The following is a 72,089-nucleotide window of genomic DNA, read 5'->3' as shown; positions in this document are numbered from 1 at the left end:
CAGACGATCGGAAAGATACATAAGAAACTAAAATGGAAGACTATTACTGACTCTGAGCAATAATTAAAATCATGAGTTCAACATTTTGAAGAACTGCTAAACATATCAGCTTTAAGCAACCCTTGAGTCGCCTCCGAGGCTATAGAAATCTAGATATACACTGTGATGATCCAGCAACGGAAGAAATAGTACATTAAATCAAGGAGGTGAAGAGCAGCCCGCATTGAATCCAATTGGAGACCCTCAAGGCAAACATAAAAACGACAGTGGAGATTCTGCTTTCTCTGTTTGAGAAGATATGAAACATTAAAGAATACCTGCAGACTAAGCGAAAAAACATTTGATAAAGTTACCCAAGAAGGGAGACCTCAATAAATTTGTATATAAAAAAGTATTCAGTCCGCCACTTTTCCTTCAATAATTTCAAAAGATCTCTTTCCGTATGACCAAACACTAGTTCAAAGGGACTGAATCCAAGATACTCCTGAACTGTTTATCGTGCAGAAATTAAAACACGGTGTAGCCCTTCATCTCAGTCTTTATCATACTGGTAACAATTGGTCTTTATCATAGTTTTAAGGATTTGAGGAAAACGTTCAAGAGCCTCCTGATACTCAAGATGATAAACTGTAGACCTGTTGAAAGAACGCCTACACAAAATTCGAATTTTAAACTGAATGACTAACCTTAGCACTCCTATAAAACTTAAAACATTTTTGTTACGTAATCTTTTGTGATTTTGTACATTATATAGCACAATATATTTGGTTATTTGACAGCACCTGTAATTGTACATTAAGTTGACAAAACTGTCGATTATTAACTTAATGGACTTTTTTCAACTTTTAAATGTACTATTACAGGTAACTTAATTTACAGATTTTAAATGTTGAAAGCATGTAAAATACATGTACATAAAATGCATATTTTCCTGGAAGTCAACAGTAATGATGAAGCAAATTTTCAATTTAATACACATTTGCACATAAATATCAAACATTTGTAAGTTTCAAACATATATCATCCTTTGATATGAGAAATATCCAATGCGAAATGACAAATATCCTGATGCATGATAATTTCACAACATGCACATCAAGAAGTTTTCTTTAACAATAATCAAAACGTTTCATCCTTTTCACATAGTTTGTACATTAAATTTGGCCATGATAGATGCAATCCATGAAATGTATGAAAATCTATTGAACAACATATCCTCTTTTTGGATTAAAATTCAAATGAGAATAACGCATCGTTTGATGTTCATCTCACTAAATATACTGCAAACGGAATCATTTTTAAGACAGGGGCCATAACCTATTCATGAATCTTAACATTTTTCCATGATCCTCAGATCCAGGTTTAGATCAAATGTTGAATGTGGTCTGCTACTTTCTTTTTCCATATCTAGTATGCCACTCAAAATTTCATCTGTGTTCACTTTTTCCTCTGGATCTCTGTATTTTGATTGAGTTAGAAATATACTTTCTCCATCGGGTGAGGACATCTTCATTCATGACAGTTAACATGGGAAGTAATCAGAAATTAAACGAGTTATCGTTGCCCTTTTGTTGTTTTGTTTTGAAATGCCACTCAGTCTCCAGACTATCAAGCAGGGGCGGATCCAGGAATTGCGGTTACGGGGGCGCCACTTTATGAGGCAGTGGGTCCAGGACGAAGCCTTCGTGGGGCTCCTGGATTTTACAGATTTTATGAGGCTTGAAATATATCTCCTATTTAGTCATTTGTACTATTTTCCATCATTTTAATAAGGTGAAATTAATCAAATGACCCACAGTTTAAAGTAATTCAAGAAATCAAAAGATTTTGTCATTCATTTCTCCGGGAGTGGAAGAAAATATTGCTTCTTTTATCGTTTAGTACATTTTCGATTTAACTTAAATTTGAAGATTTTAGGGGGTTGGGCGCGCCGGCTCGCCCCCTATAAATCCGCTACTGTCAAGTGTGTTACATAGTAATAGAAAAGACACAAACATCACCTAGGACAGTTTGTTAATTAAGGTATAGGGTCTAAGATATTGGTAAAAATCTTAATGTTCCAAAATGGTGGCGAAATTAAAGATCATATCTAGAAAATCACAAAAAGTTCTTCAGAATGTTTACAATCACATTGAATACGATAGTAATTACTAACTAATTCCCTGTTCTCATTTGCCTAAATTGGTACCCAGTTGACGTCGCATCCCTTATGTTTATGCGCAGCCACCAATCAGCGGGGTACCAGTTTAATATATTGTCCTCCAGACAAACATTTTATAAAGGGCTAAAACGTCAAAATGACTTCAATTTCAAAGCGCTGCGGCTATAGATAACTCATAATTAATACTACAGATTTTTATTTTATTTTTTTATTTTTTTTTTTTTTTTTTTTTTTTTTTGAGTTCTTCTTGCAAAATATTGTAACGTCATTTTTTAGATGAAAGATAGACGCTATGCCCTTCGGGCCTCAAACTGTTTTTTCTTTCAGAGAATGGACAGTTTCCGGACTTTATCCTTTACTGAAAAGCTTGGTACATGTAAGGGTCTTAATTATGGTCTTTACAATATATTTTGTACTTTCTGAATTTTTCTTTACACGTCCAGCACTAATTCATAAGCTTTTAAGATCGTGGCCTTGACCTTGGCATAACCTGAACTATCAGATATGACCAACGCTGAGAATACCTCAGGCTTTTTGCCAATCAATGCACTTTGTAACACAGTGGACCAAATATATCGAGACCATTTAAAATTTTCTGCGATTTCCTCAACGTGTCGAAAATATTTCGGAACTAGCTGAATAATTTAGCAGCTACATTCAGTCCTGGTAGGTCTGTTCTGTAGTTATTTTAGCAAGTTCACTCATTTGTTTTGGAAAATCGTATGTTTTGAAAATTTCTTTCTGCAAAACTCTTGATACCCGAAAATTTCAGTCTTTCTTTTCTATAACGTACGGCGTTATGGCAAAAGAAGTGGTATGCCATCTTTCTATTCAACTCTGACAAACAATTCTAAAAATAGAACGTAAAGGATCCTGTCTAGGTTACAAGTGTGAATCAAGTGCAATGTATTACACAACAAATACCATTCAATGTAAAATTTCAAATTACAGGCTGTGCTCTACATTTACCATTTTGAAAAAAAAAAATCTGCATTTACAATTCCAGCTGTTTTGAATCCAAATTTCAAAAAATGACTATAATAACTCATTTTGTGACGCCACCATGTACATACTACAGTGAAACTTTAGTTAATCTTCCGAATGATGCACCACGCAACTAGGTAAGGGCTTCCATACTGAAATGCACTATAATAATGGGGTGAAATTACACCTCAAATTCACAGGTATCATTACACTTGTTACGGTTAAACACCGAAACGATACTACTTATATGTTAACTATGACTGAGATACCATAAATTACCGTAAATTATCTTTATGATAATTTCCCATGACGTCGGTTGAATATCACATAACAGTTTATTTTTGGAAAACAGCAATAGCCTCTACTTCTGAACAAAAGTTCAGGTTCATGCGGGTAACCAGCTGAATTTTTATCGATATACTATGTATTCAGGTACAATATTACGTTTGTGGTTTTGTTACCATAGCTGAAAGTTGAGAGTTGAATTCCTTTATTTCTTTTACTTTCTATTCAATTCTAATAATTTTCATATGTCTATTTTTATGATATAACTAATCATTTTGAATTATCCTCTATTATATTAGGATTAATTAGTGAACCAGACCTTTCCCTTTTGCAGCATCGGATTCGCCCCCAATATTCTCGTACGACAGGGGGGTTAGTGAACAAATAGAATACAAAATTCACAAACGCCAAACTGCCATCTCCAATACTTTGTAAATTCAACAACCATTCATGTGATGTATCGCTAACTTGCGCATCAAACACATACAAGAAAAAACGGACTGTGCCGAAGCAACGGACGCTCAACAAAATTATACACGCATAGGGAAATCTCTGGATCCTCAATGACTGGTCATCTACATGTTCCTTATCTGCCTAAAATGTAAAACAGGGATTCCTTTTAAAGTAAGTGACCGACAGATTCAAAACAATCATATCTAATCAGTATGAAGATATGGAGGTTGTGGTATTTGGCATAATAAGTAATGTACACTTTTATGCCGTGTCTCCATTTCTTCTTACTGTAAAACAGTTAATCAATACAAGCGTAATTGTATACCAATCTCGGAAAACATCTTTGCTTGGAAATATCTTTTTGCGAAGCGAGCGCCCCAACCAGCAATAAATAAAACTGGTACATCAAATGTTTGTCATTTTTGAAATGTGAATACTACTGTAAAGTATTGAAATATTCGAAATGCTTCAAATTCTCCCTAAAATCAACTGGCATGTACATGTGTTTCATATAGGGTTTATATATGATAAATCATTTAAAATTGTGATTTTATCATTGTGAATTTTCTTTACTTTTTGCATTAAGTGTTTACAAATCCATTATTGAAAATTAAGTGTTTTATTTCATGTTTGATCTCGAGGAAGCGCATATTCACACGTGTTAGCAATTCTCAACTTTGACATCTCTTTTCTAATTAGTTTGCCAATACAACCTATCATTTGGTCAAATGCTGTTTCATACGAATTGTTAGGCCGTTCTTGTCACACTGATTTTGACTTCGGATAACTCCGTTTACCTGATCAAGATATAGGGCTCACAACGGGTGTGACCGTTCGACAGGGGATATTTACTCCTCCTAGGCACCTGATCCCACTTCTTGTATATCTAGGGGTCCGTGTTTGCCCAACTCTCTATTTTGTATTGCCTATACGATTTATGAGATTGATCACTGTTCGTTATCTTCACCTTCCATAGTGGTAATTGGTATTTACAATCTATCAAATGTAAAACTTATACAGTACCATTTTGATGCACCAAATCTAAGATAAGATTTCTTTGATTTGGTTATGCTTATCTCGTACTGATTTTACTGTTGTAAATTAATGTCATAGAGCTTTAACTTGAATTTGCAACTTTCTTTAGTTTGTTTTACGTTAATTTAAAATGTAAGTAGGAGGATCTGTCAAAGTTGAGATATCTGAGTTTGCTTGAGAATATTCTACCATAATTCTTGGTGAAATTAAGGTTAACTTTTTCTTTATGAACTTCTCTCTTTTTTTATCATTGTTGAATTCAGATATACTAAAACCTGACTTTGTGAAATTCATGTTTATTTTGTTGTTATTCGGATTTGAATAAATTTCAAAACTTTAGATAATAGCTGTGTTTCTACATATATATTATTATACAATAGCGTTTGAATCATACGTGCTCGGGTCTATACTTTCGTCAGGCAATCCAAATTAACAGTGATTTGTTGCAGTATACATATACCCTAACTACATGTACTGAATAAATGTATCCCACATATACCAATTTATTTTTATTCATTTTGTAATTTATATACCTACTTTAATTCTGTTACAACTTGTATGTTTCATGCAGAGGACAAATATGACGAACGTAATGATGTAGGTCAAAATTTCCCAGAATTTCCCCGCCAAAAGCGTCCACAAATTTTTTTCGCCTTTGGATGTAACGTTCCGCACCCAGCACCATGGAACGCCATAATCTCCTTTGTCTTCACCCAGGGCTCCGACTGATACAGCGATAATGACAACTACACCTGTAAACAGTTACTCCATTCATTTATTTGATCATTTCATGTACCGATTTGTTATGGTTAAAACAAGAGAGGAGAGAGAGAGAGAGAGAGAGAGAGAGAGAGAGAGAGAGATCTGGCAAAATCCATCCGACAATGTGCATAATCCACTCCCTTAACCGTGATGGTCTGTCATGGCCTCTGTAGTATAAATATAAAGTGATAAGTAAATTACAGGTCCAAGCAAACGACACCAGACTTGCGTACGTCGTAACAAAGCTTTGACCCTTGCAGAGCAGGCCGCTGCTGGCATCATCTGACACTGTATTGCATTTGCAATCAGTACCAATCACATAGGCGTTGGTTTCCACATGTACATACAGGTCATGATATCTCATATTCCCCACAATGTAACCTGCGGCATACATAACGTCACCAATCGTCATGAACACGAACATCGTGGCTAGTCGATTGTGTTGGAAATTAATGCTGTATTCGATAAAAATAAGAATTCCACCGATGACTGACAGACCACTGCTCACAAGATTGAGAATTGCTGCACGCCACAGAAGATCCATGATCAGTATATGTAGAAATCAGTGCATTTAATCGAAATGCAATACCTCTCAGCTGAAGATCACATTTGTAATTATTAGTTAGTACTAATTCTGGCTCTGAATCTAACTTATATCAGATAATAACCGGGAAGTTGAATTCTTCTCTCATTGTCCAATCATTGTTTGCCTATAACTATAGATGAATTAAATCATGCATATATACAATTGTAAGATAAGATACGAAAACTGAAATAGAAACTGAACTAAACAACAGTGCTCTAGGCACGCAACCTCAGCCATCTAATCGTCACATTTTAGGACACAAATATCATTTGTCCTATCAGAGCTACCATTGTCTGGATTTGCACATTCTTTATTATACTGTGGAATCATTTTATTTCATGGGGGATGTTCGTGGTTAAGCAAAACTTTACTGGTTCGTGGGGACGTAATTTCGTGGGTTAGCGATACGTTGTTACTAGGAAAGACAACTCTAATTGGTTTTTAAAAAATCGAGGACGTTAATTTGTGGGCAAGAGTGCACGAACATCAATCCCCATGAACAATGATGATTCCACAGACTTCAGTAGCAGATAATTTTCATTCAGAAATGATAAATGTATTCTTATAGATTAAGCATGCTAGTTTCACAACATTTTGCTTTCAATTTACAAGTGGGTACCTGAATACATTATGAATAAGGATATCAGTTTAGGGTCCACGACGAGACGTTTAAATCATGGTCAGAATGAATGAAAGTCTGTAATATGGGTTTAGAAATCGATATACATGTAGATACGAATTAAAACGGATAAATAGCATGTATCATACGAACTTGTTTACGTCATCATATAACCTTTACAATTATTATCGTTGTAATATGATGTTGGGTTATTGAACTTGTATCGGTAAATATTTACACAAATTGGGTGACCAAGATAATAACAAAAGACCCAGGGATATCGTCTCATAATATAAGCATGTGCCCCCTGAGTATATCAGTACCACACTTATATATTTTATTCCCTATAATATTTTATACTCGTATGAAAGGTGAAGATAACGAACAGTGATCAATTTCATAAGGCAGAATGTATTGAAAGCTTCTACATGAGAAGAAATAAAAGGTGAAGATAACGAACAGTGATCAATTTCATTATTCCTATAAGTGATGCAAACACGGTCTCCTGGATATATCAAAAGTGGGATCAGAAAAGCTACTGTTGCTGTCTTTAACGCAACATTTAGATATATCGACGACGACTTCTTAACACTTTGCACAACCATTCCTTGCGCTAAATTAAAGACTATGTTTGTTTTTTTTTTACATCATAGACAGTTGCTCCTTAAACAAAATGGACGAAAGCAAATATTCAAATCTAGTGTTCGCTCATTGAAAACCTTACTTTGATAAACACCACTCTGATTCTACGTACTCTAAGTTGATATGAAAAATATACTGGAGCTCCTCCTTGACAATATCTTCATAGTCTTTAGTGATCAGGTCTATAACAGTTTTATTTATGTAACAATATTCCATAATCACCTGCATGCGGTGTCTTTATCTCTCAACTGATTCGATATGCAAGAGTTTGTTCTCCGTATGATCAGCTTTTTCAATGGAGACATGTACTGATATACAAGTTGGTAGTGCGGGGGTTCAACACTCTCGTTTAAATTCAACATTTCGCAAATTCTATCTATTTTGTATTGCTTATAGCATAGCTTTATCCCTGGAGGAATTTGGCTCCAGTATTTTGCATTCTAGTTTTTCTTTTAGTTCTTGCAAGTTTATTGTTATTTCGAATTTCCAAACATTTCGGTTTGAGCATCACTGAAGAGACATTATTTGTCGAAATGCTCAATGGGTGCTTCGAAATTGGTACCATATGTTTTACATTATATGAGTTATGAGATTGATCACTGTTCATTATCTTCACCTTTCATGGTCATTATAACGATCTAGTTTGCCAGTGCAATCTGCCATTGGGTGAAATGCTGTCTGACGTGTTTCATACCGATTGTTAGGCCGTTCGTTACACACTGGTTGTGATCGCTGTAAGGTTCACGGCGGCTTTGACCGGTTGACAGAGGATGCTTACTCCTTCTAGGCACCTAAACCAAACTCTCTATTTTGTATTCCTTATGGAAGTGATTAGATTGATCACTGTTCGTCATCATGCTCCCAAAATATCTAAAAAGGGTTAAACATGTATACATTCCCAGAGGATGTGTTCCAATGTTTCTTTCACAAACTTGGCTTAACGAATAAGAGCATGTAAATCATGTAGGGACCACATTTTACATACAAAGTTGTGAACAAAAACACTGACATTGTGCATCACCAGATACATCAAGAATAGACATTTCGAAATTAACTTCTTGATGTACTCAGTCCATCCCAGTGATATCTGATGGCAGCTTTTAGTCATTTTTATGACATAGTAAACGTGAGTCATATAAATGGAGAACCCCTAGTCAAAATCAGTATGTAATAAACGGCCTCCCGATTTGTATGACAGCATTCGACTAAGCTATAGCTTGCATGGTCGTTATAACGATCTAGGTCCTCGATACAACCTGTCATTCAGCATTCACAATCAAACATATTTCAGTTTGTTAACCGTCGTACAATGCCTGAAATATTGTCAAAACGGCGTAAAATCATAAACAATCAATCAATATGTTAAATGCTGTCTGACGTGCTTCATGCCAATTGTTAGGCCGTTATTTACACACTAATGTTAAGTACGGATTACTCCGTTTACCTGATGAAGACAATAGGGCTCGTAGGGCTCGACAGGGGATGGTTACTCCCCTAGGCACCTGATCCCACCTCTGGTATATTCAAGGGTTCATGTTTGCCCAACTCTTAATATGGTATTCTTTATAGGATTTATGAGACTGGTCACTGTTCGCTATCTAAACCTCTTCATCATCATAACGACCATAGAATTTGCTATATGTGACTTTAAACCAGAGCGTTGAACCTCTTGTAACATCACCTTATTTGTCAGTATTTTGCTTCGATTTCAAAACTGATCATACACTTTAAAACATACGTAAAGGCACTTGCTACAAACTTTCTTACCTCATTTTGAATAGTTCCTTTTTTACATTTACAGTTTGGTTGTTGCTGCTGTTGTTGTTGTTGGATTTTTTGTTTACAAAATTGGGGCATGTTTGAACGTTCCCCTACTGTAGAGTATTTATTGATATTTGCATGTATTTACCAACATGATGCTCCTAGAGATTTTTTTTTATCAATGTGTGATCATAGTTTAATGGATAACAGAGTATCTAAATACAGAAAAGGTTTGAAAACAAATATCCAGTAAAGTTTAATGATTTAAGTAACTTGACTTAATTCAGATTGTAATTTTGCTACTTTTACAACTTTTGCATCGCTATTCACAGTTTGTACAGAAATATTTGAAAAAAGAGAAGTTTCGATTTTGTAATTTTATAATCATTAGTTTCTTATGACTAATTGATTATTTGGCGTCTTACGCGGTTGTGACAAAATCAGAACCATTTTATTCGTGATTTCAAATGATTGGAAAACAAAACTTTTGAAACGCAAATTAACTAATCTGTAGCTGAAATTTATCGATTTGTATACACAAGTTAGGAAAGGGATTCGTTGGTCACAACACTCATCTGAGTTGTATGTTTAAAACAAACAGATATATCTATTTGATGAAATTAGATGTATACATGTAGGTCGCTATACAATGCTTGGTGGTAGGGGTGATTGACAAAAATGAGGTGTAATTTTTGTTTGAAAATAGATTGAGTTATAAATCATAAATATCTTGGTGTTCGTGTTTATACAACTTCTAGTAGTTTTCATTTAGCTAAATCATTTGTGAGTTATGTCCAAGACGTGGTGTTATGTCGATATCGACGACATCGATGATATCGTATCGATATCGAATCAATATTGTTAAACAATTCGTTATGACTGTCCTAGCTACTATATTTCTTTACAATTGTGTATAAATTTGTTATGTTGCACTAAATGAGTTCCCCTTACTGTCGATATCGTCGATATCGACTATATCGTATCGATATCGAATCGTTACCGTTTGAAGATTTTGTGACATTCTACCAACTATATTTCTTCATTGTTGTTTGTCTGTTTATAAATGTAACACTGACTGAGATTCCCTTGTTGTCGATATCGACGATATCGTGTCGATATCGAATCATGATTGTAAAACAAATGGTTGTGCATGTCCTTGCCTGCATCATTCTTATAATTGTGCAGATGTTTAGGTAATTTGCATTAACAAAGTATCCCTTGCTGTCGATATCGACGATATCATGTCGATATCGAACCATGATATTTATAAGTTTTTGTGACCATCCTTGCCACTGTTTTTTTTTTATAGATGTGCATGTGTTTAAGTATTCTAAATTGATTACGTTTCTAGTACTGTCGATATCGTCGATATCGACGATATCATGTCGATATCGAATCAGGAGTGGTAAGCAGTTGGTTGTGAAGTTTTTTGCTACTGTCCTTCTTTAAACTTGTGCTTATGATTAGAAATATCGCACGCCAATGCAAGGTGAAGATAACGAACAGTGATCAATCTCATAACTCCTACAAGCAATACAAAATAGATAGTTGGGCAAACACGGACCCCTGGACACACCAGAGGTGAGATCAGGTGCCTAGGAGGAGTAAGCATCCCCTGTTTACCGGTCACACCCGCCGTGAGCCCCATATCCTGATCAGGTAAACGGAGTTATCCGCAGTCAAAATCAATGTGCCAAGAACGGCTTAACAATCGGTATGAAACACGTCAGACAGCATTTAACCCAATGCGAGGTTGTATTGACGAACTAGATCGTTATAACGACCATATAATTTGCGAAATGCTGACTTCAATCGATTGATTAGGGTTAATTTCAAATGTCATAGTATTTACGTTTAATCTCGGACACCAAACAGCTTAGTTTCGCACACCAGTCGATAAATTTAGGTTAAATTTAATTTTAAAAAAGTTTAGGACAATGAATACATTGTTTGGAGTTAAATCTAAAAATCTGCATGAACCTCGAGCAGAATTCTTAATAAATTCACGAAACACGATCGATATCGATACAATATCGGAACAGTTTTGTCGATATCGACAAAGCACCCAGCGTCATTTATGATCATTGACTTAAACAACAAAATCCATACAACTATCGATATCGATACGATATCGAACTGATATTGCGAATATCGTCGATATCGACGTGATAGTTAGTCTGTGGTAAATTTTCAATATTAATTATTTCACAAATCTCAGTCAATTACAAAAACTCCATATGGTTGATATCGACACGACATTGTCGATGTCGTCGATATCGACATTACACTCGGTCTTGGACATGTATGTCATTTGTATGTCAAAAGGGTTTATCGGTATTAATCTTGGCATTAAGGCTAGTTTTCATACATCTGAAGACCATGCTAAATAACTGTGTGGTGTGCACAGTTGGTGTGTTCGTTGTGTATGTGCTTTTAGCTCCATCCCTGGCGAGCGGTTTGCGTAATTATCTGTCATATGAAGCCTCTTCTGTTAGACCTTTTTGATTAAGATGTGGAATTTTCACGTTTTACCAGATTCTGAGTACATGTACGACAGAGTGGATAGGGTCATCTATCACATTCTAGAGTAATATATCCACTTACGTAATTAGTCAACAATTGTTCAAGACACTTCAGTCCTGGAAGAAGTAAATGTGGTAACTGGAATCAAAGTCGAAAGAAAGCGCCAGTACCATCCACCCTCTGTCCACCAGGATGATCATATCAAGCGTCCGTACCACCCAACCTCTGTCCACCAGGACCATCATCATCATCGATACATGTAACAGCAAGCACCATGTACATAGCTGGTAAAACAAGAGATATGCAGCTATAACACCACGCTGCTTGGACTGAGTGAGACCAGATTGCTACAGAAAGTCAAGCAAAACTGGCTACATGGGAACTTCTGCTCTACTCAGGACATGAAAACGCAACGTACACAAAGGGTGTAGCAATCTGGTCTAGAGGAGCCCAGACTAATGATGAGAAGCCTATAGGTCTATGGTGATTACATCAAGCTTCAGGATTGAGAAGATCTGCATGAACTTAACTAAGTCTTAGACCCCTGCCAACGATCGTGTAATGTGCATGCGCATGCGCTAGCGACGGAATTAGCATAAGGCTCTATTACGTATGCAAGGTGAAGATAACGAACAGTGATCAATCTCATAACTCCTACAAGCAATACAAAATAGATAGTTGGGCAAACACGGACCCCTGGACACACCAGAGGTGGGATCAGGTGCCTAGGAGGAGTGAGCATCCCCTGTTGACCGGTCACACCCGCCGTGAGCCCCATATCCTGATCAGGTAAACGGAGTTATCCGCAGTCAAATCAGTGTGCCAAGAACGGCTTAACAATCGGTATGAAACACGTCAGACATCATTTGACCCAATGCGAGGTTGTATTGACGAACTAGATCGTTATAACTACCATAGAATTTGCGAAATGCTGACTTCAATCGAGACTGTTGAAATCCCTGTACCGTCTTCTACAGCTAACCATGTGTTCACAAAATAAAAGAGAGGCAGCTTACATAAACGTTTTACTGGCATAAACTGTTTATATATCAATGATGATGTAAACGTAGTAGTCATCGTGGTGCATGTTTGAAGTACTCGTAATCTGAGTTGATTGAATCGACACGAAAGTATTAAATCACACGTGAAAACACAAATGGCTTCACTGGTACTTCCAAATAATTAACAAGTTTACCTCTAGTATAAACTTATAAACTTCTAAAAAAGGGGAAATTATTCAATACCAGCGAAAGTCGCCAATTTGCATTTGAATTAACGAAAAGTATGAAGATAACAACGCCGCATGTTTACATTAGTACATGTATTTTTGTACGTCGGGTTTAAATGAAGGGGGGGGGGGGGTAGAGTAAACATTGTGAAAAAGCAACAAGACCAAAGTACAGGGTAGCAATACAGAAAGGTAAATGTTAGAATGCACTGGTATATACATGGAGCTTCCTTTTATTCATTTTATAATCGTTGATAACTAGTGACCGGAAGTACTTTTTTGTCAAATTGACTCGATATACGTCAACTGAGCTGGTTTCAATTCATCTGTCCTGAATTAGACAATGTATGTCCAACGTGCACAACATTTCATCTTCTATTAGTATTGCATAATCTTTTCCATTTGAATCTTGTACTGTACATATTCCTTATATAAATTGTATACTGTGGATTTGTTTACATTTGTATTGTGTATTTTCTTATTATATTCTATAATTTTCATTTGCATTGTGTAATTGTATCACTACATGTATTTTGTATTGCGCATGTATAATTTTCATATGCATTGTATATTAATTTTGTATTGTACGTGTATAATTTTCATTTGCATTGGGGTTTTTTTTATCACAATTTTGTATTGCACATGTATAATTTCCTTTGTATTGCATGGTTTTTCATTTGTATGGTGTCTGGTGGATTTTGTATTATTTACAATGTGTTTACATCGATTTCGTTTGTTAGTTATTCTAACCCTGACATAATAGCCTAGATGTGACAAACCGATTACATAAATATATGCCTTACTAGGTATATAGTACATGTATTTTACACTTCAGACTTATACAAATGTTTACAATCATTGTCTATGTTATGGATTAAAAGTTCAGCACAACTGAGACACGCCATTTAAAAGTTCTAACAATTCATTTACAATTATTTACAGAAAATAAATCAATAAAAATACTAACTTATAGAGACATATATAATATACATGTATTATCTGCATGTATATTGCTTATTAAACAATGTGATATTTCTTTTTGTCCTATGTTTACTCCTTTATCCATTGCATATCACACCAATTGCAACTATTCAACTATTTCCGTAAATGCAAATGAACCTCGTATGCAATCGGATCACGCGCTTGTCCTTTTCCGTAACCGGTAAGAAGACTCGGACTTGGATCGGCGCAAGAATTGCATCAAATCGTAGTCTCGTGCAACCAGACACTCGGCTATCTCCGTAAATCTCCGACAAGCTTGTCGGAAATTTACGAAGATAGCCGATGGCTGGTTGTACCAGACTAATCAAATTGATGCATTTCTTCACCGGAAGCGCGCCTATGGATGAGGTTAAAAGGCCAAAACCGAATCCCTGTATAATGTGTTATTTAGATTTTCACCACAGATTCAGTTTTGGTATCGTTAACATCTTATTCACTCTAATACATAAACATATAAGTGAAAATTTATAGTATTAGAATACCTTAGATACATGTATGTATGATATCTTGGATACATTTGAAAACTCGCGTTTCATATTGTAACGTACGACTGTGACGTCATAATTGCATTTTTGTACATGGCAACAGACTCTGATGGCTAGGAGCAGGCAATGACCTCTGAATGATTTTCTTTCCACCAAAAAAGAATCATGGAAGCTAACCGATTGGTCGATTAATCAACATAAATATTCATTAAGTCGAGGATTTTTTTTTCTCATACAGCCACGGTATTTGACGTAGTGTAAACGGATACAATGGGTGTGGTTTGCGACGATACCGGTAGGGTAAATTAAGCTCTGAAAGAAATGCACCTGGTGTTAAAGATATATTTGTATCAATAAGGAACAAGGGATATAAGTTGCAGCATATTGCTGATACACTGCACATTTGTCGTGGGACAGTTTATGATGTGATTGTAAGATTTAAGAAGAAGAGAAGCACAGAAAACAAATCTCAAAGATTGCAACCACGAATTCTGAAAATTTTCGGGCATGACAAAAAACACTTCCATGCGTTTCCTAGATATCATTTCTAAAAATGATCTTGAAAACATACTATTTGGGTGGCCAACAAAAACCGAATCAGATATGCTGATAGAGTGATATAAAACTGCCCTTGTGTTTTCATCTTCACAAGTCAAGGGTTAGTGCGAGTTAACGAATCAATAGCCCTTGACTTGTGAAGATGTTGTGTCTTAAATTTGCTGGATGTATCGCTTTCTGACCGAAGCCCGAACACAAGATGGCGAGTACACATCTTATACTATTTTTCAGGAAGTGTTAGTGATGGAGCATAACATATACCTCAGAGAGAGAGAGAGAGAGAGAGAGAGAGAGAGAGAGAGAGAGAGAGAGAGAGAAGATTTATATCGCTCTATGAGCATTCGTGTATCTGATCCCTTGTTTCTGATGGTTGACCAAGCCACCCAAACTTTTGTGGTTTTGTTTTTTTAAGATTTAAGATTTTAAGCTGCTGACAAACACGTTGATGGTACAGGGGTTTCAGCAGTCTCGATTGAAGTCAGCATTTTGCAAATTCTCTGGTCGTTATAACGATATAGTTCGTCAATACAACCTATCATTGGGTCAAATGCTGTCTGACATATTTCATACCGATTGTTAGACCGTTCTTGGCACACTGATTTTGACTACGGATAACTCCGTTTACCTGATCAGGATATAGGGCTCACGGCGTGTGTGACCGGTCAACAGGGTATGCTCACTCCTCCTAGGCACCTGATCCCACCTCTGGTGTGTCCAGGGGTCCGTGTTTACCCAAATATCTATTTTGTATTGCTTATAGGAGTTATGAGATTGATCACTGTTCGTTATCGTCACTTTCCATATCAATTCTGGTAACTGAAACATCGTATTAAGAAAGGGCGATGCTCTTCCTTCATTGTTACCATATACCAATCATTGATACTTATTGGTTTGATTGGTTTGATTTTAATCTTTAAAATTTTGTGACTGCTTTCCATTATATAGCGATGTGAACTTTACCCCTGCCGGGAAACCCTGTGGTTAATCCCTATAATGTGATACATATTGTGAGGGTAAACAAGAGCCTTGGGATCCATAATGACCCAATTCATTTATTCCCGGTTGAGATCCCATCTTGCTTTTAATATTCCTAATTTCAGACAAAAGATTCCCATACGTTTTTGGTGTTGTAACATGAATGGGTTGAGATTTTTCTGCTAAAATGGCGATTTGTCTCAATTGTTACATAGTTTTGGGATTTTGAGTTACCACATATGTTTTTATGTCAGGTTTTAAACCATTCATCGCTACAGACAACAAAACTTTTTCAGGCACATTTTTAATAGATGCCATCTTAAAAAGCCTGGTCAAATATTCCCTAACAGGTTCTATTACACTTTGTTTCATTTGTAATACAGAACGATCTAAAAAAATTTTATCAAACTCATTAAAACGTTCTTGAAATGCCCGTGTAATAGTTGTAGAATTAGATTTTTTGTTCACCAGACAATGAATCATACCACACTTTAGCATGCCCTTCTAAATAAAATGGAAAAGCATCAATTGATTTAGAATCAGGCAAGTCATGAAGCTTAGCCCACTGACAAAAAATTGTTAACCATGCATTAACATCTTGAGTGTCATCGCCTTTGAATTTATCAAGTTTGATATGAGATGACATTTTAAAAGTTGAGAAATTGTTAGCTGTATTAAACTACTCTAATTTCAGAACGACTGTCCTGAAATCCTCATCTATCCATGCTCTGGACGTTGTTTAAGTCCTGCCCTTTGTGTTCGTTCGGAGCGTTATTTAAGCCCCGAGCGTTGTGCTGATCCTGGGTGGTGTCCGAATCACGTGCATAGAGTGGGTGGTGGGCGTTTTTGGAATTCCAAGGTTACCGATTGTTGTTTACCGTCGAAGGTAGCTGCGGAAATTTATACAACGGAGCTGTTGGATTAATATCGAATTGTACGTCCGCACTGTTGTTATTTATCCCAATGTGAGGTGACCTCTGTACCGGCGATTCGTCGTCAGTGATCGTTGTTTCTGTATAAAAAGGGCGGCGGAGTTGTTGACACCAAATTTGGTTGTTCCGAAGTCGCCTTTGAGAATGGAGTCGAAATAAAGTCTCAGACTGGTTGATACGATACGGGATTAAACAGAATTTCTGAGTCACTCAAATCAGGCTGTAGTCATTGTTTAGATGACGGAGAGGAAAGGTTTGAAAAACAACAGCTTTTCAATCGCTGGAACGATGACAACTTTTCCATGAACACAAAGTTAGGATTCTCTCACCATTTATCATATCAAGCCTGTTGATTAAAACGAAATGGTGGTTTTCATAACAGAGTTTGACGATTTAAACCGAAATCCGGATCTCCACCACTTATCATATAAAATTTCACCCCATACCGGTAACTGACTTCAACTTCATAATTGCTCATATAACAAGTTTGGGGAAGAAGTGCTTTATGTGCAAAGCGTGATATGGAAATACTCGATAAGTACCAGTAAACCTCGGGATCTTTGTTCTCAGACTGAACAGAGTAGCCCTATCTCGTTCAACCTAAACAAATGAAAGGGCAAAGACAAAGCTCTGTATTAGTTACTCTTTCATGAAAGAAACATTTCATCATTATGATTATTGATTACAATCCATAGTACACAATATACAATATAATTACAAACATTATTATAAACATTCATACAAATATTAACCAGGCCATCTGAAAAATTGAAAAATTACTTCAGAAATGCGCAAATATACTCAATACATTACCTGTACAACTGAAAGGGCAGAGACAAAGTTCTGTATCGTCTACTGAAGAACTCTGTTCCTCGCATTTATACCCTCGTACATCCTCCAACATTCCTTACCATATTTGTTACATCTTAACAATCAGCACTATAAACTTTGGCTTTTAATTCAAACTCAAAACTAATACGTACAATTTTTTTCCACGAAAAACTTGTAATTTAGCGTTGTATACTCAACGACACTTCTTTAGTTTTTGCATAATCTTTAATTTCTTATTTCTCGTAAATAATATATACAAATGACCTCTGGTCACTGATTTCTTATGCTCCAATTGGTTATACGTTTCCCCTGGCCAAAATCACTTTCACCCTCATGACCTTGTAAACAAGCTATAAACAACCTCACGATGAAGGGTCCGTACACTCTTGTTCAGCATCTTACTGTTGTTTTTGTTTCCCATTATTTTGCCAATGTCCATTCATTCATTATCATTCTTCCATAATTCAGAATTCTATAATCTGTTTTATACATTGCAATTTTGCTATGATAATACGATGGCACGGTTACCCAACCTTGAAGCTTGGAATTGGGGCGTATCAAGCTATTTGGTACGTGCAAAAATCTTTTTTTTTTTTGTTCAATTGATTGATTGATTTATGTTTTCCGCCACACTCAACGTTTTTTCAGTTATTTTGTTCAAGGTGTGAAACATGCATTAATGATAGAATGATATTCTCTTTGAAATGGTGTAAATTTAGCATCAGATAACTATGTTAAACTCAGTTTAGTATTATTCTATCTTTTTTATGTATGTATTGTTCTTTGTTTTTAAACGTTTTGGGTAATTGTGTTGATTAGATAAGGCGTTATATAAATGTAAAACAACAGTAATAATGATAATGATAAATAATATTTATTCTCATGACAAAATGTAGCGAAAAGGCAGTCATGCACAAAATCCCCTATTGGATTTTTAAATGTTGTCGTGTATGCTGGTCGTGTGTGTCGAATCCAACAATTATTGTTTTCAAAACTTACATTCATTTGCGTTTTCACGTTCACTTAAAGGAGCAGGGACACGATTTGAACTGAAAACTTTCAAACTTTATTTTTCCATTTTTAATGTTCAGAATGCTTAACTTTGATATTTCTAATGGTCAGCAAACATTTGAATGTCAGTTGTAGAGGTACATTGGAGATACCGAACGCACAATTCTTTTTATGTAAACAAGGTTCGTGCCATGTTCTTGTTTACATAGGTTAGATATACTACTAAACGTTCGTTTAAAGAATAGTTTTCAATTTACAAGTTAATTCTAAACACAGATAAATAGTTTCTAATGCATAGCACAAATCATTTTGTTTTAAACATGCTATTTTCTATCAAGCGATCTATCATCGTCGGAATCCCACGGTCGGTCGCTCTCCGTTTACCTACCGTGGGACACAACGCCAATATTTTCGCTGTAAAGTGTGTCTTAGCTTCTATATGCGATTGGTCGCTTTACCATTCCTCATTGCGATATTCAACCAATGACAAAGTCCCTTATTTCCAGTCCTCGGGAGCATAGAAAAACATGCTTTCGAAGCGAAGATTTTGACTACGTTTAAGTTAGACAAGTTGCAAAACTTTCAGCGAGATGCTTTATCTGCATTATTGGAGCGGAGGGTGTATTTGTGTCTATAAAGACAGGGGAGCGAAACGCCTGTGTTACTAAGCGTGTATTACTATGTACGAGTCTATGTACAGGTCTACATGTTCTCGCCATTTTTATCCACCATACGGGAGCAATGTGTATTTTAACGGACTTGGTATTTCATCAGTTTATATAGGTATGTTACACTTACTTGCGTATTACGTACTGCCGTAATTTGTTCCAGTTATATTGTCGGCACAATTTGAACCAGTAATTGCGACCTTCTTTACATTGTGTAAACACAATTGATATCTCACCTACTCTAATTACAAAACGACATGTGAACGGGATTGTAAGACCATATTTTAGTTCAAATTTGCATCTAATTTTTAAATTGTACCATGTATGACTGATTTTATTCACGTGCCATGTAGCAATGATGATAATTAACATAGCAGAGGCGGATCCAGGATTTCCAAAAGGGGGCACATGTGAAAGTGAAGTATTAGCCAAAATAATCAGCTATTTTGGGTACCAAATCTGGAGTTTTCATTCATATATCTTTGATAGTGGCACTTTCGGCGATTCCCATTGGTCCTCGATAGGTCACGTAAGGTCATGCATTTTAATGAGTTATGCGAAAATATCGGCGTTGTGTCCCATGGGAGGTAAACGGAGACCGACCGACCGTGGGTTTCCGACGATGGCGATCTATATGTAAACAAGAGGCCCATGGGCCTAGAATCGCTCTTTTGATACATTGTGGAACAGGCAAAAATTCTCACTAACCAAGATTCATCAATTATTAAAGTTTGATGATGTTAAGTCAAATAGTACCTAAAAATTTAAATGTAACTGTCCAAAAGTAGGTCACGGTGACCTACTTTTGGTCGACACACTGAAGACTCAAGATGCATCAACTGACAAGTCAAATAGTATTCAGATATAGCCGTCAAATTCCAAAAGAAGGCCACAGTGACCTACTTTTTGGTCGACACACTCCAAAGACTCAAGGTGCATCAACTGCCAAAGTTTGATAATTGAAGTCAAATAGTATCTGAAATATTCAGATATAAACGTCAAATTCCAAAAGTAGGTCACAGTGACCTACATTTTGGTCGACACACTCTGAGACTCAAGATCCATCAACTGACAAAGTTTGATGGTTGTAAGTCAAATAGTATCTGAAATATTCAAATATAGCCGTCAAATTCCAAAAATAGGTCACGGTGACCTACTTTTTAATCAACACACTCTGAAGACTCAAGATGCATCAACTGACAAAGTTTGATGATCCTAGCTTTCATAGTGTCCAAAATATGCTTCTAAAATTGAAAATGTGAAATTTGAATGTCTGCAAAATTCAAAAAGTAGGTCATTGTCACCTACTTTTTCTATAAATATGTTTCGAGGCCTCTATACGCATCAACTTACAATGTTTGATGATTCTAAACCTCTCGGTATCTGAAATGACAACCTAAAATGTATTCATAAATGATTAGCCATAAAATTCAGAAAGTAGGCCATGGTCACATACTTTTCATATGACGCAGTTTAAGGTCCCATGATCCATCAACTGACAACTTTTGATGATCATAGGCTCGAAAGAGTCCAAGATATGCATCAAAATCCATTTGATAATAACCTGCGAAATTCAAAAAGTAGGTCACCATGACCTACTTTTGAAACAACATGATATCAGGTCCTAAGATGCATCACCTGACAAAATTTGATGATTCTAGTCCTTATACTAAGCAAAATATCAAAGTTTTAACAAAACAAAATTTAAGGTCAACTTTGAAGTGAACTTGAGACCACACCCTTTGCCCCAGGATGATGCCTTGAACAATTTTTATCTACAACCTCTCCTCATCCTTATGCATAAGTTTGGTGATAATTTGCCTAGTGATTCTTGAGAAGAAGATATTTTAGCAACCACTACTTTTGTTTGCATTTTCCTAATTATCTCCCCTTGTTAAAGGGTCACAACTCTAGTTTTAGTACAAATGAAAGTCCTTGGGCCAAGGATACCCTGTGACAAATTTGACAAAAATTGGCCAAGGGGTTCTTGAGATATAGCCCTTTTTCCAAAAAGTTGACGCACACCGCACGCCAGACATATGGCCATATGATTAGCTCTTTGAGCCTTCGGCTCAGAAGAGCTAATAAAAACATGGCACGAGCCTTGTTTACATAACAAAGAATTGTGAGTGCTGTAACTTACTTGTAACCTATAAAAAGTTTAGTTGACCATTAGAAATACTTTCGTTAAAAAATGGAAAAATAAAATTTTCAGATCAATCGTGTCTGTGCCCCTTTAATGAATTCCAAACCTGGGTTTTCCCATTATGCATAACTTTAACTCCATAATAAAAGACACAACTTGTCTGTGTCTAATTTTTAGCACACATGTAGATAAAAAGTGGAGACTTCATACTTTTATTAGTACCTAAAATAAAAGCATTTCTTTAAATGAATTCATTTATGGAATAACGGCTCATGTGCATATGTGTAAAGCTTAAGATTTTTAAAGAAAATGCTATCTATTGATACATATAACTGACAAAAACTAAATCAGATATCAATGATAACAGTTCTATCAAAAAAGCTAAATTATATGCAAAATTTAAATTCCAGCTTTTGTTCTTCATACCATTTTGGAAATTATCACCTTTACAAATTCATCTGTTTCACAAAATAGCAATTATGACTCATTTTGTGACGTCATAATGATACATATATATTATAACGATCTAGTTCGTCAATACAACCTATCATTTGGTCAAATGCTGTCTCACGTGTTTCATACCGATTGTTAAGCCGTTCTTGGCATACTGATTTTGACTGCGGATAACTCCGTTTACCTGATCAGGATATAGGGCACACAGCGGGTGTGACCGGTCAACAGGGGATGATTACTCCTCCTAGGCACCTGATCCCACCTCTGGTGTGTCATGGGGTCCGTGTTTGCCCAACTATCTATTTTGTATTGCTTGTAGGAGTTATGAGATTGATCACTGTTCGTTATCTTCACCTTGCATATACCTAACAAAAACTAAATCATATATCAATGATAACAGTACTATCAATAAGCTAAATCAAATGAAAACTTTAATTTCCAGGTTTTGTTCTTCATACCATTTTGGAATATATCACCTTGATAAATTCAGCTGTTTCACAAAATAGCAATTATGACTCATTTTGTGATTGCATAATGTACATACATGTACTACTGTGAAAATTATGTTATTCTTATAATGATGCACCCCCTATAGATTTTCTTAGCAAAAAATGAAAACTACGATTCTTTTAATTCCCATGACCAATTGCAAAAATGACTCATGTTAAAAAGTCTTGTTATGTATATTTTGAAACAATAAAGCATTCTACTGATTTTCAAAACTTGTAGAAATGGTGAAATCCGTAGATATTCTTATACATGCAAGTCTTTTTAGATAATTTTCACTTTCTCTTGGCCGCCCACGATTTTTAGGCCAGTAAATTTACTATTTCGACATATACTGTCGGTTTTAGATACAATAGTTTTATTACTGTATTCTACGATATCGTGCGCATTATCCTCGATAAACTTTCCCACCTAATAGTCTACTAATATTTACACATTGTAATCCAGAGAAAGATTTAAGCTTCATGCATTTATCAGCATAGGTTTTATTTACATAATTTTAAACTCGTTCAAGGTTATAATGCGGGCATCCGTTTATATTTGTGGTTTTGTTACTCTAGCTAAAAGTTTAATTGCTTTATTTCTTTTTTAATGTTTGTTTATTCATTTACATTTAAATTTTCATTATTTGACATTTCATCATTTCCGCTCCGGGCCCTGATTTGCTTCCAATACTTTCGTACGACAGCGGGGTTAGTGATCAGATAGAATACAAAATTCACAAACGCCAAACTGCCATCTCCAAAACTTTGTAGATTCAACAGCCATTCATTTGCCTTATCGCTAACTTGTACATCAAACACATACAAGAAGAAACGGGTTGTACCGAAGCAACGAGTGACCACCAAAATTATCCACGCAAAGCAAAATCTCCACATCATTAACGACTGATCTTCATAATGTTTCTGATCTTCCTAAAATGAAAAACGAGGAATCATTTTAAAGCAAGTGAACGACAGGTTCAGAACAATCCTTTACAATCAATATGTACTGAGATATTGAGGTTATTGTCATATTGTTTTACCTATAAAATACTCCATATCCACTGGTTAGGTTGGAATGTAGGGGTTTGTAAAATCTTGCCAATAAACAACATGTACAAAAATAAAGATATTGAGGTTATGGTCACTTTTATGTCTTGTCTGCATTTCGTCTTACAGTTAAACATTCAATTAATACAAGTTTTGATTTGAACAAGTGTAATTGCATGATTGCATTAATACCATTCTCGAAAAACATTTTTGCTTTGAAACATCTCTTGTGAAGCGAGGGCCAGTAATAGATAAAACAGGTACATCAAATGTTTATAATGTCTGCAATGTGAATATTTAAGTATCAAAATGCTGCATATTTTCCCTCAAATATTGTTTATAATTGAACAAAATAATGTGGGCAATGCTTGCTTAGGTCGATATACACACACCAGACATCCCAAATAAAATCAACAGCAATAGGCTGCATGAGACATATGCCCTTAAGTTCTAACTACAGAATAAATATACCTAACGTATACCCACTTCCTGTAAACCAACCTTTATTCGCGTGCGAGAAAATTTCGCGAGATTAGTGAGAATCTCATCATCACGAATAATTCTCGTCGTGAACCAGTCCTTGAATGTCTGAAATCTGTAATGAAAAAGACTCGATCGAGAAAGTTATTCGCCACAAACCCGTTTACCCCAGGTTAATCGCGAAATAAAGTAGACGCGAATCAAAGTTGGTTTACAGTATCTTGTATTGATTTATGATTTATACTCACTCTGTTCTGTGACTGGTCATCTACATCTTCATTATCTTCCATTCTCACAAAACGTCTTTGATTGGTAACATCTTCTGGGAAGCGAGCGCCCTAACCAGCAATAAATAAAACTGGTACATCAAATGTTTGTCATTTTTGCAATGTGAATACTATTTTAAAGCATTGAAATGCTTCAAATTCTCCCTAAGATCATGCGCGTTCGGGTCTATACTTTCCTCAGGCAATCCAAATTAACAGTGATTTGCCGCAGTATACATATACCCTAACTACATGTACTGAATAAATGTGTCCCATATATACCAATTTATTTTTATTCATTTTATATATATATATACGTACTTTAATTCTGCCACAACTTGTAAGTTTCATGCAGAGTACAAACATAACGAACGTAATGATGTAGGTCAAAATTTCCCAGAATTTCCCCGCAAAAAGCATCCACAGAATTCTTTCGCCTTTGGATGGAAAGTCCCTCACCCAGCACCAAGGTCCGCTGTATTCCGCACTATCTTCACCCAGAGCTCCGGCTGATACCGCGCTAATGACAATTATACCTGTAAATGGTGAACATCTCATGTATTGTGATTGAAACAAGAGAGAGATATATACATACTGATAGAGAGAAAGAAAGAGAGATACCTGGTAAAATCCATCCGACAATGTGCATAATCCACTCCCTTAACCGTGATGGTCTGTCATGACCTATGTAGTATAAATATAGCGTGATCAGTAAATTACAGGTCCAAGCAAACGACACCAGACTTGCGTACGTCGTAACAAAGCTTTGCCCCTTGCAAAGCAGGTCGTTGCTGGCATCATCTGACAGTATACTGCAGTTAGTACTGGTCACATTGTCAATTTCCTCGTACAGGTCATAGTACCGCATATCCCCCACAATGTAACCAACGGCATACATAAAATCACCTATCGTCATGAACACGAACATCGTGGCTAGTCGATCATGGTGAGAGTTTAGGCTGTATTCAATGAATATAAGAATTCCGCTGATGACCGATAGGCCACTGCTCACAAAGGTGATAATTGTTGCACGCAACAGACAATGCATGTTTAGTAAATCTTATTGCCTTTAATTGAGATGCCGTGTATCCCAGCTGAAGATCACAGTATTAGATTTAGCTTTGAATTTATCAGATAGTAACCGGGAAGTTGAATCCTTTTCTCATTATCCAATCATGGCTCGGTTGCAGATTGATTAAAATTATGCATGTATAAAGTCAGAAGATAAGATATGAAAATTAAAGTAGTACATTGTAGCTGGAATTAACAAGAGCGCTCAAGGCACGCAACGACAGTTATCTAATCATCACATTTTAAAGATGCAGATATCATTTGACCTATTAGAGCTACCATTGTCTGGATTTCAATATCCTTTAGTAACAGTAGATACATTTCATTCAGAAATGGTGTACACATTCTTACAGATTAAGTATACGCGAAGTTAGTTGCACAACACTTTGATCTCAATTTACAAGTGGGTACATGAATCGACATATTTATTTTTGTGTCATCTTTTTGCTGTATAGTTTATCTAGTTTGTAATGTTGTGCATATACATACATGTGTATATGTATATTGTACATCTGTAATTTTATGGGATCAGCATATTGAAATACCATTTCGCATTGTGTGATTATCTGTTAACGTTATCCCCCATTATAGTTAAAAAAAAATTCATCATTTTCAATAAAGGACCTTTTCCATCACTACACTAGTGTTAATTTAATTTATGCTCTCCATTTTTATAAGCATATAAAATACTATTCGATGAAACCGGTTTTCTCATGTCCCGCAGCTTTGTTAATTTTCTTGGCAATTAACAATAGAATACATATTGTTGGTTGAATATTGTCATTTATCAATGACGATTGAAGAAGTTGACAACTTATTTACAACCCCTATAATAAGGAGATCCCCGAGTATCAAAACTACAACTCAGATAACCTAAACAAGAATGACATAGGGACTTCCCTGATTTTTATAAATCTTGATAAATACAAACATAATAAAATAAAAAATAAGGCGGCACCTTAAAATTTTTGCCATAAAATCCAATGACAATTGGTTAAAAAAATGAGAGAGATAATTGTAAGAGACCGTCATAAATGTTTTACAAATAAATGTATAATACTAGTAATAAAATACATGGAGTAGCTAATGCATAGCACTAAATATTCTGAACATTCTAAAAACACTGAACTTCAATAAACTGTTGGAATGACTAGCATGAAAATACATGCAGTGGCCAGCAGCACCCTAAGAGTATTCTTACATAAAGCAGCATACATGAAAGCAAAATGGGTAGCAGACATCAAAAAGCCATCTGTTCATTGCTGGATAGACAATGACACTTTGTTCTTTGAAGAACTATGTTGGACAGTGATGGAACCTGCCACAATATTTAAGGAGATTGGTTCCTCTTGCCGCTGCTTTATAAGACGGAGATCAATAAATTGGTTCTCCCAGATTTTGTCTTTACCCTATAAGGAATGGTAGCAGCAAGAGGAATTCCATCAATTAGACAAATTGAATCTGACTTATGAGGGGGTGTTGCTGGCTCACCTGTATGCAATATACTGTTAATAAATTTTGCAATGTTTAGAGCCACTGATATAGAGTTCACAGCATCACCTGATGAGTGAGTTTGTGAATTGGCTACTAACTGCACCTCCTCTTGATGGAATTCTGGGATCCCTTCCAACACTGAGCATAGATTTTGCGCCATTTGCCCTGACTTTTTTAGAATAGCATTGACCAGTTTATCATAGTCAACGTTCAGAACTGTGGTAGCACTTTGTTCAGTTAAACTGTCTGGCCCACCTTTTCTCTTCCACTTAGAAGAAGTTGCCCTCGAGGCCATAAGGTCCTTCTTTTTAGGCATGTCTTGGATGAATTCTGAGAGACCGGTATGTGTTTTAATTAACTTTAACAATGAAATTTACATTAAAAGGGGAAATGTGTCCCCTTTTAACATGATTCATTATATCATAAAAAGAAGCCTCAATGTTTAATTTTATATTCATTTGTGGCAGCTATGTCTTACTTGCATAACACAAGTCCTTAAATAACCTAAAAACAGACTTCTATATTTGAGTCAAATTGTAACCACCTAAAACAAGTCTTGTTTCCTTAACTTGACTTGCCATAACCTCGAGACATGTTTAATGTAATTGCTGGCTTTTCATCACTTCAAAACAAGATTCAAATCCTTAAACGACTTGTCATGACTTTGAAACAAGTCTTACATCCTAACACTGACTTGTCATAACCTAGAATCAAGTCTTACATCTCTAATCTGAATTGTCATAACTCAGAAACAAGTCTTAATCCTCAACTGACTTGTTATAACCTAGAAACAAGTCTTACATCCTTAAACTGACTTGTCATAACCTAGAAACAATTCTTACATCCTTAAACCGACTTGTCACAACCCAGAAAGAAATCTTACATCCTTAAACTTCCCTCTCATAACCTAGAGACAAGTCTTGCATCCTTAAACTGATTTGTCATAACCTAGAAACAAGTCTTACATCCTTAAACCGACTTGTCACAACCCAGAAAGAAATCTTACATCCTTAAACTGACTTGTCATAACCTAGAAACAAGTCTTAGATCCTTAAACTGATTTGTCATAACCTAGAAACAAGTCTTACATCCTTAAACTGACTTCTCATAATCTAGAAACAAGTCTTACATGTTATAATTTAGAAACAAGTCTTGCATCCTTAGACTGACTTGTCATGACTTAGAAACACGTCATATCCTTAAACTGACTTGTCATAACCTAGAAACATATCTTACATCCTTAAACTGCCTTGTTATAACTTAGAAACAAGTCTTATATCCTTAAACAGACTTGTCATAACTTAGAAACAAGTCTTACATCCTTAAACTGACTTGTCATAACTTAGAAACAAGTTATATCCTTACAATGACTTGTCATAACCTAGAAACAAGTCTTACATCCTTAATATGCCTTGTTATAACTTAGAAACAAGTCTTATATCCTTAAACTGACTTGTCATAACTTAGAAACAAGTCATATCCTTAAAATGACTTGTAATAACCTAGAAACAAGGCTCACATCCTTAAAATGACTTGTCATGACCTAGAAACAAGGCACCATCCTTAATTTTGACTTGCCATAACTTTAAAACAAGTCATAGCCTTAACTAAAACAAGTCATATCATAAACCCGACTTCTCAAAACCTTTGATGAAACAAGTCACTGAAATGCATTTTACATTTGACTTGTGATAAGATAAAACACCAAAATTCTTTGAATCGACTTGAAACATCTCGAAACATTCCTTGAATCAATGTAAATCTCTTGACTTTCTTACCATTCTAGTCTAAAGTCCGACATAAAGGTTGACTAATAGCTTGATCCCATGGAAATTCCAATCATTTACACTAGGTTTCAAGACTTACTTAGCATGCAATCATTAAGCTTATGCATTTATTGAAGCCCCCATTCATCATGATCCATGGGATAACATAATACTAGCCATAAACATTTCACCACAAGCATATCGAATAGTATAAAGACTCATCCTTATGGTGTTCCATCCTATATACATGTATGTACACACACATATATACACATAATGATATGCATATCATAGTCAACAACTCTGACTGAAATAATCTGTGGCTATACATGCTATAAATTAAGAGATACTGGCCTTGATTTTCCAATTGCGTGGGATATAGCGTATTTAACGCTCCTCAAATGTTTTATCATGGGTGCAGGGAAATCCCAATACTCGACACGCCCAGATGGACACCATCGGGCCCAAGGTACCGCAGGTCAGTCCACAATCCTCTGTGTTTCCAAAAATCAATTCTGTCAGAGTCGTATGTTAATTGTTCCAAACACTGATTTATTTAAACACTTCCTCATTATAATTAATCGGCGATTTCTTTGGGTCTCGGCAATAATTGTCCTATCATAACGCCAGATACACTTTGTCCAGATATTAAATAATTGGCAAACAAGAAAATGTTGCCTATTTTTTTTTTTAGATTAAAGATACATAGGCTAGGTGGATCAGGGAAACTGTTTAAATGGGGCGAGTTCGCCAACATTTGTATTATCAATCCTCCCTGAGCACGGAAGTACACTGTCGTTTTCTGATCTAAACACAGGTTATCATACGTTGGATTCACCGAAAGAAACTGTTTTAAACGACGTATATAAGAATATCCGATTACGTTCACCACTAATGGATCCGCCATGGTTTTTTATGCTGGTCTGATTCTCTGCTCAATCCAGATCGAACCGGTCCACCAATTAGCTTGCACTGTGCCGATGGGAAATTACCCTACGAAAATTTGTTCATAAACGCGTCACTTATGATTCTATTTGCACATCGAATGTTCATCCAAATATGTCCGACTAAATCGTTATGATAGTAGTCTATTCTATTGGAAGACACATGAAACGGGAGCCAATACAATTTTCCTTTATAATCACATAAAAATTAATTCTTTCTTTCATTTGGACAGCTACAAACCAAGACATGATCACGTGACACTTAATCATTATTTCAGTGGCTGCTGATGAGGGTGGATAAAAATATACCTCTGAATCAGCTAAAATGATTGGTTGTGATTACTGATGACATAACGTGTAAATAGATACATGTCCTTCACTTGTGATCAATTAGAAATTAACAAGATGATTACATAACACAGACTTCATAACATGATACATGTATGCATAGCATATAGTCACGAGTAGACAAATTTGGCAAGTGTTAAAAATGATCACATAAAACGTATTATTTGAAAAACAATATTTCATGATCCTTAATCAGCAAAAACAGAGCTGTGGTGAAACTGTGCAGCATGAAAAAGCATGGATATAGATAAGGATGAAAGATGAAGATAACGAACAGTGATCAATCTCATAACTCCTTTAAGTATTTAAACAAAATAGAGAGTTGGGCAAACACGGACCCCTGCATATACCAAAGGTAGGAACAAGTGCCAAGGAGGAGTAAGCATCCCCTGCCGACCTGTCACACCCGCCGTGAGTCCTATATCTTGATCAGGTAAACGGAGTTATCCGTAGTCAAAATCGGTTATGCCAAGAACGGCCTAACAACCGGTATGAAACACATCAGACAACATGTGACGCAATGATAGGGTGTATTGGCAACCTAGATCTTTATAACGACCATAGAATTTGCGACATGATGACTTTAAACGAGAATGTTGTGTTCAGGGGTCCGTGTTTGCCCAACTATCTATTTTGTATTGCTTATTATTGGAGTTATGAGATTCATTGCTGTTCGTTATCTTCACCTTTCTTGGAACCACTGCACCATCAACTTGTTTGTCAGTGGCCTTTCTCGATTTAAAAACTGATCATAAGCAGAACAAGCTCTTGCGTATCGAATCAGTTAAAAGATACAATGTCAGAGGAAACAAGATTTACCTCACACAAGAGAAAATTCAAAGCAACGTGGGTGTCACCAGACAACACTACGGGGAACCACATTGACAACGTGTGGATATCCAAGAAATTCTGAAGATCGTTTCAGGACACGCGAGTTTCAAAGGGAACAGTTTTGGCAATATACCACTGCCTTGTGACTTCTAGGATGAAATTAAAGTCGAAGATTAACCCTGTGGAGACATCAGACAGATAGAACTTCAATTCGAGATTTCTGAAAGACTAGTAGACACAAACATTCTACACATTAACACCGAAGAACAGGTTCCAAGTTGTACATGTGTTAGTGAGTGAAGGAATTGATGTCCACAGTCTATGGTCATAGACAGGAAATACGATCAAAACAACACCTAAGAATTACTGGCTCCAAGAAAGAGTCAACAGAAAGGATTGGATATCAGTGGATACTCTACAGAAATTCCAGACAAGGACACACAAGTAAGAAGCAGTTAATGAATGCTAGACAAGAGCGAGCAAAACTGCAGTGCATGCGGAGTTATTGAAGCACACAAGGTAGTTTGGCATAGTTTTAAGAAAGACAACAAAGGGCACTACGAGCACTTAGATAACATGGTAAAATAAGCATCCTGTGGCGTGAAAGAATTATAGAAGCTAGAAGACACATACAGACGATCGGAAAGATACATAAGAAACTAAAATGGAAGACTATTACTGACTCTGAGCAATAATTAAAATCATGAGTTCAACATTTTGAAGAACTGCTAAACATATCAGCTTTAAGCAACCCTTGAGTCGCCTCCGAGGCTATAGAAATCTAGATATACACTGTGATGATCCAGCAACGGAAGAAATAGTACATTAAATCAAGGAGGTGAAGAGCAGCCCGCATTGAATCCAATTGGAGACCCTCAAGGCAAACATAAAAACGACAGTGGAGATTCTGCTTTCTCTGTTTGAGAAGATATGAAACATTAAAGAATACCTGCAGACTAAGCGAAAAAACATTTGATAAAGTTACCCAAGAAGGGAGACCTCAATAAATTTGTATATAAAAAAGTATTCAGTCCGCCACTTTTCCTTCAATAATTTCAAAAGATCTCTTTCCGTATGACCAAACACTAGTTCAAAGGGACTGAATCCAAGATACTCCTGAACTGTTTATCGTGCAGAAATTAAAACACGGTGTAGCCCTTCATCTCAGTCTTTATCATACTGGTAACAATTGGTCTTTATCATAGTTTTAAGGATTTGAGGAAAACGTTCAAGAGCCTCCTGATACTCAAGATGATAAACTGTAGACCTGTTGAAAGAACGCCTACACAAAATTCGAATTTTAAACTGAATGACTAACCTTAGCACTCCTATAAAACTTAAAACATTTTTGTTACGTAATCTTTTGTGATTTTGTACATTATATAGCACAATATATTTGGTTATTTGACAGCACCTGTAATTGTACATTAAGTTGACAAAACTGTCGATTATTAACTTAATGGACTTTTTTCAACTTTTAAATGTACTATTACAGGTAACTTAATTTACAGATTTTAAATGTTGAAAGCATGTAAAATACATGTACATAAAATGCATATTTTCCTGGAAGTCAACAGTAATGATGAAGCAAATTTTCAATTTAATACACATTTGCACATAAATATCAAACATTTGTAAGTTTCAAACATATATCATCCTTTGATATGAGAAATATCCAATGCGAAATGACAAATATCCTGATGCATGATAATTTCACAACATGCACATCAAGAAGTTTTCTTTAACAATAATCAAAACGTTTCATCCTTTTCACATAGTTTGTACATTAAATTTGGCCATGATAGATGCAATCCATGAAATGTATGAAAATCTATTGAACAACATATCCTCTTTTTGGATTAAAATTCAAATGAGAATAACGCATCGTTTGATGTTCATCTCACTAAATATACTGCAAACGGAATCATTTTTAAGACAGGGGCCATAACCTATTCATGAATCTTAACATTTTTCCATGATCCTCAGATCCAGGTTTAGATCAAATGTTGAATGTGGTCTGCTACTTTCTTTTTCCATATCTAGTATGCCACTCAAAATTTCATCTGTGTTCACTTTTTCCTCTGGATCTCTGTATTTTGATTGAGTTAGAAATATACTTTCTCCATCGGGTGAGGACATCTTCATTCATGACAGTTAACATGGGAAGTAATCAGAAATTAAACGAGTTATCGTTGCCCTTTTGTTGTTTTGTTTTGAAATGCCACTCAGTCTCCAGACTATCAAGCAGGGGCGGATCCAGGAATTGCGGTTACGGGGGCGCCACTTTATGAGGCAGTGGGTCCAGGACGAAGCCTTCGTGGGGCTCCTGGATTTTACAGATTTTATGAGGCTTGAAATATATCTCCTATTTAGTCATTTGTACTATTTTCCATCATTTTAATAAGGTGAAATTAATCAAATGACCCACAGTTTAAAGTAATTCAAGAAATCAAAAGATTTTGTCATTCATTTCTCCGGGAGTGGAAGAAAATATTGCTTCTTTTATCGTTTAGTACATTTTCGATTTAACTTAAATTTGAAGATTTTAGGGGGTTGGGCGCGCCGGCTCGCCCCCTATAAATCCGCTACTGTCAAGTGTGTTACATAGTAATAGAAAAGACACAAACATCACCTAGGACAGTTTGTTAATTAAGGTATAGGGTCTAAGATATTGGTAAAAATTTTAATGTTCCAAAATGGTGGCGAAATTAAAGATCATATCTAGAAAATCACAAAAAGTTCTTCAGAATGTTTACAATCACATTGAATACGATAGTAATTACTAACTAATTCCCTGTTCTCATTTGCCTAAATTGGTACCCAGTTGACGTCGCATCCCTTATGTTTATGCGCAGCCACCAATCAGCGGGGTACCAGTTTAATATATTGTCCTCCAGACAAACATTTTATAAAGGGCTAAAACGTCAAAATGACTTCAATTTCAAAGCGCTGCGGCTATAGATAACTCATAATTAATACTACAGATTTTTATTTTATTTTTTTATTTTTTTTTTTTTTTTTTTTTTTTTTTTTGAGTTCTTCTTGCAAAATATTGTAACGTCATTTTTTAGATGAAAGATAGACGCTATGCCCTTCGGGCCTCAAACTGTTTTTTCTTTCAGAGAATGGACAGTTTCCGGACTTTATCCTTTACTGAAAAGCTTGGTACATGTAAGGGTCTTAATTATGGTCTTTACAATATATTTTGTACTTTCTGAATTTTTCTTTACACGTCCAGCACTAATTCATAAGCTTTTAAGATCGTGGCCTTGACCTTGGCATAACCTGAACTATCAGATATGACCAACGCTGAGAATACCTCAGGCTTTTTGCCAATCAATGCACTTTGTAACACAGTGGACCAAATATATCGAGACCATTTAAAATTTTCTGCGATTTCCTCAACGTGTCGAAAATATTTCGGAACTAGCTGAATAATTTAGCAGCTACATTCAGTCCTGGTAGGTCTGTTCTGTAGTTATTTTAGCAAGTTCACTCATTTGTTTTGGAAAATCGTATGTTTTGAAAATTTCTTTCTGCAAAACTCTTGATACCCGAAAATTTCAGTCTTTCTTTTCTATAACGTACGGCGTTATGGCAAAAGAAGTGGTATGCCATCTTTCTATTCAACTCTGACAAACAATTCTAAAAATAGAACGTAAAGGATCCTGTCTAGGTTACAAGTGTGAATCAAGTGCAATGTATTACACAACAAATACCATTCAATGTAAAATTTCAAATTACAGGCTGTGCTCTACATTTACCATTTTGAAAAAAAAAAATCTGCATTTACAATTCCAGCTGTTTTGAATCCAAATTTCAAAAAATGACTATAATAACTCATTTTGTGACGCCACCATGTACATACTACAGTGAAACTTTAGTTAATCTTCCGAATGATGCACCACGCAACTAGGTAAGGGCTTCCATACTGAAATGCACTATAATAATGGGGTGAAATTACACCTCAAATTCACAGGTATCATTACACTTGTTACGGTTAAACACCGAAACGATACTACTTATATGTTAACTATGACTGAGATACCATAAATTACCGTAAATTATCTTTATGATAATTTCCCATGACGTCGGTTGAATATCACATAACAGTTTATTTTTGGAAAACAGCAATAGCCTCTACTTCTGAACAAAAGTTCAGGTTCATGCGGGTAACCAGCTGAATTTTTATCGATATACTATGTATTCAGGTACAATATTACGTTTGTGGTTTTGTTACCATAGCTGAAAGTTGAGAGTTGAATTCCTTTATTTCTTTTACTTTCTATTCAATTCTAATAATTTTCATATGTCTATTTTTATGATATAACTAATCATTTTGAATTATCCTCTATTATATTAGGATTAATTAGTGAACCAGACCTTTCCCTTTTGCAGCATCGGATTCGCCCCCAATATTCTCGTACGACAGGGGGGTTAGTGAACAAATAGAATACAAAATTCACAAACGCCAAACTGCCATCTCCAATACTTTGTAAATTCAACAACCATTCATGTGATGTATCGCTAACTTGCGCATCAAACACATACAAGAAAAAACGGACTGTGCCGAAGCAACGGACGCTCAACAAAATTATACACGCATAGGGAAATCTCTGGATCCTCAATGACTGGTCATCTACATGTTCCTTATCTGCCTAAAATGTAAAACAGGGATTCCTTTTAAAGTAAGTGACCGACAGATTCAAAACAATCATATCTAATCAGTATGAAGATATGGAGGTTGTGGTATTTGGCATAATAAGTAATGTACACTTTTATGCCGTGTCTCCATTTCTTCTTACTGTAAAACAGTTAATCAATACAAGCGTAATTGTATACCAATCTCGGAAAACATCTTTGCTTGGAAATATCTTTTTGCGAAGCGAGCGCCCCAACCAGCAATAAATAAAACTGGTACATCAAATGTTTGTCATTTTTGAAATGTGAATACTACTGTAAAGTATTGAAATATTCGAAATGCTTCAAATTCTCCCTAAAATCAACTGGCATGTACATGTGTTTCATATAGGGTTTATATATGATAAATCATTTAAAATTGTGATTTTATCATTGTGAATTTTCTTTACTTTTTGCATTAAGTGTTTACAAATCCATTATTGAAAATTAAGTGTTTTATTTCATGTTTGATCTCGAGGAAGCGCATATTCACACGTGTTAGCAATTCTCAACTTTGACATCTCTTTTCTAATTAGTTTGCCAATACAACCTATCATTTGGTCAAATGCTGTTTCATACGAATTGTTAGGCCGTTCTTGTCACACTGATTTTGACTTCGGATAACTCCGTTTACCTGATCAAGATATAGGGCTCACAACGGGTGTGACCGTTCGACAGGGGATATTTACTCCTCCTAGGCACCTGATCCCACTTCTTCTATATCTAGGGGTCCGTGTTTGCCCAACTCTCTATTTTGTATTGCCTATACGATTTATGAGATTGATCACTGTTCGTTATCTTCACCTTCCATAGTGGTAATTGGTATTTACAATCTATCAAATGTAAAACTTATACAGTACCATTTTGATGCACCAAATCTAAGATAAGATTTCTTTGATTTGGTTATGCTTATCTCGTACTGATTTTACTGTTGTAAATTAATGTCATAGAGCTTTAACTTGAATTTGCAACTTTCTTTAGTTTGTTTTACGTTAATTTAAAATGTAAGTAGGAGGATCTGTCAAAGTTGAGATATCTGAGTTTGCTTGAGAATATTCTACCATAATTCTTGGTGAAATTAAGGTTAACTTTTTCTTTATGAACTTCTCTCTTTTTTTATCATTGTTGAATTCAGATATACTAAAACCTGACTTTGTGAAATTCATGTTTATTTTGTTGTTATTCGGATTTGAATAAATTTCAAAACTTTAGATAATAGCTGTGTTTCTACATATATATTATTATACAATAGCGTTTGAATCATACGTGCTCGGGTCTATACTTTCGTCAGGCAATCCAAATTAACAGTGATTTGTTGCAGTATACATATACCCTAACTACATGTACTGAATAAATGTATCCCACATATACCAATTTATTTTTATTCATTTTGTAATTTATATACCTACTTTAATTCTGTTACAACTTGTATGTTTCATGCAGAGGACAAATATGACGAACGTAATGATGTAGGTCAAAATTTCCCAGAATTTCCCCGCCAAAAGCGTCCACAAAATTTTTTCGCCTTTGGATGTAACGTTCCGCACCCAGCACCATGGAACGCCATAATCTCCTTTGTCTTCACCCAGGGCTCCGACTGATACAGCGATAATGACAACTACACCTGTAAACAGTTACTCCATTCATTTATTTGATCATTTCATGTACCGATTTGTTATGGTTAAAACAAGAGAGGAGAGAGAGAGAGAGAGAGAGAGAGAGAGAGAGAGAGATCTGGCAAAATCCATCCGACAATGTGCATAATCCACTCCCTTAACCGTGATGGTCTGTCATGGCCTCTGTAGTATAAATATAAAGTGATAAGTAAATTACAGGTCCAAGCAAACGACACCAGACTTGCGTACGTCGTAACAAAGCTTTGACCCTTGCAGAGCAGGCCGCTGCTGGCATCATCTGACACTGTATTGCATTTGCAATCAGTACCAATCACATAGGCGTTGGTTTCCACATGTACATACAGGTCATGATATCTCATATTCCCCACAATGTAACCTGCGGCATACATAACGTCACCAATCGTCATGAACACGAACATCGTGGCTAGTCGATTGTGTTGGAAATTAATGCTGTATTCGATAAAAATAAGAATTCCACCGATGACTGACAGACCACTGCTCACAAGATTGAGAATTGCTGCACGCCACAGAAGATCCATGATCAGTATATGTAGAAATCAGTGCATTTAATCGAAATGCAATACCTCTCAGCTGAAGATCACATTTGTAATTATTAGTTAGTACTAATTCTGGCTCTGAATCTAACTTATATCAGATAATAACCGGGAAGTTGAATTCTTCTCTCATTGTCCAATCATTGTTTGCCTATAACTATAGATGAATTAAATCATGCATATATACAATTGTAAGATAAGATACGAAAACTGAAATAGAAACTGAACTAAACAACAGTGCTCTAGGCACGCAACCTCAGCCATCTAATCGTCACATTTTAGGACACAAATATCATTTGTCCTATCAGAGCTACCATTGTCTGGATTTGCACATTCTTTATTATACTGTGGAATCATTTTATTTCATGGGGGATGTTCGTGGTTAAGCAAAACTTTACTGGTTCGTGGGGACGTAATTTCGTGGGTTAGCGATACGTTGTTACTAGGAAAGACAACTCTAATTGGTTTTTAAAAAATCGAGGACGTTAATTTGTGGGCAAGAGTGCACGAACATCAATCCCCATGAACAATGATGATTCCACAGACTTCAGTAGCAGATAATTTTCATTCAGAAATGATAAATGTATTCTTATAGATTAAGCATGCTAGTTTCACAACATTTTGCTTTCAATTTACAAGTGGGTACCTGAATACATTATGAATAAGGATATCAGTTTAGGGTCCACGACGAGACGTTTAAATCATGGTCAGAATGAATGAAAGTCTGTAATATGGGTTTAGAAATCGATATACATGTAGATACGAATTAAAACGGATAAATAGCATGTATCATACGAACTTGTTTACGTCATCATATAACCTTTACAATTATTATCGTTGTAATATGATGTTGGGTTATTGAACTTGTATCGGTAAATATTTACACAAATTGGGTGACCAAGATAATAACAAAAGACCCAGGGATATCGTCTCATAATATAAGCATGTGCCCCCTGAGTATATCAGTACCACACTTATATATTTTATTCCCTATAATATTTTATACTCGTATGAAAGGTGAAGATAACGAACAGTGATCAATTTCATAAGGCAGAATGTATTGAAAGCTTCTACATGAGAAGAAATAAAAGGTGAAGATAACGAACAGTGATCAATTTCATTATTCCTATAAGTGATGCAAACACGGTCTCCTGGATATATCAAAAGTGGGATCAGAAAAGCTACTGTTGCTGTCTTTAACGCAACATTTAGATATATCGACGACGACTTCTTAACACTTTGCACAACCATTCCTTGCGCTAAATTAAAGACTATGTTTGTTTTTTTTTTACATCATAGACAGTTGCTCCTTAAACAAAATGGACGAAAGCAAATATTCAAATCTAGTGTTCGCTCATTGAAAACCTTACTTTGATAAACACCACTCTGATTCTACGTACTCTAAGTTGATATGAAAAATATACTGGAGCTCCTCCTTGACAATATCTTCATAGTCTTTAGTGATCAGGTCTATAACAGTTTTATTTATGTAACAATATTCCATAATCACCTGCATGCGGTGTCTTTATCTCTCAACTGATTCGATATGCAAGAGTTTGTTCTCCGTATGATCAGCTTTTTCAATGGAGACATGTACTGATATACAAGTTGGTAGTGCGGGGGTTCAACACTCTCGTTTAAATTCAACATTTCGCAAATTCTATCTATTTTGTATTGCTTATAGCATAGCTTTATCCCTGGAGGAATTTGGCTCCAGTATTTTGCATTCTAGTTTTTCTTTTAGTTCTTGCAAGTTTATTGTTATTTCGAATTTCCAAACATTTCGGTTTGAGCATCACTGAAGAGACATTATTTGTCGAAATGCTCAATGGGTGCTTCGAAATTGGTACCATATGTTTTACATTATATGAGTTATGAGATTGATCACTGTTCATTATCTTCACCTTTCATGGTCATTATAACGATCTAGTTTGCCAGTGCAATCTGCCATTGGGTGAAATGCTGTCTGACGTGTTTCATACCGATTGTTAGGCCGTTCGTTACACACTGGTTGTGATCGCTGTAAGGTTCACGGCGGCTTTGACCGGTTGACAGAGGATGCTTACTCCTTCTAGGCACCTAAACCAAACTCTCTATTTTGTATTCCTTATGGAAGTGATTAGATTGATCACTGTTCGTCATCATGCTCCCAAAATATCTAAAAAGGGTTAAACATGTATACATTCCCAGAGGATGTGTTCCAATGTTTCTTTCACAAACTTGGCTTAACGAATAAGAGCATGTAAATCATGTAGGGACCACATTTTACATACAAAGTTGTGAACAAAAACACTGACATTGTGCATCACCAGATACATCAAGAATAGACATTTCGAAATTAACTTCTTGATGTACTCAGTCCATCCCAGTGATATCTGATGGCAGCTTTTAGTCATTTTTATGACATAGTAAACGTGAGTCATATAAATGGAGAACCCCTAGTCAAAATCAGTATGTAATAAACGGCCTCCCGATTTGTATGACAGCATTCGACTAAGCTATAGCTTGCATGGTCGTTATAACGATCTAGGTCCTCGATACAACCTGTCATTCAGCATTCACAATCAAACATATTTCAGTTTGTTAACCGTCGTACAATGCCTGAAATATTGTCAAAACGGCGTAAAATCATAAACAATCAATCAATATGTTAAATGCTGTCTGACGTGCTTCATGCCAATTGTTAGGCCGTTATTTACACACTAATGTTAAGTACGGATTACTCCGTTTACCTGATGAAGACAATAGGGCTCGTAGGGCTCGACAGGGGATGGTTACTCCCCTAGGCACCTGATCCCACCTCTGGTATATTCAAGGGTTCATGTTTGCCCAACTCTTAATATGGTATTCTTTATAGGATTTATGAGACTGGTCACTGTTCGCTATCTAAACCTCTTCATCATCATAACGACCATAGAATTTGCTATATGTGACTTTAAACCAGAGCGTTGAACCTCTTGTAACATCACCTTATTTGTCAGTATTTTGCTTCGATTTCAAAACTGATCATACACTTTAAAACATACGTAAAGGCACTTGCTACAAACTTTCTTACCTCATTTTGAATAGTTCCTTTTTTACATTTACAGTTTGGTTGTTGCTGCTGTTGTTGTTGTTGGATTTTTTGTTTACAAAATTGGGGCATGTTTGAACGTTCCCCTACTGTAGAGTATTTATTGATATTTGCATGTATTTACCAACATGATGCTCCTAGAGATTTTTTTTTATCAATGTGTGATCATAGTTTAATGGATAACAGAGTATCTAAATACAGAAAAGGTTTGAAAACAAATATCCAGTAAAGTTTAATGATTTAAGTAACTTGACTTAATTCAGATTGTAATTTTGCTACTTTTACAACTTTTGCATCGCTATTCACAGTTTGTACAGAAATATTTGAAAAAAGAGAAGTTTCGATTTTGTAATTTTATAATCATTAGTTTCTTATGACTAATTGATTATTTGGCGTCTTACGCGGTTGTGACAAAATCAGAACCATTTTATTCGTGATTTCAAATGATTGGAAAACAAAACTTTTGAAACGCAAATTAACTAATCTGTAGCTGAAATTTATCGATTTGTATACACAAGTTAGGAAAGGGATTCGTTGGTCACAACACTCATCTGAGTTGTATGTTTAAAACAAACAGATATATCTATTTGATGAAATTAGATGTATACATGTAGGTCGCTATACAATGCTTGGTGGTAGGGGTGATTGACAAAAATGAGGTGTAATTTTTGTTTGAAAATAGATTGAGTTATAAATCATAAATATCTTGGTGTTCGTGTTTATACAACTTCTAGTAGTTTTCATTTAGCTAAATCATTTGTGAGTTATGTCCAAGACGTGGTGTTATGTCGATATCGACGACATCGATGATATCGTATCGATATCGAATCAATATTGTTAAACAATTCGTTATGACTGTCCTAGCTACTATATTTCTTTACAATTGTGTATAAATTTGTTATGTTGCACTAAATGAGTTCCCCTTACTGTCGATATCGTCGATATCGACTATATCGTATCGATATCGAATCGTTACCGTTTGAAGATTTTGTGACATTCTACCAACTATATTTCTTCATTGTTGTTTGTCTGTTTATAAATGTAACACTGACTGAGATTCCCTTGTTGTCGATATCGACGATATCGTGTCGATATCGAATCATGATTGTAAAACAAATGGTTGTGCATGTCCTTGCCTGCATCATTCTTATAATTGTGCAGATGTTTAGGTAATTTGCATTAACAAAGTATCCCTTGCTGTCGATATCGACGATATCATGTCGATATCGAACCATGATATTTATAAGTTTTTGTGACCATCCTTGCCACTGTTTTTTTTTTATAGATGTGCATGTGTTTAAGTATTCTAAATTGATTACGTTTCTAGTACTGTCGATATCGTCGATATCGACGATATCATGTCGATATCGAATCAGGAGTGGTAAGCAGTTGGTTGTGAAGTTTTTTGCTACTGTCCTTCTTTAAACTTGTGCTTATGATTAGAAATATCGCACGCCAATGCAAGGTGAAGATAACGAACAGTGATCAATCTCATAACTCCTACAAGCAATACAAAATAGATAGTTGGGCAAACACGGACCCCTGGACACACCAGAGGTGAGATCAGGTGCCTAGGAGGAGTAAGCATCCCCTGTTTACCGGTCACACCCGCCGTGAGCCCCATATCCTGATCAGGTAAACGGAGTTATCCGCAGTCAAAATCAATGTGCCAAGAACGGCTTAACAATCGGTATGAAACACGTCAGACAGCATTTAACCCAATGCGAGGTTGTATTGACGAACTAGATCGTTATAACGACCATATAATTTGCGAAATGCTGACTTCAATCGATTGATTAGGGTTAATTTCAAATGTCATAGTATTTACGTTTAATCTCGGACACCAAACAGCTTAGTTTCGCACACCAGTCGATAAATTTAGGTTAAATTTAATTTTAAAAAAGTTTAGGACAATGAATACATTGTTTGGAGTTAAATCTAAAAATCTGCATGAACCTCGAGCAGAATTCTTAATAAATTCACGAAACACGATCGATATCGATACAATATCGGAACAGTTTTGTCGATATCGACAAAGCACCCAGCGTCATTTATGATCATTGACTTAAACAACAAAATCCATACAACTATCGATATCGATACGATATCGAACTGATATTGCGAATATCGTCGATATCGACGTGATAGTTAGTCTGTGGTAAATTTTCAATATTAATTATTTCACAAATCTCAGTCAATTACAAAAACTCCATATGGTTGATATCGACACGACATTGTCGATGTCGTCGATATCGACATTACACTCGGTCTTGGACATGTATGTCATTTGTATGTCAAAAGGGTTTATCGGTATTAATCTTGGCATTAAGGCTAGTTTTCATACATCTGAAGACCATGCTAAATAACTGTGTGGTGTGCACAGTTGGTGTGTTCGTTGTGTATGTGCTTTTAGCTCCATCCCTGGCGAGCGGTTTGCGTAATTATCTGTCATATGAAGCCTCTTCTGTTAGACCTTTTTGATTAAGATGTGGAATTTTCACGTTTTACCAGATTCTGAGTACATGTACGACAGAGTGGATAGGGTCATCTATCACATTCTAGAGTAATATATCCACTTACGTAATTAGTCAACAATTGTTCAAGACACTTCAGTCCTGGAAGAAGTAAATGTGGTAACTGGAATCAAAGTCGAAAGAAAGCGCCAGTACCATCCACCCTCTGTCCACCAGGATGATCATATCAAGCGTCCGTACCACCCAACCTCTGTCCACCAGGACCATCATCATCATCGATACATGTAACAGCAAGCACCATGTACATAGCTGGTAAAACAAGAGATATGCAGCTATAACACCACGCTGCTTGGACTGAGTGAGACCAGATTGCTACAGAAAGTCAAGCAAAACTGGCTACATGGGAACTTCTGCTCTACTCAGGACATGAAAACGCAACGTACACAAAGGGTGTAGCAATCTGGTCTAGAGGAGCCCAGACTAATGATGAGAAGCCTATAGGTCTATGGTGATTGCATCAAGCTTCAGGATTGAGAAGATCTGCATGAACTTAACTAAGTCTTAGACCCCTGCCAACGATCGTGTAATGTGCATGCGCATGCGCTAGCGACGGAATTAGCATAAGGCTCTATTACGTATGCAAGGTGAAGATAACGAACAGTGATCAATCTCATAACTCCTACAAGCAATACAAAATAGATAGTTGGGCAAACACGGACCCCTGGACACACCAGAGGTGGGATCAGGTGCCTAGGAGGAGTGAGCATCCCCTGTTGACCGGTCACACCCGCCGTGAGCCCCATATCCTGATCAGGTAAACGGAGTTATCCGCAGTCAAATCAGTGTGCCAAGAACGGCTTAACAATCGGTATGAAACACGTCAGACATCATTTGACCCAATGCGAGGTTGTATTGACGAACTAGATCGTTATAACTACCATAGAATTTGCGAAATGCTGACTTCAATCGAGACTGTTGAAATCCCTGTACCGTCTTCTACAGCTAACCATGTGTTCACAAAATAAAAGAGAGGCAGCTTACATAAACGTTTTACTGGCATAAACTGTTTATATATCAATGATGATGTAAACGTAGTAGTCATCGTGGTGCATGTTTGAAGTACTCGTAATCTGAGTTGATTGAATCGACACGAAAGTATTAAATCACACGTGAAAACACAAATGGCTTCACTGGTACTTCCAAATAATTAACAAGTTTACCTCTAGTATAAACTTATAAACTTCTAAAAAAGGGGAAATTATTCAATACCAGCGAAAGTCGCCAATTTGCATTTGAATTAACGAAAAGTATGAAGATAACAACGCCGCATGTTTACATTAGTACATGTATTTTTGTACGTCGGGTTTAAATGAAGGGGGGGGGGGGGTAGAGTAAACATTGTGAAAAAGCAACAAGACCAAAGTACAGGGTAGCAATACAGAAAGGTAAATGTTAGAATGCACTGGTATATACATGGAGCTTCCTTTTATTCATTTTATAATCGTTGATAACTAGTGACCGGAAGTACTTTTTTGTCAAATTGACTCGATATACGTCAACTGAGCTGGTTTCAATTCATCTGTCCTGAATTAGACAATGTATGTCCAACGTGCACAACATTTCATCTTCTATTAGTATTGCATAATCTTTTCCATTTGAATCTTGTACTGTACATATTCCTTATATAAATTGTATACTGTGGATTTGTTTACATTTGTATTGTGTATTTTCTTATTATATTCTATAATTTTCATTTGCATTGTGTAATTGTATCACTACATGTATTTTGTATTGCGCATGTATAATTTTCATATGCATTGTATATTAATTTTGTATTGTACGTGTATAATTTTCATTTGCATTGGGGTTTTTTTTATCACAATTTTGTATTGCACATGTATAATTTCCTTTGTATTGCATGGTTTTTCATTTGTATGGTGTCTGGTGGATTTTGTATTATTTACAATGTGTTTACATCGATTTCGTTTGTTAGTTATTCTAACCCTGACATAATAGCCTAGATGTGACAAACCGATTACATAAATATATGCCTTACTAGGTATATAGTACATGTATTTTACACTTCAGACTTATACAAATGTTTACAATCATTGTCTATGTTATGGATTAAAAGTTCAGCACAACTGAGACACGCCATTTAAAAGTTCTAACAATTCATTTACAATTATTTACAGAAAATAAATCAATAAAAATACTAACTTATAGAGACATATATAATATACATGTATTATCTGCATGTATATTGCTTATTAAACAATGTGATATTTCTTTTTGTCCTATGTTTACTCCTTTATCCATTGCATATCACACCAATTGCAACTATTCAACTATTTCCGTAAATGCAAATGAACCTCGTATGCAATCGGATCACGCGCTTGTCCTTTTCCGTAACCGGTAAGAAGACTCGGACTTGGATCGGCGCAAGAATTGCATCAAATCGTAGTCTCGTGCAACCAGACACTCGGCTATCTCCGTAAATCTCCGACAAGCTTGTCGGAAATTTACGAAGATAGCCGATGGCTGGTTGTACCAGACTAATCAAATTGATGCATTTCTTCACCGGAAGCGCGCCTATGGATGAGGTTAAAAGGCCAAAACCGAATCCCTGTATAATGTGTTATTTAGATTTTCACCACAGATTCAGTTTTGGTATCGTTAACATCTTATTCACTCTAATACATAAACATATAAGTGAAAATTTATAGTATTAGAATACCTTAGATACATGTATGTATGATATCTTGGATACATTTGAAAACTCGCGTTTCATATTGTAACGTACGACTGTGACGTCATAATTGCATTTTTGTACATGGCAACAGACTCTGATGGCTAGGAGCAGGCAATGACCTCTGAATGATTTTCTTTCCACCAAAAAAGAATCATGGAAGCTAACCGATTGGTCGATTAATCAACATAAATATTCATTAAGTCGAGGATTTTTTTTTCTCATACAGCCACGGTATTTGACGTAGTGTAAACGGATACAATGGGTGTGGTTTGCGACGATACCGGTAGGGTAAATTAAGCTCTGAAAGAAATGCACCTGGTGTTAAAGATATATTTGTATCAATAAGGAACAAGGGATATAAGTTGCAGCATATTGCTGATACACTGCACATTTGTCGTGGGACAGTTTATGATGTGATTGTAAGATTTAAGAAGAAGAGAAGCACAGAAAACAAATCTCAAAGATTGCAACCACGAATTCTGAAAATTTTCGGGCATGACAAAAAACACTTCCATGCGTTTCCTAGATATCATTTCTAAAAATGATCTTGAAAACATACTATTTGGGTGGCCAACAAAAACCGAATCAGATATGCTGATAGAGTGATATAAAACTGCCCTTGTGTTTTCATCTTCACAAGTCAAGGGTTAGTGCGAGTTAACGAATCAATAGCCCTTGACTTGTGAAGATGTTGTGTCTTAAATTTGCTGGATGTATCGCTTTCTGACCGAAGCCCGAACACAAGATGGCGAGTACACATCTTATACTATTTTTCAGGAAGTGTTAGTGATGGAGCATAACATATACCTCAGAGAGAGAGAGAGAGAGAGAGAGAGAGAGAGAGAGAGAGAGAGAGAGAGAAGATTTATATCGCTCTATGAGCATTCGTGTATCTGATCCCTTGTTTCTGATGGTTGACCAAGCCACCCAAACTTTTGTGGTTTTGTTTTTTTAAGATTTAAGATTTTAAGCTGCTGACAAACACGTTGATGGTACAGGGGTTTCAGCAGTCTCGATTGAAGTCAGCATTTTGCAAATTCTCTGGTCGTTATAACGATATAGTTCGTCAATACAACCTATCATTGGGTCAAATGCTGTCTGACATATTTCATACCGATTGTTAGACCGTTCTTGGCACACTGATTTTGACTACGGATAACTCCGTTTACCTGATCAGGATATAGGGCTCACGGCGTGTGTGACCGGTCAACAGGGTATGCTCACTCCTCCTAGGCACCTGATCCCACCTCTGGTGTGTCCAGGGGTCCGTGTTTACCCAAATATCTATTTTGTATTGCTTATAGGAGTTATGAGATTGATCACTGTTCGTTATCGTCACTTTCCATATCAATTCTGGTAACTGAAACATCGTATTAAGAAAGGGCGATGCTCTTCCTTCATTGTTACCATATACCAATCATTGATACTTATTGGTTTGATTGGTTTGATTTTAATCTTTAAAATTTTGTGACTGCTTTCCATTATATAGCGATGTGAACTTTACCCCTGCCGGGAAACCCTGTGGTTAATCCCTATAATGTGATACATATTGTGAGGGTAAACAAGAGCCTTGGGATCCATAATGACCCAATTCATTTATTCCCGGTTGAGATCCCATCTTGCTTTTAATATTCCTAATTTCAGACAAAAGATTCCCATACGTTTTTGGTGTTGTAACATGAATGGGTTGAGATTTTTCTGCTAAAATGGCGATTTGTCTCAATTGTTACATAGTTTTGGGATTTTGAGTTACCACATATGTTTTTATGTCAGGTTTTAAACCATTCATCGCTACAGACAACAAAACTTTTTCAGGCACATTTTTAATAGATGCCATCTTAAAAAGCCTGGTCAAATATTCCCTAACAGGTTCTATTACACTTTGTTTCATTTGTAATACAGAACGATCTAAAAAAAATTTATCAAACTCATTAAAACGTTCTTGAAATGCCCGTGTAATAGTTGTAGAATTAGATTTTTTGTTCACCAGACAATGAATCATACCACACTTTAGCATGCCCTTCTAAATAAAATGGAAAAGCATCAATTGATTTAGAATCAGGCAAGTCATGAAGCTTAGCCCACTGACAAAAAATTGTTAACCATGCATTAACATCTTGAGTGTCATCGCCTTTGAATTTATCAAGTTTGATATGAGATGACATTTTAAAAGTTGAGAAATTGTTAGCTGTATTAAACTACTCTAATTTCAGAACGACTGTCCTGAAATCCTCATCTATCCATGCTCTGGACGTTGTTTAAGTCCTGCCCTTTGTGTTCGTTCGGAGCGTTATTTAAGCCCCGAGCGTTGTGCTGATCCTGGGTGGTGTCCGAATCACGTGCATAGAGTGGGTGGTGGGCGTTTTTGGAATTCCAAGGTTACCGATTGTTGTTTACCGTCGAAGGTAGCTGCGGAAATTTATACAACGGAGCTGTTGGATTAATATCGAATTGTACGTCCGCACTGTTGTTATTTATCCCAATGTGAGGTGACCTCTGTACCGGCGATTCGTCGTCAGTGATCGTTGTTTCTGTATAAAAAGGGCGGCGGAGTTGTTGACACCAAATTTGGTTGTTCCGAAGTCGCCTTTGAGAATGGAGTCGAAATAAAGTCTCAGACTGGTTGATACGATACGGGATTAAACAGAATTTCTGAGTCACTCAAATCAGGCTGTAGTCATTGTTTAGATGACGGAGAGGAAAGGTTTGAAAAACAACAGCTTTTCAATCGCTGGAACGATGACAACTTTTCCATGAACACAAAGTTAGGATTCTCTCACCATTTATCATATCAAGCCTGTTGATTAAAACGAAATGGTGGTTTTCATAACAGAGTTTGACGATTTAAACCGAAATCCGGATCTCCACCACTTATCATATAAAATTTCACCCCATACCGGTAACTGACTTCAACTTCATAATTGCTCATATAACAAGTTTGGGGAAGAAGTGCTTTATGTGCAAAGCGTGATATGGAAATACTCGATAAGTACCAGTAAACCTCGGGATCTTTGTTCTCAGACTGAACAGAGTAGCCCTATCTCGTTCAACCTAAACAAATGAAAGGGCAAAGACAAAGCTCTGTATTAGTTACTCTTTCATGAAAGAAACATTTCATCATTATGATTATTGATTACAATCCATAGTACACAATATACAATATAATTACAAACATTATTATAAACATTCATACAAATATTAACCAGGCCATCTGAAAAATTGAAAAATTACTTCAGAAATGCGCAAATATACTCAATACATTACCTGTACAACTGAAAGGGCAGAGACAAAGTTCTGTATCGTCTACTGAAGAACTCTGTTCCTCGCATTTATACCCTCGTACATCCTCCAACATTCCTTACCATATTTGTTACATCTTAACAATCAGCACTATAAACTTTGGCTTTTAATTCAAACTCAAAACTAATACGTACAATTTTTTTCCACGAAAAACTTGTAATTTAGCGTTGTATACTCAACGACACTTCTTTAGTTTTTGCATAATCTTTAATTTCTTATTTCTCGTAAATAATATATACAAATGACCTCTGGTCACTGATTTCTTATGCTCCAATTGGTTATACGTTTCCCCTGGCCAAAATCACTTTCACCCTCATGACCTTGTAAACAAGCTATAAACAACCTCACGATGAAGGGTCCGTACACTCTTGTTCAGCATCTTACTGTTGTTTTTGTTTCCCATTATTTTGCCAATGTCCATTCATTCATTATCATTCTTCCATAATTCAGAATTCTATAATCTGTTTTATACATTGCAATTTTGCTATGATAATACGATGGCACGGTTACCCAACCTTGAAGCTTGGAATTGGGGCGTATCAAGCTATTTGGTACGTGCAAAAATCTTTTTTTTTTTTGTTCAATTGATTGATTGATTTATGTTTTCCGCCACACTCAACGTTTTTTCAGTTATTTTGTTCAAGGTGTGAAACATGCATTAATGATAGAATGATATTCTCTTTGAAATGGTGTAAATTTAGCATCAGATAACTATGTTAAACTCAGTTTAGTATTATTCTATCTTTTTTATGTATGTATTGTTCTTTGTTTTTAAACGTTTTGGGTAATTGTGTTGATTAGATAAGGCGTTATATAAATGTAAAACAACAGTAATAATGATAATGATAAATAATATTTATTCTCATGACAAAATGTAGCGAAAAGGCAGTCATGCACAAAATCCCCTATTGGATTTTTAAATGTTGTCGTGTATGCTGGTCGTGTGTGTCGAATCCAACAATTATTGTTTTCAAAACTTACATTCATTTGCGTTTTCACGTTCACTTAAAGGAGCAGGGACACGATTTGAACTGAAAACTTTCAAACTTTATTTTTCCATTTTTAATGTTCAGAATGCTTAACTTCGATATTTCTAATGGTCAGCAAACATTTGAATGTCAGTTGTAGAGGTACATTGGAGATACCGAACGCACAATTCTTTTTATGTAAACAAGGTTCGTGCCATGTTCTTGTTTACATAGGTTAGATATACTACTAAACGTTCGTTTAAAGAATAGTTTTCAATTTACAAGTTAATTCTAAACACAGATAAATAGTTTCTAATGCATAGCACAAATCATTTTGTTTTAAACATGCTATTTTCTATCAAGCGATCTATCATCGTCGGAATCCCACGGTCGGTCGCTCTCCGTTTACCTACCGTGGGACACAACGCCAATATTTTCGCTGTAAAGTGTGTCTTAGCTTCTATATGCGATTGGTCGCTTTACCATTCCTCATTGCGATATTCAACCAATGACAAAGTCCCTTATTTCCAGTCCTCGGGAGCATAGAAAAACATGCTTTCGAAGCGAAGATTTTGACTACGTTTAAGTTAGACAAGTTGCAAAACTTTCAGCGAGATGCTTTATCTGCATTATTGGAGCGGAGGGTGTATTTGTGTCTATAAAGACAGGGGAGCGAAACGCCTGTGTTACTAAGCGTGTATTACTATGTACGAGTCTATGTACAGGTCTACATGTTCTCGCCATTTTTATCCACCATACGGGAGCAATGTGTATTTTAACGGACTTGGTATTTCATCAGTTTATATAGGTATGTTACACTTACTTGCGTATTACGTACTGCCGTAATTTGTTCCAGTTATATTGTCGGCACAATTTGAACCAGTAATTGCGACCTTCTTTACATTGTGTAAACACAATTGATATCTCACCTACTCTAATTACAAAACGACATGTGAACGGGATTGTAAGACCATATTTTAGTTCAAATTTGCATCTAATTTTTAAATTGTACCATGTATGACTGATTTTATTCACGTGCCATGTAGCAATGATGATAATTAACATAGCAGAGGCGGATCCAGGATTTCCAAAAGGGGGCACATGTGAAAGTGAAGTATTAGCCAAAATAATCAGCTATTTTGGGTACCAAATCTGGAGTTTTCATTCATATATCTTTGATAGTGGCACTTTCGGCGATTCCCATTGGTCCTCGATAGGTCACGTAAGGTCATGCATTTTAATGAGTTATGCGAAAATATCGGCGTTGTGTCCCATGGGAGGTAAACGGAGACCGACCGACCGTGGGTTTCCGACGATGGCGATCTATATGTAAACAAGAGGCCCATGGGCCTAGAATCGCTCTTTTGATACATTGTGGAACAGGCAAAAATTCTCACTAACCAAGATTCATCAATTATTAAAGTTTGATGATGTTAAGTCAAATAGTACCTAAAAATTTAAATGTAACTGTCCAAAAGTAGGTCACGGTGACCTACTTTTGGTCGACACACTGAAGACTCAAGATGCATCAACTGACAAGTCAAATAGTATTCAGATATAGCCGTCAAATTCCAAAAGAAGGCCACAGTGACCTACTTTTTGGTCGACACACTCCAAAGACTCAAGGTGCATCAACTGCCAAAGTTTGATAATTGAAGTCAAATAGTATCTGAAATATTCAGATATAAACGTCAAATTCCAAAAGTAGGTCACAGTGACCTACATTTTGGTCGACACACTCTGAGACTCAAGATCCATCAACTGACAAAGTTTGATGGTTGTAAGTCAAATAGTATCTGAAATATTCAAATATAGCCGTCAAATTCCAAAAATAGGTCACGGTGACCTACTTTTTAATCAACACACTCTGAAGACTCAAGATGCATCAACTGACAAAGTTTGATGATCCTAGCTTTCATAGTGTCCAAAATATGCTTCTAAAATTGAAAATGTGAAATTTGAATGTCTGCAAAATTCAAAAAGTAGGTCATTGTCACCTACTTTTTCTATAAATATGTTTCGAGGCCTCTATACGCATCAACTTACAATGTTTGATGATTCTAAACCTCTCGGTATCTGAAATGACAACCTAAAATGTATTCATAAATGATTAGCCATAAAATTCAGAAAGTAGGCCATGGTCACATACTTTTCATATGACGCAGTTTAAGGTCCCATGATCCATCAACTGACAACTTTTGATGATCATAGGCTCGAAAGAGTCCAAGATATGCATCAAAATCCATTTGATAATAACCTGCGAAATTCAAAAAGTAGGTCACCATGACCTACTTTTGAAACAACATGATATCAGGTCCTAAGATGCATCACCTGACAAAATTTGATGATTCTAGTCCTTATACTAAGCAAAATATCAAAGTTTTAACAAAACAAAATTTAAGGTCAACTTTGAAGTGAACTTGAGACCACACCCTTTGCCCCAGGATGATGCCTTGAACAATTTTTATCTACAACCTCTCCTCATCCTTATGCATAAGTTTGGTGATAATTTGCCTAGTGATTCTTGAGAAGAAGATATTTTAGCAACCACTACTTTTGTTTGCATTTTCCTAATTATCTCCCCTTGTTAAAGGGTCACAACTCTAGTTTTAGTACAAATGAAAGTCCTTGGGCCAAGGATACCCTGTGACAAATTTGACAAAAATTGGCCAAGGGGTTCTTGAGATATAGCCCTTTTTCCAAAAAGTTGACGCACACCGCACGCCAGACATATGGCCATATGATTAGCTCTTTGAGCCTTCGGCTCAGAAGAGCTAATAAAAACATGGCACGAGCCTTGTTTACATAACAAAGAATTGTGAGTGCTGTAACTTACTTGTAACCTATAAAAAGTTTAGTTGACCATTAGAAATACTTTCGTTAAAAAATGGAAAAATAAAATTTTCAGATCAATCGTGTCTGTGCCCCTTTAATGAATTCCAAACCTGGGTTTTCCCATTATGCATAACTTTAACTCCATAATAAAAGACACAACTTGTCTGTGTCTAATTTTTAGCACACATGTAGATAAAAAGTGGAGACTTCATACTTTTATTAGTACCTAAAATAAAAGCATTTCTTTAAATGAATTCATTTATGGAATAACGGCTCATGTGCATATGTGTAAAGCTTAAGATTTTTAAAGAAAATGCTATCTATTGATACATATAACTGACAAAAACTAAATCAGATATCAATGATAACAGTTCTATCAAAAAAGCTAAATTATATGCAAAATTTAAATTCCAGCTTTTGTTCTTCATACCATTTTGGAAATTATCACCTTTACAAATTCATCTGTTTCACAAAATAGCAATTATGACTCATTTTGTGACGTCATAATGATACATATATATTATAACGATCTAGTTCGTCAATACAACCTATCATTTGGTCAAATGCTGTCTCACGTGTTTCATACCGATTGTTAAGCCGTTCTTGGCATACTGATTTTGACTGCGGATAACTCCGTTTACCTGATCAGGATATAGGGCACACAGCGGGTGTGACCGGTCAACAGGGGATGATTACTCCTCCTAGGCACCTGATCCCACCTCTGGTGTGTCATGGGGTCCGTGTTTGCCCAACTATCTATTTTGTATTGCTTGTAGGAGTTATGAGATTGATCACTGTTCGTTATCTTCACCTTGCATATACCTAACAAAAACTAAATCATATATCAATGATAACAGTACTATCAATAAGCTAAATCAAATGAAAACTTTAATTTCCAGGTTTTGTTCTTCATACCATTTTGGAATATATCACCTTGATAAATTCAGCTGTTTCACAAAATAGCAATTATGACTCATTTTGTGATTGCATAATGTACATACATGTACTACTGTGAAAATTATGTTATTCTTATAATGATGCACCCCCTATAGATTTTCTTAGCAAAAAATGAAAACTACGATTCTTTTAATTCCCATGACCAATTGCAAAAATGACTCATGTTAAAAAGTCTTGTTATGTATATTTTGAAACAATAAAGCATTCTACTGATTTTCAAAACTTGTAGAAATGGTGAAATCCGTAGATATTCTTATACATGCAAGTCTTTTTAGATAATTTTCACTTTCTCTTGGCCGCCCACGATTTTTAGGCCAGTAAATTTACTATTTCGACATATACTGTCGGTTTTAGATACAATAGTTTTATTACTGTATTCTACGATATCGTGCGCATTATCCTCGATAAACTTTCCCACCTAATAGTCTACTAATATTTACACATTGTAATCCAGAGAAAGATTTAAGCTTCATGCATTTATCAGCATAGGTTTTATTTACATAATTTTAAACTCGTTCAAGGTTATAATGCGGGCATCCGTTTATATTTGTGGTTTTGTTACTCTAGCTAAAAGTTTAATTGCTTTATTTCTTTTTTAATGTTTGTTTATTCATTTACATTTAAATTTTCATTATTTGACATTTCATCATTTCCGCTCCGGGCCCTGATTTGCTTCCAATACTTTCGTACGACAGCGGGGTTAGTGATCAGATAGAATACAAAATTCACAAACGCCAAACTGCCATCTCCAAAACTTTGTAGATTCAACAGCCATTCATTTGCCTTATCGCTAACTTGTACATCAAACACATACAAGAAGAAACGGGTTGTACCGAAGCAACGAGTGACCACCAAAATTATCCACGCAAAGCAAAATCTCCACATCATTAACGACTGATCTTCATAATGTTTCTGATCTTCCTAAAATGAAAAACGAGGAATCATTTTAAAGCAAGTGAACGACAGGTTCAGAACAATCCTTTACAATCAATATGTACTGAGATATTGAGGTTATTGTCATATTGTTTTACCTATAAAATACTCCATATCCACTGGTTAGGTTGGAATGTAGGGGTTTGTAAAATCTTGCCAATAAACAACATGTACAAAAATAAAGATATTGAGGTTATGGTCACTTTTATGTCTTGTCTGCATTTCGTCTTACAGTTAAACATTCAATTAATACAAGTTTTGATTTGAACAAGTGTAATTGCATGATTGCATTAATACCATTCTCGAAAAACATTTTTGCTTTGAAACATCTCTTGTGAAGCGAGGGCCAGTAATAGATAAAACAGGTACATCAAATGTTTATAATGTCTGCAATGTGAATATTTAAGTATCAAAATGCTGCATATTTTCCCTCAAATATTGTTTATAATTGAACAAAATAATGTGGGCAATGCTTGCTTAGGTCGATATACACACACCAGACATCCCAAATAAAATCAACAGCAATAGGCTGCATGAGACATATGCCCTTAAGTTCTAACTACAGAATAAATATACCTAACGTATACCCACTTCCTGTAAACCAACCTTTATTCGCGTGCGAGAAAATTTCGCGAGATTAGTGAGAATCTCATCATCACGAATAATTCTCGTCGTGAACCAGTCCTTGAATGTCTGAAATCTGTAATGAAAAAGACTCGATCGAGAAAGTTATTCGCCACAAACCCGTTTACCCCAGGTTAATCGCGAAATAAAGTAGACGCGAATCAAAGTTGGTTTACAGTATCTTGTATTGATTTATGATTTATACTCACTCTGTTCTGTGACTGGTCATCTACATCTTCATTATCTTCCATTCTCACAAAACGTCTTTGATTGGTAACATCTTCTGGGAAGCGAGCGCCCTAACCAGCAATAAATAAAACTGGTACATCAAATGTTTGTCATTTTTGCAATGTGAATACTATTTTAAAGCATTGAAATGCTTCAAATTCTCCCTAAGATCATGCGCGTTCGGGTCTATACTTTCGTCAGGCAATCCAAATTAACAGTGATTTGCCGCAGTATACATATACCCTAACTACATGTACTGAATAAATGTGTCCCATATATACCAATTTATTTTTATTCATTTTATATATATATATACGTACTTTAATTCTGCCACAACTTGTAAGTTTCATGCAGAGTACAAACATGACGAACGTAATGATGTAGGTCAAAATTTCCCAGAATTTCCCCGCAAAAAGCATCCACAGAATTCTTTCGCCTTTGGATGGAAAGTCCCGCACCCAGCACCAAGGTCCGCTGTATTCCGCACTATCTTCACCCAGAGCTCCGGCTGATACCGCGCTAATGACAATTATACCTGTAAATGGTGAACATCTCATGTATTGTGATTGAAACAAGAGAGAGATATATACATACTGATAGAGAGAAAGAAAGAGAGATACCTGGTAAAATCCATCCGACAATGTGCATAATCCACTCCCTTAACCGTGATGGTCTGTCATGACCTATGTAGTATAAATATAGCGTGATCAGTAAATTACAGGTCCAAGCAAACGACACCAGACTTGCGTACGTCGTAACAAAGCTTTGCCCCTTGCAAAGCAGGTCGTTGCTGGCATCATCTGACAGTATACTGCAGTTAGTACTGGTCACATTGTCAATTTCCTCGTACAGGTCATAGTACCGCATATCCCCCACAATGTAACCAACGGCATACATAAAATCACCTATCGTCATGAACACGAACATCGTGGCTAGTCGATCATGGTGAGAGTTTAGGCTGTATTCAATGAATATAAGAATTCCGCTGATGACCGATAGGCCACTGCTCACAAAGGTGATAATTGTTGCACGCAACAGACAATGCATGTTTAGTAAATCTTATTGCCTTTAATTGAGATGCCGTGTATCCCAGCTGAAGATCACAGTATTAGATTTAGCTTTGAATTTATCAGATAGTAACCGGGAAGTTGAATCCTTTTCTCATTATCCAATCATGGCTCGGTTGCAGATTGATTAAAATTATGCATGTATAAAGTCAGAAGATAAGATATGAAAATTAAAGTAGTACATTGTAGCTGGAATTAACAAGAGCGCTCAAGGCACGCAACGACAGTTATCTAATCATCACATTTTAAAGATGCAGATATCATTTGACCTATTAGAGCTACCATTGTCTGGATTTCAACATCCTTTAGTAACAGTAGATACATTTCATTCAGAAATGGTGTACACATTCTTACAGATTAAGTATACGCGAAGTTAGTTGCACAACACTTTGATCTCAATTTACAAGTGGGTACATGAATCGACATATTTATTTTTGTGTCATCTTTTTGCTGTATAGTTTATCTAGTTTGTAATGTTGTGCATATACATACATGTGTATATGTATATTGTACATCTGTAATTTTATGGGATCAGCATATTGAAATACCATTTCGCATTGTGTGATTATCTGTTAACGTTATCCCCCATTATAGTTAAAAAAAAATTCATCATTTTCAATAAAGGACCTTTTCCATCACTACACTAGTGTTAATTTAATTTATGCTCTCCATTTTTATAAGCATATAAAATACTATTCGATGAAACCGGTTTTCTCATGTCCCGCAGCTTTGTTAATTTTCTTGGCAATTAACAATAGAATACATATTGTTGGTTGAATATTGTCATTTATCAATGACGATTGAAGAAGTTGACAACTTATTTACAACCCCTATAATAAGGAGATCCCCGAGTATCAAAACTACAACTCAGATAACCTAAACAAGAATGACATAGGGACTTCCCTGATTTTTATAAATCTTGATAAATACAAACATAATAAAATAAAAAATAAGGCGGCACCTTAAAATTTTTGCCATAAAATCCAATGACAATTGGTTAAAAAAATGAGAGAGATAATTGTAAGAGACCGTCATAAATGTTTTACAAATAAATGTATAATACTAGTAATAAAATACATGGAGTAGCTAATGCATAGCACTAAATATTCTGAACATTCTAAAAACACTGAACTTCAATAAACTGTTGGAATGACTAGCATGAAAATACATGCAGTGGCCAGCAGCACCCTAAGAGTATTCTTACATAAAGCAGCATACATGAAAGCAAAATGGGTAGCAGACATCAAAAAGCCATCTGTTCATTGCTGGATAGACAATGACACTTTGTTCTTTGAAGAACTATGTTGGACAGTGATGGAACCTGCCACAATATTTAAGGAGATTGGTTCCTCTTGCCGCTGCTTTATAAGACGGAGATCAATAAATTGGTTCTCCCAGATTTTGTCTTTACCCTATAAGGAATGGTAGCAGCAAGAGGAATTCCATCAATTAGACAAATTGAATCTGACTTATGAGGGGGTGTTGCTGGCTCACCTGTATGCAATATACTGTTAATAAATTTTGCAATGTTTAGAGCCACTGATATAGAGTTCACAGCATCACCTGATGAGTGAGTTTGTGAATTGGCTACTAACTGCACCTCCTCTTGATGGAATTCTGGGATCCCTTCCAACACTGAGCATAGATTTTGCGCCATTTGCCCTGACTTTTTTAGAATAGCATTGACCAGTTTATCATAGTCAACGTTCAGAACTGTGGTAGCACTTTGTTCAGTTAAACTGTCTGGCCCACCTTTTCTCTTCCACTTAGAAGAAGTTGCCCTCGAGGCCATAAGGTCCTTCTTTTTAGGCATGTCTTGGATGAATTCTGAGAGACCGGTATGTGTTTTAATTAACTTTAACAATGAAATTTACATTAAAAGGGGAAATGTGTCCCCTTTTAACATGATTCATTATATCATAAAAAGAAGCCTCAATGTTTAATTTTATATTCATTTGTGGCAGCTATGTCTTACTTGCATAACACAAGTCCTTAAATAACCTAAAAACAGACTTCTATATTTGAGTCAAATTGTAACCACCTAAAACAAGTCTTGTTTCCTTAACTTGACTTGCCATAACCTCGAGACATGTTTAATGTAATTGCTGGCTTTTCATCACTTCAAAACAAGATTCAAATCCTTAAACGACTTGTCATGACTTTGAAACAAGTCTTACATCCTAACACTGACTTGTCATAACCTAGAATCAAGTCTTACATCTCTAATCTGAATTGTCATAACTCAGAAACAAGTCTTAATCCTCAACTGACTTGTTATAACCTAGAAACAAGTCTTACATCCTTAAACTGACTTGTCATAACCTAGAAACAATTCTTACATCCTTAAACCGACTTGTCACAACCCAGAAAGAAATCTTACATCCTTAAACTTCCCTCTCATAACCTAGAGACAAGTCTTGCATCCTTAAACTGATTTGTCATAACCTAGAAACAAGTCTTACATCCTTAAACCGACTTGTCACAACCCAGAAAGAAATCTTACATCCTTAAACTGACTTGTCATAACCTAGAAACAAGTCTTAGATCCTTAAACTGATTTGTCATAACCTAGAAACAAGTCTTACATCCTTAAACTGACTTCTCATAATCTAGAAACAAGTCTTACATGTTATAATTTAGAAACAAGTCTTGCATCCTTAGACTGACTTGTCATGACTTAGAAACACGTCATATCCTTAAACTGACTTGTCATAACCTAGAAACATATCTTACATCCTTAAACTGCCTTGTTATAACTTAGAAACAAGTCTTATATCCTTAAACAGACTTGTCATAACTTAGAAACAAGTCTTACATCCTTAAACTGACTTGTCATAACTTAGAAACAAGTTATATCCTTACAATGACTTGTCATAACCTAGAAACAAGTCTTACATCCTTAATATGCCTTGTTATAACTTAGAAACAAGTCTTATATCCTTAAACTGACTTGTCATAACTTAGAAACAAGTCATATCCTTAAAATGACTTGTAATAACCTAGAAACAAGGCTTACATCCTTAAAATGACTTGTCATGACCTAGAAACAAGGCACCATCCTTAATTTTGACTTGCCATAACTTTAAAACAAGTCATAGCCTTAACTAAAACAAGTCATATCATAAACCCGACTTCTCAAAACCTTTGATGAAACAAGTCACTGAAATGCATTTTACATTTGACTTGTGATAAGATAAAACACCAAAATTCTTTGAATCGACTTGAAACATCTCGAAACATTCCTTGAATCAATGTAAATCTCTTGACTTTCTTACCATTCTAGTCTAAAGTCCGACATAAAGGTTGACTAATAGCTTGATCCCATGGAAATTCCAATCATTTACACTAGGTTTCAAGACTTACTTAGCATGCAATCATTAAGCTTATGCATTTATTGAAGCCCCCATTCATCATGATCCATGGGATAACATAATACTAGCCATAAACATTTCACCACAAGCATATCGAATAGTATAAAGACTCATCCTTATGGTGTTCCATCCTATATACATGTATGTACACACACATATATACACATAATGATATGCATATCATAGTCAACAACTCTGACTGAAATAATCTGTGGCTATACATGCTATAAATTAAGAGATACTGGCCTTGATTTTCCAATTGCGTGGGATATAGCGTATTTAACGCTCCTCAAATGTTTTATCATGGGTGCAGGGAAATCCCAATACTCGACACGCCCAGATGGACACCATCGGGCCCAAGGTACCGCAGGTCAGTCCACAATCCTCTGTGTTTCCAAAAATCAATTCTGTCAGAGTCGTATGTTAATTGTTCCAAACACTGATTTATTTAAACACTTCCTCATTATAATTAATCGGCGATTTCTTTGGGTCTCGGCAATAATTGTCCTATCATAACGCCAGATACACTTTGTCCAGATATTAAATAATTGGCAAACAAGAAAATGTTGCCTTTTTTTTTAGATTAAAGATACATAGGCTAGGTGGATCAGGGAAACTGTTTAAATGGGGCGAGTTCGCCAACATTTGTATTATCAATCCTCCCTGAGCACGGAAGTACACTGTCGTTTTCTGATCTAAACACAGGTTATCATACGTTGGATTCACCGAAAGAAACTGTTTTAAACGACGTATATAAGAATATCCGATTACGTTCACCACTAATGGATCCGCCATGGTTTTTTATGCTGGTCTGATTCTCTGTTCAATCCAGATCGAACCGGTCCACCAATTAGCTTGCACTGTGCCGATGGGAAATTACCCTACGAAAATTTGTTCATAAACGCGTCACTTATGATTCTATTTGCACATCGAATGTTCATCCAAATATGTCCGACTAAATCGTTATGATAGTAGTCTATTCTATTGGAAGACACATGAAACGGGAGCCAATACAATTTTCCTTTATAATCACATAAAAATTAATTCTTTCTTTCATTTGGACAGCTACAAACCAAGACATGATCACGTGACACTTAATCATTATTTCAGTGGCTGCTGATGAGGGTGGATAAAAATATACCTCTGAATCAGCTAAAATGATTGGTTGTGATTACTGATGACATAACGTGTAAATAGATACATGTCCTTCACTTGTGATCAATTAGAAATTAACAAGATGATTACATAACACAGACTTCATAACATGATACATGTATGCATAGCATATAGTCACGAGTAGACAAATTTGGCAAGTGTTAAAAATGATCACATAAAACGTATTATTTGAAAAACAATATTTCATGATCCTTAATCAGCAAAAACAGAGCTGTGGTGAAACTGTGCAGCATGAAAAAGCATGGATATAGATAAGGATGAAAGATGAAGATAACGAACAGTGATCAATCTCATAACTCCTTTAAGCAATTATACAAAATAGAGAGTTGGGCAAACACGGACCCCTGCATATACCAAAGGTAGGAACAAGTGCCAAGGAGGAGTAAGCATCCCCTGCCGACCAGTCACACCCACCGTGAGTCCTATATCTTGATCAGGTAAACGGAGTTATCCGTAGTCAAAATCGGTTATGCCAAGAACGGCCTAACAACCGGTATGAAACACATCAGACAACATATGACGCAAAGATAGGTTGTATTGGCAACCTAGATCTTTATAACGACCATAGAATTTGCGACATGATGACTTTAAACGAGAATGTTGTGTTCAGGGGTCCGTGTTTGCCCAACTATCTATTTTGTATTGCTTATTATTGGAGTTATGAGATTCATTGCTGTTCGTTATCTTCACCTTTCTTGGAACCACTGCACCATCAACTTGTTTGTCAGTGGCCTTTCTCGATTTAAAAACTGATCATAAGCAGAACAAGCTCTTGCGTATCGAATCAGTTAAAAGATACAATGTCAGAGGAAACAAGATTTACCTCACACAAGAGAAAATTCAAAGCAACGTGGGTGTCACCAGACAACACTACGGGGAACCACATTGACAACGTGTGGATATCCAAGAAATTCTGAAGATCGTTTCAGGACACGCGAGTTTCAAAGGGAACAGTTTTGGCAATATACCACTGCCTTGTGACTTCTAGGATGAAATTAAAGTCGAAGATTAACCCTGTGGAGACATCAGACAGATAGAACTTCAATTCGAGATTTCTGAAAGACTAGTAGACACAAACATTCTACACATTAACACCGAAGAACAGGTTCCAAGTTGTACATGTGTTAGTGAGTGAAGGAATTGATGTCCACAGTCTATGGTCATAGACAGGAAATACGATCAAAACAACACCTAAGAATTACTGGCTCCAAGAAAGAGTCAACAGAAAGGATTGGATATCAGTGGATACTCTACAGAAATTCCAGACAAGGACACACAAGTAAGAAGCAGTTAATGAATGCTAGACAAGAGCGAGCAAAACTGCAGTGCATGCGGAGTTATTGAAGCACACAAGGTAGTTTGGCATAGTTTTAAGAAAGAGAACAAAGGGCAATACGAGCACTTAGATAACATGATAAAATAAGCATCCTGTGGCGTGAAAGAATTATATCGCACGACCAGGAAGCTAGAAGACACATACAGACGATCGGAAAGATACATAAGAAACTAAAATGGAAGACTATTACTGACTCTGAGCAATAATTAAAATCATGAGTTCAACATTTTGAAGAACTACTAAACATATCAGCTTTAAGCAACCCTTGAGTCGCCTCCGAGGCTATAGAAATCTAGATATACACTGTGATGATCCAGCAACGGAAGAAATAGTACATTAAATCAAGGAGATGAAGAACAGCCCGCATTGAATCCAATTGGAGACCCTCAAGGCAAACATAAAAACGACAGTGGAGATTCTGCTTTCTCTGTTTGAGAAGATATGAAACATTAAAGAATACCTGCAGACTAAGCGAAAAAAAAATTGTATATAAAAAAGTATTCAGTCCGCCACTTTTCCTTCAATAATTTCAAAAGATCTCTTTCCGTATGACCAAACACTAGTTCAAAGGGATTGAATCCAAGATACTCCTGAACTGTTTATCGTGCAGAAATTAAAACACGGTGTAGCCCTTCATCTCAGTCTTTATCATACTGGTAACAATTGGTCTTTATCATAGTTTTAAGGATTTGAGGAAAACGTTCAAGAGCCTCCTGATACTCAAGATGATAAACTGTAGACCTGTTGAAAGAACGCCTACACAAAATTCGAATTTTAAACTGAATGACTAACCTTAGCACTCCTATAAAACTTAAAACATTTTTGTTACGTAATCTTTTGTGATTTTGTACATTATATAGCACAATATATTTGGTTATTTGACAGCACCTGTAATTGTACATTAAGTTGACAAAACTGTCGATTATTAACTTAATGGACTTTTTTCAACTTTTAAATGTACTATTACAGGTAACTTAATTTACAGATTTTAAATGTTGAAAGCATGTAAAATACATGTACATAAAATGCATATTTTCCTGGAAGTCAACAGTAATGATGAAGCAAATTTTCAATTTAATACACATTTGCACATAAATATCAAACATTTGTAAGTTTCAAACATATATCATCCTTTGATATGAGAAATATCCAATGCGAAATGACAAATATCCTGATGCATGATAATTTCACAACATGCACATCAAGAAGATTTCTTTAACAATAATCAAAACGTTTCATCCTTTTCACATAGTTTGTACATTAAATTTGGCCATGATAGATGCAATCCATGAAATGTATGAAAATCTATTGAACAACATATCCTCTTTTTGGATTAAAATTCAAATGAGAATAACGCATCGTTTGATGTTCATCTCACTAAATATACTGCAAACGGAATCATTTTTAAGACAGGGGCCATAACCTATTCATGAATCTTAACATCTTTCCACGATCCTCAGATCCAGGTTTAGATCAAATGTTGAATGTGGTCTGCTACTTTCTTTTTCCATATCTAGTATGCCACTCAAAATTTCATCTGTGTTGACTTTTTCCTCTGGATCTCTGTATTTTGATTGAGTTAGAAATATACTTTCTCCATCGGGTGAGGACATCTTCATTCATGACAGTTAACATGGGAAGTAATCAGAAATTAAACGAGTTATCGTTGCCCTTTTGTTGTTTTGTTTTGAAATGCCACTCAGTCTCCAGACTATCAAGCAGGGGCGGATCCAGGAATTGCGGTTACGGGGGCGCCACTTTATGAGGCAGTGGGTCCAGGACGAAGCCTTGGTGGGGCTCCTGGATTTTACAGATTTTATGAGGCTTGAAATATATCTCCTATTTAGTCATTTGTACTATTTTCCATCATTTTAATAAGGTGAAATTAATCAAATGACCCACAGTTTAAAGTAATTCAAGAAATCAAAAGATTTTGTCATTCATTTCTCCGGGAGTGGAAGGAAATATTGCTTCTTTTATCGTTTAGTACATTTTCGATTTAACTTAAATTTGAAGATTTTAGGGGGTTGGGCGCGCCGGCTGCGCCCCCTATAAATCCGCCACTGTCAAGTGTGTTACATAGTAATAGAAAAAACACAAACATCACCTAGGACAGTTTGTTAATTAAGGTATAGGGTCTAAGATATTGGTAAAAATTTTAATGTTCCAAAATGGTGGCGAAATTAAAGATCATATCTAGAAAATCACAAAAAGTTCTTCAGAATGTTTACAATCACATTGAATACGATAGTAATTACTAACTAATTCCCTGTTCTCATTTGCCTAAATTGGTACCCAGTTGACGTCGCATCCCTTATGTTTATGCGCAGCCACCAATCAGCGGGGTACCAGTTTAATATATTGTCCTCCAGACAAACATTTTATAAAGGGCTAAAACGTCAAAATGACTTCAATTTCAAAGCGCTGCGGCTATAGATAACTCATAATTAATACTACAGATTTTAATTTTATTTTTTTATTTTTATTTTATTTTTTTTTTTTTTTTTTTTTTTGAGTTCTTCTTGCAAAATATTGTAACGTCATTTTTTAAATGAAAGATAGACGTTATGCCCTTCGGGCCTCAAACTGTTTTTTCTTTCAGAGAATGGACAGTTTCCGGACTTTATCCTTTACTGAAAAGCTTGGTACATGTAAGGGTCTTAATTATGGTCTTTACAATATATTTTGTACTTTCTGAATTTTTCTTTACACGTCCGGCACTAATTCATAAGCTTTTAAGATCGTGGCCTTGACCTTGGCATAACCTGAACTCTCAGATATGACCAGCGCTGAGAATACCTCAGGCTCTTTGCCAATCAATGCAATTTGTAACACAGTGGACCAAATATATCGAGACCATTTCAAATTTTCTGCGATTTCCTCAACGTGTCGAAAATATTTCGGAACTAGCTTAATAATTTAGTAGCTACATTCAGTCCTGGTAGGTCTGTTCTGTCGTTATTTTAGCAAGTTCACTCATTTGTTTTGGAAAATCGTATGTTTTGAAAATTTCTTTCTGCAAAACTTTTTTGGCAATCCCTTGTTTTTCGTAAAAGTTTTAATATATAACCCGAAATGCCCAGTTAATCTAATCAACTTATCTTTTCGTCAAGGCATTAAATATCTGAATGTTCAGCGAGACAAGAAAATGTGTGGCTGAATATGAAAGGGGATGATAACGAACAGTGATCAATCTCACAACTCCTATAAGCAATACAAAATAGATAGTTGGGCAAACATGGACCCCTGAACACACCAGAGGTGGGATCAAGTGCCTAGGAGGAGTAAGCATCCCTTGACGACCGGTCACACACGTCGTCAACCCTATATGCCTCATTTATGTTGATTATGGAATCCAACAAATGAAATAGATACATATCTTGAAAAATACAATAACTCTTTATCCCGGACGAGCCCACAATTTCGTGATGAATCAGAATACACTTTTAATCTCTGCACAAAGAATTCAAAGATTTACCAATTTATTTACAATTATTTATAGACAAATAAATTGATATAACCAATAACTTACAATACATGTACGTTTAACCAAAGTTCACAAAAACAGTGTCCGATGCGGATTACCGCCCGAGAATATAAACTATCACAAATCGAATGTTAAATTCAATCAATCCCCAGTCCAAATGTAATTCCAGGGGGTGCTTAACGGGCTCTTGATACCCGAAAATTTCAGTCTTTCCTTTCTATAACGTACGGCGTTATGGCAAAAGAAGTGGTATGCCATCTTTCTATTCAACTCTGACAAACAATTCTAAAAATAGAACGTAAAGGATCCTGTCTAGGTTACAAGTGTGAATCAAGTGCAATGTATTACACAACAAATACCACTCAATGTAAAATTTCAAATTACAGGCTGTGCTCTACATTTACCATTTTGAAAAAAAAAAATCTGCATTTACAATTCCAGCTGTTTTGAATCCAAATTTCAAAAAATGACTATAATAACTCATTTTGTGACGCCACCATGTACATACTACAGTGACACTTTAGTTAATCTTCCGAATGATGCACCACGCAAGTAGGTAAGGGCTTCCATACTGAAATGCACTATAATAATGGGGTGAAATTACACCTCAAATTCACAGGTATCATTACACTTGTTACGGTTAAACACCGAAACGATACTACTTATATGTTAACTGTGACTGAGATACCATAAATTACCGTAAATTATCCTTATGATAATTTCCCATGACGTCGGTTGAATATCACGTAACAGTTTATTTTTGGAAAACAGCAATAGCCTCTACTTCTGAACAAAAGTTCAGGTTCATGCGGGTAACCAGCTGAATTTTTATCGATATACTATATACTCAGATACAATATTACGTTTGTGGTTTTGTTACTATAGCTGAAAGTTGAGACTTGAATTCCTTTATTTCTTTTACTTTCTATTCAATTCTAATAATTTTCATATGTCTATTTTTATGAAATAACTAATCATTTTGAATTATCCTCTATTATATTAGGATTAATTAGTGAACCAGACCTTTCCCTTTTGCAGCATCGGATTCGCCCCCAATATTCTCGTACGACAGGGGGGTTAGTGAACAAATAGAATACAAAATTCACAAACGCCAAACTGCCATCTCCAATACTTTGTAAATTCAACAACCATTCATGTGATGTATCGCTAACTTGCACATCAAACACATACAAGAAAAAACGGACTGTGCCGAAGCAACGGACGCTCAACAAAATTATACACGCATAGGGAAATCTCTGGATCCTCAATGACTGGTCATCTACATGTTCCTTATCTGCCTAAAATGTAAAACAGGGATTCCTTTTAAAGTAAGTGACCGACAGATTCAAAACAATCATATCTAATCAGTATGAAGATATGGAGGTTGTGGTATTTGGCATAATAAGTAATGTACACTTTTATGCCGTGTCTCCATTTCTTCTTACTGTAAAACAGTTAATCAATACAAGCGTAATTGTATACCAATCTCGGAAAACATCTTTGCTTGGAAATATCTTTTTGCGAAGCGAGCGCCCCAACCAGCAATAAATAAAACTGGTACATCAAATGTTTGTCATTTTTGAAATGTGAATACTACTGTAAAGTATTGAAATATTCGAAATGCTTCAAATTCTCCCTAAAATCAACTGGCATGTACATGTGTTTCATATAGGGTTTATATATGATAAATCATTTAAAATTGTGATTTTATCATTGTGAATTTTCTTTACTTTTTGCATTAAGTGTTTACAAATCCATTATTGAAAATTAAGTGTTTTATTTCATGTTTGATCTCGAGGAAGCGCATATTCACACGTGTTCGCAATTCTCAACTTTGACACCTCTTTTCTAATTAGTTTGCCAATACAACCTATCATTTGGTCAAATGCTGTTTCATACGAATTGTTAGGCCGTTCTTGTCACACTGATTTTGACTTCGGATAACTCCGTTTACCTGATCAAGATATAGGGCTCACAACGGGTGTGACCGTTCGACAGGGGATATTTACTCCTCCTAGGCACTTGATCCCACTTCTTGTATATCTAGGGGTCCGTGTTTGCCCAACTCTATATTTTGTATTGCCTATACGATTTATGAGATTGATCACTGTTCGTTATCTTCACCTTCCATAGTGGTAATTGGTATTTACAATCTATCAAATGTAAAACTTATACAGTACCATTTTGATGCACCAAATCTAAGATAAGATTTCTTTGATTTGGTTATGCTTATCTCGTACTCATTTTACTGTTGTAAATTAATGTCATAGAGCTTTAACTTGAATTTGCAACTTTCTTTAGTTTGTTTCACGTTAATTTAAAATGTAAGTAGGAGGATCTGTCAAAGCTGAGATATCTGAGTTTGCTTGAGAATATTCTACCATAAATCTTGGTGAAATTAAGGTTAACTTTTTCTTTATGAACTTCTCTCTTTTTTTATCATTGTTGAATTCAGATATACTAAAACCTGACTTTGTGAAATTCATGTTTATTTTGTTGTTATTCGGATTTCAATAAATTTCAAAACTTTAGATAATAGCTGTGTTTCTACATATATATTATTATACAAAAGCGTTTGAATCATACGTGTTCGGGTCTATACTTTCGTCAGGCAATCCAAATTAACAGTGATTTGCTGCAGTATACATATACCCTAACTACATGTACTGAATAAATGTATCCCACATATACCAATTTATTTTTATTCATTTTGTAATTTATATACCTACTTTAATTCTGTTACAACTTGTATGTTTCATGCAGAGGACAAATATGACGAACGTAATGATGTAGGTCAAAATTTCCCAGAATTTCCCCGCCAAAAGCATCCACAAAATTTTTTCGTCTTTGGAAGTAACGTTCCGCACCCAGCACCATGGAACGCCATAATCTCCTTTGTCTTCACCCAGGGCTCCGACTGATACAGCGATAATGACAAGTACACCTGTAAACAGTTACTCCATTCATTTATTTGATCATTTCATGTACCGATTTGTTATGGTTAAAACAAGAGAGAGAGAGAGAGAGAGAGAGAGAGAGATCTGGCAAAATCCATCCGACAATGTGCATAATCCACTCCCTTAACCGTGATGGTCTGTCATGGCCTCTGTAGTATAAATATAAAGTGATAAGTAAAGTACAGGTCCAAGTAAACGACACCAGACTTGCGTACGTCGTAACAAAGCTTTCACCCTTGCAGAGCAGGCCGCTGCTGGCATCATCTGACACTGTATTGCATTTGCAATCAGTACCAATCACATAGGCGTTGGTTTCCACATGTACACACAGGTCATGATATCTCATATTCCCCACAATGTAACCAGCGGCATACATAACGTCACCAATCGTCATGAACACGAACATCGTGGCTAGTCGATTGTGTTGGAAATTAATGCTGTATTCGATAAAAATAAGAATTCCGCCGATGACTGACAGACCACTGCTCACAAGATTGAGAATTGCTGCACGCCACAGAAGATCCATGATCAGTATATGTAGAAATCAGTACATTTAATCGAAATGCAATACCTCTCAGCTGAAGATCACATTTGTAATTATTAGTTAGTACTAATTCTGGCTCTGAATCTAACTTATATCAGATAATAACCGGGAAGTTGAATTCTTTTCTCATTGCCCAATCATTGTTTGCCTATAACTATAGATGAATTAAATCATGCATATATACAATTGTAAGATAAGATACGAAAACTGAAATAGAAACTGAACTAAACAACAGTGCTCTAGGCACGCAACCTCAGCCATCTAATCGTCACATTTTAGGACACAAATATCATTTGTCCTATCAGAGCTACCATTGTCTGGATTTGCACATTCTTTATTATACTGTGGAATCATTTTATTTCATGGGGGATGTTCGTGGTTAAGCAAAACTTTACTGGTTCGTGGGGACGTAATTTCGTGGGTTAGCGATACGTTGTTACTAGGAAAAACAACTCTAATTGGTTTTTAAAAAATCGAGGACGTTAATTTGTGGGCAAGAGTGCACGAACATCAATCCCCATGAACAATGATGATTCCACAGACTTCAGTAGCAGATAATTTTCATTCAGAAATGATAAATGTATTCTTATAGATTAAGCATGCTAGTTGCACAACATTTTGCTTTCAATTTACAAGTGGGTACCTGAATACATTATGAATAAGGATATCAGTTTAGGGTCCACGACGAGACGTTTAAATCATGGTCAGAATGAATGAAAGTCTGTAATATGGGTTTAGAAATCGATATACATGTAGATACGAATTAAAACGGATAAATAGCATGTATCATACGAACTTGTTTACGTCATCATATAACCTTTACAATTATTATCGTTGTAATATGATGTTGGGTTATTGAACTTGTATCGGTAAATATTTACACAAATTGGGTGACCAAGATAATAACAAAAGACCCAGGGATGTCGTCTCATAATATAAGCATGTGCCCCCTGAGTATATCAGTACCACACTTATATATTTTATTCCCTATAATATTTTATACTCGTATGAAAGGTGAAGATAACGAACAGTGATCAATTTCATAAGGCAGAATGTATTGAAAGCTTCTACATGAGAAGAAATAAAAGGTGAAGATAACGAACAGTGATCAATTTCATTATTCCTATAAGTGATGCAAACACGGTCTCCTGGATATATCAAAAGTGGGATCAGAAAAGCTACTGTTGCTGTCTTTAACGCAACATTTAGATATATCGACGACGACTTCTTAACACTTTGCACAACCATTCCTTGCGCTAAATTAAAGACTATGCTTTTTTTTTTTTTTTTACATCATAGACAGTTGCTCCTTAAACAAAATGGACGAAAGCAAATATTCAAATCTAGTGTTCGCTCATTGAAAACCTTACTTTGATAAACACCACTCTGATTCTACGTACTCTAAGTTGATATGAAAAATATACTGGAGCTCCTCCTTGACAATATCTTCATAGTCTTTAGTGATCAGGTCTATAACAGTTTTATTTATGTAACAATATTCCATAATCACCTGCATGCGGTGTCTTTATCTCTCAACTGATTCGATATGCAAGAGTTTGTTCTGCGTATGATCAGCTTTTTCAATGGAGACATTTACTGATATACAAGTTGGTAGTGCGGGGGTTCAACACTCTCGTTTAAATTCAACATTTCGCAAATTCTATCTATTTTGTATTGCTTATAGCATAGCTTTATCCCTGGAGGAATTTGGCTCCAGTATTTTGCATTCTAGTTTTTCTTTTAGTTCTTGCAAGTTTATTGTTATTTCGAATTTCCAAACATTTCGGTTTGAGCATCACTGAAGAGACATTATTTGTCGAAATGCTCAATTGGTACCATATGTTTTACATTATATGAGTTATGAGATTGATCACTGTTCATTATCTTCACCTTTCATGGTCATTATAACGATCTAGTTTGCCAGTGCAATCTGCCATTGGGTGAAATGCTGTCTGACGTGTTTCATACCGATTGTTAGGCCGTTCGTTACACACTGGTTGTGATCGCTGTAAGGTTCACGGCGGCTTTGACCGGTTGACAGAGGATGCTTACTCCTTCTAGGCACCTAAACCAAACTCTCTATTTTGTATTCCTTATGGAAGTGATTAGATTGATCACTGTTCGTCATCATGCTCCCAAAATATCTAAAAAGGGTTAAACATGTATACATTCCCAGAGGATGTGTTCCAATGTTTCTTTCACAAACTTGGCTTAACGAATAAGAGCATGTAAATCATGTAGGGACCACATTTTACATACAAAGTTGTGAACAAAAACACTGACATTGTGCATCACCAG

At 35.8% G+C, this 72,089-nt stretch overlaps 3 protein-coding genes, 1 long non-coding RNA gene and 2 pseudogenes across 17 annotated transcripts; all 6 read right to left on the bottom strand.

The window, feature by feature from the left end:
* Positions 1-16,065: 16,065 nt before the first annotated feature.
* On the bottom strand, positions 16,066-17,469 carry LOC125664040 (uncharacterized; annotated as a pseudogene).
* On the bottom strand, positions 16,353-25,518 carry LOC125663855 (G-protein coupled receptor 157-like). Of its 8 annotated transcripts, none has more exons than XR_008800630.1 (6): positions 25,006-25,518; positions 24,706-24,920; positions 24,367-24,456; positions 24,140-24,233; positions 23,434-23,521; positions 16,353-17,591 (listed from the first exon to the last, which is right to left on the bottom strand). XR_008800630.1 is itself a non-coding variant. In XM_056156526.1 (5 exons), the coding sequence occupies exons 1-5, from the start codon at positions 25,430-25,432 to the stop codon at positions 17,587-17,589; spliced, it is 825 nt and encodes a 274-aa protein (XP_056012501.1). In that variant the 5' UTR covers positions 25,433-25,518; the 3' UTR covers positions 16,353-17,586. The 8 variants fall into 8 exon arrangements, 4 of the variants coding, with proteins under 4 accessions (XP_056012501.1, XP_048752221.2, XP_056012595.1 ...); XR_008800596.1 differs by lacking the exon at positions 24,140-24,233 and adding an exon at positions 23,632-23,685; XR_008800589.1 differs by lacking the exon at positions 24,140-24,233 and having other exon boundaries at positions 16,407-17,337; positions 17,534-17,591.
* Positions 25,519-33,888: 8,370 nt separating this feature from the next.
* LOC125661870 (G-protein coupled receptor 157-like) lies at positions 33,889-37,731 on the bottom strand. Its single transcript, XM_056142757.1, has 3 exons — positions 37,247-37,731; positions 36,928-37,142; positions 33,889-35,496 (listed from the first exon to the last, which is right to left on the bottom strand). The coding sequence occupies exons 1-3, from the start codon at positions 37,692-37,694 to the stop codon at positions 35,173-35,175; spliced, it is 987 nt and encodes a 328-aa protein (XP_055998732.1). The 5' UTR covers positions 37,695-37,731; the 3' UTR covers positions 33,889-35,172.
* A 9,802-nt stretch (positions 37,732-47,533) lies between these two features.
* On the bottom strand, positions 47,534-48,937 carry LOC130047493 (uncharacterized; annotated as a pseudogene).
* Positions 47,849-56,974, bottom strand: LOC125661877 (G-protein coupled receptor 157-like). 7 transcript variants are annotated; one of them, XR_008800687.1, is made up of 6 exons: positions 56,474-56,957; positions 56,174-56,388; positions 55,835-55,924; positions 55,100-55,153; positions 54,902-54,989; positions 47,849-49,059 (listed from the first exon to the last, which is right to left on the bottom strand). XR_008800687.1 is itself a non-coding variant. In XM_056156968.1 (5 exons), the coding sequence occupies exons 1-5, from the start codon at positions 56,898-56,900 to the stop codon at positions 49,055-49,057; spliced, it is 825 nt and encodes a 274-aa protein (XP_056012943.1). In that variant the 5' UTR covers positions 56,901-56,957; the 3' UTR covers positions 47,850-49,054. The 7 variants fall into 7 exon arrangements, 4 of the variants coding, with proteins under 4 accessions (XP_056012943.1, XP_056013064.1, XP_056012997.1 ...); XR_008800696.1 differs by lacking the exon at positions 55,100-55,153 and adding an exon at positions 55,608-55,701 and having other exon boundaries at positions 47,850-49,059; positions 56,474-56,969; XR_008800657.1 differs by lacking the exon at positions 55,100-55,153 and having other exon boundaries at positions 47,850-48,805; positions 49,002-49,059.
* Positions 56,975-66,091: 9,117 nt separating this feature from the next.
* LOC130052402 (uncharacterized) lies at positions 66,092-69,825 on the bottom strand. Its single transcript, XR_008800749.1, has 3 exons — positions 69,020-69,825; positions 67,314-67,588; positions 66,092-66,575 (listed from the first exon to the last, which is right to left on the bottom strand). It is a non-coding gene; the product is annotated as an uncharacterized LOC130052402 (long non-coding RNA).
* Between the last annotated feature and the right edge of the window lie 2,264 nt (positions 69,826-72,089).

Source organism: Ostrea edulis, chromosome 1, assembly GCF_947568905.1.
Source record: "Ostrea edulis chromosome 1, xbOstEdul1.1, whole genome shotgun sequence".
Taxonomy (NCBI): Eukaryota; Metazoa; Mollusca; class Bivalvia; order Ostreida; family Ostreidae; genus Ostrea; species Ostrea edulis.
Note: the sequence above shows the minus strand (reverse complement) of the source record. Positions and strands in the feature narration are given on the sequence as shown.

Bases quoted from the DNA above. Each gene is read 5' to 3' on its own strand.
- LOC125663855 (XM_048896262.2), bottom strand. From the start codon at position 25,432: ATGCATTGTCTGTTGCGTGCAACAATTATCACCTTTGTGAGCAGTGGC. The intron at 24,921-25,005 runs GTATCTCTCTTT...CACCATTTACAG, and splicing joins TGTCGGATGGATTTTACCAG to GTATAATTGTCATTAGCGCG. The intron at 24,457-24,705 runs GTACGTATATAT...ATTGCTGGTTAG, and splicing joins CAAGTTGTGGCAGAATTAAA to GGCGCTCGCTTCCCAGAAGA.
- LOC125661870 (XM_056142757.1), bottom strand. From the start codon at position 37,694: ATGGATCTTCTGTGGCGTGCAGCAATTCTCAATCTTGTGAGCAGTGGT. The intron at 37,143-37,246 runs CTCTCTCTCTCT...AACTGTTTACAG, and splicing joins ATGGATTTTGCCAGATCTCT to GTGTAGTTGTCATTATCGCT. The intron at 35,497-36,927 runs GTAGGTATATAA...TTTACATTTTAG, and splicing joins CAAGTTGTAACAGAATTAAA to GCAGATAAGGAACATGTAGA.
- LOC125661877 (XM_056156927.1), bottom strand. From the start codon at position 56,900: ATGCATTGTCTGTTGCGTGCAACAATTATCACCTTTGTGAGCAGTGGC. The intron at 56,389-56,473 runs GTATCTCTCTTT...CACCATTTACAG, and splicing joins TGTCGGATGGATTTTACCAG to GTATAATTGTCATTAGCGCG. The intron at 54,990-55,834 runs GTGAGTATAAAT...TTTTCATTTTAG, and splicing joins ATGACCAGTCACAGAACAGA to GAAGATCAGAAACATTATGA.